We start from the raw sequence: 72,089 nt of genomic DNA, 5'->3' as shown, positions 1-72,089 counted from the left end.
AAGCCTAATGACCTGTGGTCTCATGGCCCATAGTACTGGAGCCTTCCAGAACCCAGGCTGTTCCCTCTGCATTTGGCATGTTCTCCACCTCTCTGTGATCTGCAGGTACCCAGGAGGGGTGAGGTGGGGATGCCCACTTGGGAGAAAGCAAATGCCCGAGGCCAGAGACACGTGGAGTTGGACTCAGGGAAACTTGGGGGCCCCCTGTTTGAGGAGATGAGGAAGGGTGGTGGCAAGGTAGGCAGACTAACTCCATTTTCCCCAATGGGACCTAGCTCATGAGCTCTATCCACATAGGAACAGAAAATTCAATTCTGCTAACTCTAGGTTGTCTTTACTGGTATGAAATAGAGCCACTTTGGGGGTCAATATCAGTAAATTCTGGCTTTTCCTCCTTCCCCTTTTCCTAAGGGTCAGTTTCATCTGAGGGAAGGGGTGGCAGAGTGTGTGTGTGTGTGTGTGTGTGTGTGTGTGTGTGTGTGTGAATGTACCTTATCCAGGGGGTGCATGTGCACATGCCTCTCCCCCCAACACACACTGACTGCTGTGAGGTCAGGCCCAGGCACTCCATACCCTTCCAACCTTGACTACCTGGATGAGCAGGTCCAGGTGAGACAAGCTTAAAACCTCCAGCATCCTGAGGAATTTGGCTTTCTGTTATCCAGCCTGCCCTGCAGCCTGCCCATCCCTTCTCAAAGACCTTGGCAGTAACTGCTCAGCTGTCTTCTCTTCCTCCCTCTGCTGCTGCTGAACTCTGTCCCTGTGGGTGAGAGCCATGGTCAGCAGCCTGCTTCCCGCACTGAACTTCCTAGGAAGCTTTGGGCACTGAGTGCTTCAGCTACTTGGATACCAAGGAGCAAAGTCAGGCTTTTGGCCTTAAAACCCTCATGTCTTTATCAAGTTTCTAATTCCTCAAACTAAAATACTTTGAGGACTAGTATTCTTCAGTGGGTTAAAACAAATATTTTACCTGCAACTCTCTGACCTCTTTGTTCTAAACTGGCCCTGTGTCCCTGATTCATAGGAGAGGGGGACCCCAGAGCAAGAAGGACAAAATGAGTAGGTGAGGAGGGAAGAAAAAGGCAGTTCTTATTTCAAAATACTGTCCTCTGCTTGTGGAAGTTGCTGAGGAGTTGGCCTGGCTTTGATTTGGTAAGAGCTCAGCCTTGGCTAGCCACCACCACCATCGTTTTCTATTGCTGAGCAAGAGAGAGAAGCCAAGGGAGATCACAGTTGCACAGTTAGCGGCATTGGCAAGTTTGGGGAGGAGAGGAGCAAGCAGGGTGCAGATTTGAGGGGTTTGCAGAAGCTTCCAAGAGAAGTGATGTGGAAACAGAGGTTGGAGATTGCCTGGCCTCACCTCTCTCCACTTCCTGCCCGTCCCCTGCTTTTGCTTTGGCCTCACCCAACTCTTCTCCATCCCAGATCCACCACCCCCCTTTCACTGGATCCCTGCTCGCCCCTGCTTTCTCCATGCCAGGAAAACCAACCTGCCTGACTCTCCATCCTGCAACTTCATGAAGGACCCTGAGCCAGGGCCACCTGGTGCTATAGCTCCCAGATCCCTGGAGCATAGATCATAGGATACCAAATGCTTGCTGCGTTCTACCACAAATTGTGGGTAAATTTGTTATACAGAAGTAGATGGGGTGCTCATGATCATTTGAGTATCTTCTAGTACAATTTTTTAAATTCAAAAAATAGTTCAATAAACCAGAGGAAGACAAATGCCTAAGAGGAGGAGCCAAGAGGTTCCTGACCTGGTCCTGCATCTCCAGGTCCTTTTGGGGACCTCAGGTGCTTCATTTTGGGATGAGGTGTTGCACTAGACAATCTTGAAGGGGATGTCTAACTTTAACACTTGGTCAAGGTTTGTAAAAACACTTCCCAGTAGACCCATAGTTTGCAGACTGGAGGCTACTAAATTCTCTGATGAGATGTGTTCAGAACAATCCTCCTGCCTGCTTCCCCCTCAGGCTGCCTGTGAGGCCTATAGGGGTCTGGGCTGCACGCAAGGGATGACAGTTTTCTCCCCCCACCCTCAGAACTAGGTCTTGCATGTGCTAGACAAGAGTTCTACCCCTGAACTATACCCCCAGACCTTTTTATTTTTTGAGATAGGATCTCACTAATTTGCTTTGGCCCTTCCTCCCTAAGTTGCTAAGGCTGACCTCAAACTTGTGATCCTCCTGCCTCAGCCTCCTGAGTAGCTGGGATTGAACAAGAAGCATTTGCCCAACCCCTCTCCCACCATCCTGTGCAAATAAGAGACATAGTGACCAGCCAGAATTAGTCAGTGACTCTAGACCCGAGTGGCACCATTCAAGGATGAGAAGAAAAAGAAGTCACAGCAGGTGTCTGCCTCCAGCTCATTGTCTAGAATGTGTCTTGGAGTGGTGGCCTCAAAGGAGGCCAGAGAGTGGTGTTGCTGGAGTTGATAGTGGGGAGGGAACAGTGTGGAGCGTCATCAGGCCTGTTGACTGCAAGTCATGAAACCCCGTCCACACTAGGACAGGCCAAAGGGGGAGACAGTCAGCTTCCATATCCAAAGGTCAGGAAGGTCAGAGTGTGGCTGGGCCCCTGGGAGCTGCTTCTAGCATGTGACAGGGCTCCACTTTCCATCTCTCTTGTCTCTTGGGCAGTCTTTCCCTCCTGTTAGCCAAGGAATCCCCACAGTTCCTGAATCTATGCCTTATGACTTGGCCTCCAGAGAGAGGGCTTTGTCTCTAATCCCAGGCTGGAAAATCTCAGAGAAACTCTCTGGCTGGATCTGGGTTAAACCCCTGCTCTTGGGCCGTTCACCTGGCCAGGGAGCAGTGCACCTGTGGTCTAGGTGGTGGGGTCATGAAACTGGGGCCCTAAGGTGGGAAGTGGGTAGAAGAGCAACATTCAGGATAAGAAAGAGGGTGAGTGGACAGAGATGGCTGTCTCTGCACCTGGCTCTCAAGAGGCCCCAGAAAGCATGGACTCCAAACTCCAGAGAGGTCAGGGTACTTGGCCTATGTCCATCCGCAAGTTAATGGAGCCTTGGGCTGAATACTTGGCTTCCACACTCCTTGCACCTACTGCAGGGAGCTCAGCCTTGGCACCATGGACGTGTGGGGTTGGGTTTCCCACAGGGTCAGCCCGCACATGGTAGAGTGTTTATTGTAGGCAGCAGTGAACTGCTTAAGGTCTCAGGGCCTCTGTTTCTTCAATTGGCAGTAACGACCGCTGCCCGCCTACCTCAGGAAGGTAGTCACAAAAATAAAAGGTTTTAAAAATACTAGCTACGGTAATCCTTGCAAAGCCAAAAGTAGCAATCCTCCATTCCACTTCCCGTCAGAAAACATGGCTGGGAACGTGTGTGCAGTAATGTCACTGTAAGAGCAACCACTTCTTCCCTAAAGAATCCAAAACCCTCTGCCAAAGTGACAGTCATGGGGAAACTGCACACGGTAGGTGAGGACGTGTGGGCAGAGGTGGGGGCTGGTTTGGAATTCCTCTCGATTGATCCCCAGGGAAATGATTTACAGCCTAAGGATCCGTCTTTCAAAAGGAGGCAGAGCCTCAAGTGTGCTGGGCATGAAGGTCAGCCACTCAGCAGCTTCTCCTCTATCGGGACCCCACACGTACTGCCCTCCACCAGCCTCTGACTTCTCAACTCCAGAGTGAGGTCAGCTTGTCAGGAAAACCAATAACCAGTCAGTCCACCAACCGGGGCACTTGTGCTGAAGATCATGAACTAGAACAGGCTATGCCCCCATCCCCAGGGGACATTTGGCACCACCTAGAGATGTGTCTGGTGTCCCATCCTCCCCTGCCCTTATACGGCGGGGCCAGCCAGTCCTGAGGCTCCTGGAGGGGCATCCCTGCCCAGGCTGTGGTTGGATATAGACCTTGCTGTGGCAGGCAGGGACATCGGGTCAAATGAGACCACCTCCTGCATGGAGGGCTGGACCTGGGTCTGGGAAGAGGAGCCGACCATCCAGAGTTACATTCTAGAATCTTCTACCGGGTAAAGCCTATGCCAGGTGATGTTCTGGTGACACTGGCACGGGGCCTGGTAGCCAGGAAATGCTTTCTGGAGAACACTGTGTCTGAATGGGGCCTTGCAGAGTCCTGAAATGGTAGCACACAGGCCAGAGCCTCCGGGCCCTGGCTTGGCCAGCTCCGTGACACCAACCACACAGTCTCCTCCCTCACGTTGTCCCGGCTCAGACAACGTTTTCCACGTCAGCTCTCTTGCTTCCACTGGCATTTCTGATGTGTGCCTTTGATCTTCATCAGTCTCATCACACATTGATCCCACATTCCGATGAAGGGGATTGAACAAGAACTAGGCATGTGCCCAACCTGGAGGAGGGACGCACACGTAGGAAAGAAACACCAGGACTCCTCGCTTCACTTAGGTAGAAGGCCAGTTTATGAGACATAATTAAAACACTGTGGCCATAAATACATAAAATACAGTAAGTGGATTCCTAGTGGAGAATTCCTCTGTTTATTTACTTAGAGTTGAGTCCGTGTCGTGGTGGCATGGACCCTGGAAGGCTTCCTGGAGGAGGCAAGATAGAAGGCATTTATCTCACTCTGGGCAGAGCAAATCCTGGCACAGGGCAGGGTGGCTGCCGGGCAGCCCCTCTGGTGTGGCTGGTAAGATTTCAGCAAGTGTTTCCCAAGTGGGCTCTGCAGGAGGCGGCTGATAGACTGATCTGTCATGGAAACATTCCCCAGAGCCATTACCTGCGATGTTATTTCTTTAGGAATAGACAACTTGCCCAGCAATTTCATTTCTGCTCAAGTTTGTGTTTTCACACAAGACTGAGTTTCCATCCACCTTCAAGTGTCCTTCCCCTTTCCCATTTCACGCTCCTGTCCCTAAATAATGCTTGCATTTTCTATTAATAGGACTGCCTTGATGGTGCTGGTCCATCTGACCTACTTCCTCCAGTTTTTTATTGCAGACATGGCGCTGCCGGATTCTCTTAGCATCGTCTGTTCTTCAGTCATTTGTTCCGCGTGTGGTTAGGAGCCCCTACTGCTCAGAGACCACGGAAAACAGGGGAAACACAGACCTAGGTCCCTGGAGCTTCGAGCCCAGTTGGGAAGTCCAGACAGGGGCTCATACCACCATGATCTTCCAGGTAAGGGAGTGCCTTGTGGGCGCCTGCATGGCACTGCCTGTGTGTGTGTGCCCATTGCTCAGAGAGGGAGAAGGCCTGGGGCTGGGTACACCTTGGAAGTCCTCACGGGAGAGGTGGGAGCTCTGTGGGTTGTAATATTTTCTAGAGAGAAGATCCCACAGAGTGAGCTCTCCTGCTTCCAGTTCACAATTTCTTAATTCATGCAGAAGAGACGAGGGCCCAGGAGGAGAATGTTGGCTGGTTGGCCACCCATTCACACACCCAGTCTCCCCTCCCTTTATTGCCCATCCCGCCATCTTGGTTCGGGTATCTCCTGGATTGCCTCTCCTACCAGGCTCAGAGCATCTCAGTGCCCTGGCTTGTTCTGCTCTTTCAGGTGGAAGTTTTCTTTTCTTCTTCATCACTATAATAGATTTTTTTTTTTTTTAAATTTCCTCTCCTGCTTCCTCACCCTGTTGATGTTGGGCGTGGCTATGTGACTGGCTTTGATGTCATGGTAGATGAGTGTCTACTTCACTTCCCTTGAGAAAGAGCTTGGTGTGACCTGCTTTGACCCACCGGATGCTGGCAGACAGAATGTTTAATGTGTCCTGCTTTTTCTATGGACATGAGAAGAATACTTCCAATCCGCCTGCGGGGGCAAGAGGCTGAGCCAACTGTGCTCACCTGGACTCCACCTCCAGCTTGGAACCAAGCCCAGCCCACACCAGTGTCCTGTGGCCACTGAGTGAGAATGAATGATGGCTGCTGTAAACCACTGAGTTGTGGGATGGTTCGTCACACAGAGTTAGTGGTCACAGGTGGCTGACACAGCTGCTGAGGCAGGAGTCCCATTTTCTCCTTACTTTAGGGTCTGTAGAGGCTTCTTTCGGGAAGAGTGACTGTGAGATTGACCGTGCCTAGATCCCTTTGCTCATCTCCTCTGGGCCACACTAGCTCTCATCGACTCACCTTTGCTGTGCTATGGGTGTGCTCTTTTGCCATATCCCATGTGGGCTGCCTGCCTTGGCAGTTCTGCCGGGAGCTTGCGGAGGCCTGAACCAGGGTTAACAGGCCTTTTGTCATAGTAGGAGCTGGGCATGTAGAAAGATCCCAGAGCCACCCAATGCCTAAAGAAAAGTGTATGCTACTTCCTCTAAGAAAGATGGAAGGAAGGAATGAATGAAGGAAGGAAGGAAGGAAGGAAGGAAGGAAGGAAGGAAGGAAGGAAAAAAGAAAGAGGGGAAGGAAAATGTGTGCTGGTTCTAGCATCCCAGGGTTCTTTACCAGGCACAGGCTTGAGTTCTAATGTCACTCAAGCATTTAGTTATCTAGCCTGTGTTTCCAGAAGGTGCAGGCAGGCCAGACGCCACAGGTGTAGCATTCAGAGGGCAGACAGGAGTGCATTGGCATGTGGCCTGCTGACCTCACTAGCCACCTGCGTTTCACAAAGCCCTTTCCATAAATAGACCCACTCCCAGGAAATGCCATGTACCATCTTTGTGGGCAAGGGGAAAAGTACCGTTTCCTTGATGGTAAAACTGTGGTCCTTTGTGGGAGGCTGTGTCCAGATGATATCCCCCATCCCAGGGACACAATTTAGAAGTCCGAGACAGCTTCCCCCATTGACTCTCCCAGTTGTGCCCACCCCACCCTGCTCTTTTCGCTGGGTTGCCCCCCACTCTCTGGAACACCCCCACATCCTTGCCTGCCAGGCTCTCTGCAGACTGCCAAATGCCGTCTGAAAGCCACTTCTCCTGGGAAGCCTTTTCCACTCTCTGGCAGAATTCATTGGTTTCATTCCTAGGTGCTTCCATATCCCCTCATTTATTCATCTTTTGGGCTCTTGAAATCATGTTGCCTTCTAGATATTTGTGTGCCCTAGACCGTAAACACCTGTGGGTCAGGGGTGATAGTTACATAGAAGTGGCCGCAGGTTCCCCTGGTCGGAGCGTGGGAAACACACGCCTGCCACGCTGTGGATGTGCCTGTGGAGGTATCCAGCCCCCGGGGTATTCTTACTCAGCATCCGGCCATGGCCAGGGAGAAGGAAGGATGGAGAAAGAACCAGTGGGGAGACATTAAGCCCCTCTTGCCTTCTTTTATGAAGATTCATCTTCATGGATGTGTGATTGTGAAGCAGTGGAGAGATCCTTAAAGAAGGGTGTTAGAGCCATTAAGAACTGGGCTGAGCTACACACCACAGAAAGTCCAAGAACAACAACAACAACAACAACAAAAAAAAACAGCATAAACAAGGGAGAAATTTATTTCTTTTTCATTTGGAAGAAGTCCAGAGGTGGGCAAGGTCAGGTTGCTCGAATGGCTCTGCTTCCCTAGTCAAGAATTCAGACCTTTATGATTCCTGATCCACTCTCAGGGTTATATCCTCAAGGTGACCTTGTCACAAGATGACCACCACAGCTCCAGCCATCACATGTACATTCTAGACAGCAGGAAGGAGAAAGGGAAAAAGAGTGTACTTCCTAGCTGAGGTTGTGAACCAGGTTGATTTGAGTAAAGGGAAAGACTTGGGGGGAGGGGGCTGTTTCTGAAGGGACAAGAGGAGAGTAATGGAGGATCTTGAGTGAGGGGATGAGAGCTGATGGAGAAGTCTCCATGGAGAGACTGGAGATGTGACACGGTGGTAAGTGGTGGGAAGGGCTAAAAAGCTTCCCAGAGGGTTGAGATGAATATTTGGTGACAGAACTACAGAGTTACTGAGGGATGCCGGTTGGCAAAGAGACCATCATTTCTTCCTTTGGAAATGGGAACCAAGGCAACGTGTGGATGGAGGACGTCCTCTCCCGTGGTGACCGGAGCAGGCAGGAGACAGGTGGCCGTGGCAGGGGGTGAGGGGGCTGCTGGGAAGGCCAGCTATTCCCTGATGAAGGTGGGTCTCTGGAGCTGACGGGGAATCATGGAAGATAAGGGCTAGAACGGAACCTGAAAACAAGTAGAGAGTTCTTTCTTTTACAGATGAGGAAGCTGGAGCCCAGAGTGAAATGGGTGCTTCAACTCACCCAGCCAGAGTAGTGGTGAACCAGGACTAGAACCCGGGTCTTTGGGTTTACACAAATGGTATGAACATGTTTCTGAAAATGGCGGACAGACGGAATAGGCCAAGTGGTTAGGAAGAAGAGGTGAGGTCAGTTTATGTCCCCTCTGTACTCCCTGGTCAGCATCCTCCACCAGGTACCACTGTTTGTACACCTTCCAGTACCTTCCACTGCGGTTGAGGAGGGCCCCAGGGAACCTGGGAAGGAGGACACACCATGGCTGGCCATTATAATGTCTCTTTCTTCTGCCTTTCTCTGTGGCTTTCCCTCCCCAGCTCCATCCCCCTCCTTCTGCCTCCATCATATTGAATCACCAGGGTGTGAAATATAATAAAGCATTGTACCGTTCAATCTGTCGGCTATTCCTTAAAGGTGTACTCCAGGTAAATATCCCCTTGGCCTGTGAAAAATGAGCTTACCTGCAACAAATGACTTTGATGAACCTCCGGAGCCGGTCCTCTATCATTCTTTTCCAATTGGCTTCCCCAGCCAAGCATGATTTCCCTGCACAAATTTGTCTTGCTGAAGGAAGAGTTTCTCTCATTCACTTCCTTCCCAATGCCCCAGCTTCCCTGCCTGGGCATCCCTTTATCCGGCCACCACTCCCAGAGAGATTTTTCTTCTGGGCTCTTCATACAGTCATCAAATGCTTCACCAGGTTGATCAAAATCAGAATCCAAATTAATCAGTCCTTCCGTGAGCACTGATTGGGTATGGCAGACAGGAAGTGGACGGAAGCTGGATTTATGAAACGGGGGGTCCCCCAAGCTCTCAGTTTTGCAGCTAAGTTTCTTCCACTATCAAGTGGGGACAGATGATATCAGCCAAACTTCCTCCTTCATAGGGGTGTCTGAGTAGCAAACAAATTTTTTTGCATGTGAAAATGCTTCAAAAAACCTAAATAACGATGCCAACTCAAGACTTGCTCTTATGATTGTGGATCTAAGTTCTTTTATTTTAGAGGATGAAAGAAAAAAATGTCATTCAACAAATGTATACTGAGTGCCCCTACAATGTGTCAGCTATGGCACAAAGCAGAGGGGTTAGTTTAAGGAATAAAAAGAGCAAACTTCTGACCCCATGGAATTTCATTGAATTTCCTTATAATCTAAGCTGTGATGACAAAATCAACATGCATAAGAACAAAATATAGGACAAAGGGGGGGTATCATATGTTGATAACTAAATCATATATCCTGAAATGTAAATTCCCAGTACCTGAGTACCTATTATGCTAGGTGTGATTGCATTTAGTTTTCAAAACAACTATATTTGCTAAGCATATTTTATGGCAGGGGAAACTGAGGTTCAGTGAGGGAAATTTAGAGTCACGAAGCAGAGATGGGACAGAGTCGTGAGATTCTCAGACTCCCTTGGGGCCCTTTCACCTCCACCGTGTACCTCTCAGCCTTGTTCTGAAGCCCCAGCTCCTGCATGAATTCACAGGTCCATAGCGCTCACAGTGCCTGCCTTGATAAGAAGAAGCTTCAGAGGTGGAGCTGCCCCTCACTCGGCTTGGGAGAGTGTGGGAGTAGGAGGGGAGTGAGCCCCAGGGAGCAGGGACAAGCTGGGTCCTGGGGAGGGAGGGCCAAGGTGGGAGACTGAGGTTGGATTGTGCCAGGTCATGGCAGGGCTCAAAATGAAGGCTGGAGAACATTCCTGTCCCAAAAGGGAAGGCAGACGGAGGGTTTGTTATTATTAAAACAGAAAGTGGGCCCTCTCCCTGCCCAGCAGGAATATTCTAGAACATTCCTGAATTTGTAGAAGGTAGGCAGAGGGCACCTTATTGTTAAAACAGAAGGTGGGCCTTCTCCCTGCCCACCCATTTTATTTCACAGACCTCCCCACAGACAGTAGAGTCAGCCTGTTACTGAGTGATATGGGGAAATTTTTTATATTCATATCCTTCCTCCAGCCTCAGTTTCCCCCCCATCTGTAAGAGGAAAGGGTTAGAAGAGAGGGATGCTGCTTCTAACTCTGACACGTCTTGATTCTGTGATTCCATCATGAACTCAAAAGCATGTCCATATGCAGATCCCAGCTGTGTACCTGCAAGGGCTTTTCTCCCTCTCTGCCGTTGTAATTTTAGATAAGTGCCAAATGCCTCTTTATTCTCAAATATAAAAACATCGAGAAGATTAAGCCACAGCCTGTCTCATAATAATCTGGGCATCCAATTCCAGCTTTCTGATGGAGCCACCACTGTTATAAGAAAATTGGAAAGTTTAATATTTGCAAAAACAAACAAATAGCAGCACTCCCCTCCCCCTTGAACGAAGCTGAATGTTTCTGGTGACTTAGTATTTCTCTTTCTAGTTTCTTGATACATGAAGCTTTATTTGGGGACATCTGAGGTTACATGCTATGGTTACTGTCTTCATTTGGGTCTGGTCTTTCCTTTGAGGGGGGACCACGGGTCAGAATCAGTGATACATTTGTAGTCTCCATAAGAGAGACTTTCTGGAGGCTCAGACTTGCAGAAAAACTCACACTGCTCCACTTGGAAAGGCTGATGGACCTGGGCAAAGTGCTGATGGTGGCAAGGACAGATCCCACGTCCCGTGCTTACCATGCTCCAGGCGTAGTCCTGAGCACTTCACTTACTCTTCCCCACAGTCCTCTGAAGTGAGTGCTGCTTTCACCCTTATTTTGCAGAGGATAAAACTGGGGACCAGGGAGGTTAAGACTCTTGCCCAAGTCCACAGAGCTAGTCGGCCACCCAGTAGGATCTGGGTCTGAGCACCGTCTCCCATGATGCTCTACTGTCTTGCAAGGATTCCTGTTGCTGCCAACAGGAACCACTTCCCATCTCTCACTCCTGCTCATCCTTGGTGGCTTTCTCTTTATTTGTCAGCAGACCCACAATACACAGTGAGCTGAGTGGCCCGCTCCTGGGGCATCTGACCAGCAACACCCACTTCCACCGTTGTTGGGCACCTACTTGTGCCAGGTGCTAGGTGTGCTACCGTAAGGGGGACTGGTTTCTTCTCCGGGGATTCCATGAACCAGCAGGGGAGCCAAGAGGCAGCTGTGGCACACTGTGGGAGCATAGGGGACCCAGGAGAGGAAGTGACATCTTTTACAGGAGGCTGTACAGGATAGGGGACTCCTCAAACCCTTTCTTCCCTTCTAGCCACTACCTCTTTTCTTCTTAGCAGGTCTCCCCTCCCATGGATGCTTCCAGACTACAGGGCTGAGTGTACCCTCTCTGTGTCCCTCCCTGACAATCCCATGACTGTCATCCCTCTTTCTCCCTGGAATCTCTTTTTGGTGGCCTCCTCTAACCTCCTGGTAGCCAGTGGTTCATTGCCATCCTGTCAAAATTTCAGTACTCTCAATTGCAGGGAAGCTGGCCAGAACCTCCACTTAACCTCATCTGAATGGAAACTGCAAACCATTAAAATGTTAGCTGAAGTGAGTATATTAGTCAGGGTCCTTCAGAGAAACAGAACCAATGCAGAATCAGGTGTGTGTGTGTGTGTGTGTGTGTGTGTGTGTGTGTTTCTTACCAGAAATTGGCGTGCAACTGTAAAAGCTGAAAAGTCTCAAGATCTGCATGCAGTTGGCAGGGTGGAGACCCAGGAGAGTGGATGCTGTGAATTCCAGGTGGAGAGTCAACAGGCCTGAGACACAGGAGAGCCCTTGTTTTGGTCTATATTGGAATCAGGAAAGACCAAGATCCCAGCTCCATGGTCAGCCGTTTTGTTGTCAAGTCTTGTTGATCAGGTAAGGCCCCTCTTAGTAGGGAAAGCAATCTGCTTGACCCAAGAGTTTCTGGGTCGAGTCTTTCAATGTGTACCCCATGCAGAAACAGGCCCTGGGCAATTTGCCCTCTGTCACTGCTTGGATCATAGGTATCGCTCTCTGTTACACATGTGATTGTCTTAGTGCAGTGGCAAGAAATGTGGACCTCAGCTCTGACTCCTTCTTCCCCAGCTGGGAATCTTTAGGACTGTCCTGAGTCCCCATCCTACTGTCATTGCTGGGGATAGAGGCAGGAGTTCAGCCTCCTGCATGCAGTATGTAGGGAGAGAGGCTGGTGTTCCAAAGAGGAGGGAGGCTGTGTTTCTGTGATGACAAGTTAGCAAGTCCGCTTTTGTGGTGGATCTGAGCCTGCGTCTTGCAGTCTGACAACACTGAAGCCAGTTCTTTCTCTGAAGGGCTCAGCTCTTCTGAGTCATCAGAAGAGGAGGATTATTTATTGACCTCTAAAGTCTCATCAGGAGTCAGTTCCTCAGTCAGTCAGAGAGCAGCATCCAACTCTTCAAAAGCAGAGTAAATGCCAAAGGGAATTTACATGCAGAGCTCATCCATGCGGTCACCCCCATTTCACAGATGAAGAAACCGAGTCCAAATAAGGAAAAGAGTGGCCACAGTACTTCCCACAGCCCTCCAGGACTGGAATCATGGCCTGGACTCACGGGTGCAGTGCACGGAGAGGAAGAGTATCCTACATTCATTGGTGGAGCTGGGGTCTTGGCAGCCCCCCAAAGGCTTAGCTTGTTCCTGTTCATTTCCACAGCCCCTTGGGAACCACACATGTAAATTACATGAAAAAAGAAGAAGAGAAACAGAGAAAAACAAAACAGGAATTCAAGCCGTAAGCTAGAGCGGGGACTCTCCAAGGGCAGCACCGATAGCCAATCAAGAGCCCTGGGAAATCACTCCAGTGCCAGTCTGTATGTGAAGCCAGCCCTGAGCGCCCCTCCCTTCCCCCTTCTCCTTCCCTTCTTCCGGTGGACACTGTCTGTTTCCCTTTCAGCAGCTATTTATTTGCACCCTCTTCTTTCCTGCTTAAAAAGAAAAAGTCCCTTTCTAATGCAGTGCTCAGTGGAAGTGATCATTGTGTGGACAATGGCTGGAGCTGTGGCCTGAGCAGGGTCACTCATGGGAAGGGCTGGACAGCGTCAGGAAGCCCAGGAGACCACAGTTTGGGAGGAGGTGCTCATCATGGCAGGGGGCTGCCGTTGGCAATGTCAGAGAGAGCTGATTAGTGGGGAGGTGGCACCCAGATGACAAGGTATTGAGATCTGATTGAAGCTGAAATGTTCCAGGCAATGAAAAAATTTCCCCTGACAGGCAGGAGTGATTGAGGGTGTTAGAAGAGTGGGGAAGTGGGCCAGCAAAGGCATTTTCAAGATGGAGCAAGTTGAGCCCACTTTAGGACCATAAAAATAACAAAAGCAGCTAGGGTTTGCTGTGACATCCCTGTGCTGAGGGTTTTATGGGGGTATCTCATTTCATCCGGGTATCTGTGTGGTAAGTGCTGCTATAATTCCAGTTTCCAGACATGGAGATTGAGGCAGAGGGAGGGTCAGCAGCCTGCCCAGCTCCCAAGGAGCAGAGAAAGGATTGAAATCTGCACAGTTGGACTCTACAGAAGGGGAAAGAGCTTCCAGGGAGGGAGAGATGGCAGATACCAGAGAGCTTGGGGATGATTGATCTAGCAAAGGCCTGGAAGAGATGGGAAGGGATGGGATCAATAGTCCAGGTGGAGGGTGCACCTTAGCAAAGTACAAGGATACGTCTTCCTTGAGACGGATGAAAGGATGGATGATAACGATGCTGGGAGTGTCTGAGGCAGAAGGAAGGAAGTCAGGGCAGTGCATGTGAGATGACCTTGATCTTCCCAGGAAAGTGGGAAGCAGCCGGCAGCACACCCAAGGAAGCCGGCCTCCTCCTCACCCACGTCCTCTGTTCTCCCTCCTGCCCAACCCCCTCCTCTTGCTTTCCCATGGAAGATGCAACCCAGGGGATGCTCTTTCATACAAACCGGATGTTTATTTGTAAATGAGGGACTGGGATGTTCTTGAACAGAGGAGAGGGGAATAAGTTAAAGCAGATGGCCTGACAGGATTCTGGGAGTCAGCAATGAATGTGGAAATGGGAAAGAATAGGAGAGGTGAGTACAGTTTTGCTTTTATTACAAGGGCCACTGAGGTGGAATGCAGTCTTGGTGAGGCATTTTAGTTTCTTCATACTGCTCCTCAGAAGGAGGGAGACAGAAATACAGAATCCATGCATTTGGGGTCTGGGAGTAGGGAAGACTTTGGTTGATGAATTGAAAAGCAGAGATTTTTTTTTTTAACTGAGTGTTAAAAAGTCAAGTTAATGTATGCTGATAACAAGAATTGGGGAAGTACAAAAATGTATGAAAATGTATGAAAAGTCCACAAAAATCACTTCACCTTAGAGAATTATCATTATTATTTTGTACTTTGATTTTAATTGTTTCTAGATGCATTAAAAACTTTAAATCCCACCATATCTGGCTTTTCCAGTATAATTGTATTGCGAGCATTTTCCCCATGTCATTAAAAAAACTTCTTTCAAACATATTTTGTAAGTAGAGGGTGAACAATTAAAATTAGTGAGAGTTCATCTAATTACATAGTTCCTAAATGTAACATGCAGTTTAATGACTGGTGAGCAAGCAAGTAAGTTCCAGGGAAAGAGCCAGCAGTGGTTCAGGACTTTTCTTTAGCTATTTCACTAATGCTGGTTCTAGCAGCTTGTTTTCAGTCATTTGCTTTGGTGTGAATGCTCTGAGGAACATCTTAGAGCACACACCTTTGTGTATGATTACTTCCTTAGGATAGATTCTTGGAAGTAAAACAACTGGGGTAGAAGGTATTGCTTTCCATCAGGTTTGGTTACAGTCATTTACATCCCACCCACAGAGAGGTGCAGCTAACGTCAGTCTGGGGAGTGCCCGCACTCTGGAAGGTCTGGGCCAGAACATGTGGCATCTGCATGCTGATTCTAAACTTAGAGCCTGTGGAAAGGTTGCTTGAGGCTGCTCTGCTCTGAGTGTGAGTGACTCTCTTAAGCTCTTGTTCCTGGCACAAGGTTGAACACTGCCCCAGATGGAAGCAAAGGGAGGGGAGCTGGGGCTGTTTGTGTTGGAAAGTCCTAGATACTGAGGGAACAGAAGGTCACCCTTGCCTTGACACACCACCATCTATTTTGCGTTGACTCTGTCATCCACAGTCAAACCTTTTGAAAATCTAATGAATTCAAGGAAGATTCTCCCTGGACACCACACACACACACACACACACACACACACACACGCACACGCACACACACACACACACACACATACACACACACATGCACACACACACACAGAGTTTTCAATTTCAAGGGATTCATTGATCCACCGGGGTCTTGGGGTTTACGAACACTAGGTTAAGAACCTCTGCTTTAGAGACCATTAGCAGTTCTGGTTTTCTTTTCAGATAGTTAGCGCTTTGGAGACCCTTTTCCGTGCTGGAAATTTCAAGCCACACTCAGGATAACCATAATGTTCTGAATCCGGCCTTTTCAGGCAAAAGTGCTGCATCAATAGTCATTTAATGTGCACTAGGGGGAGGAACAAGGTCTAATTCTCAATATCAGAGGTCAGACAAGGTGTCTGGACAGACTGACAAGTTGGGAGAGAGAATTCATGGGAGAGAAAATACACAGATTCATACATATATTCCCAGCTACGACATACACACACACACACACACACACACACACACACACACTCATCATATATCCATGCACATCATTCATCTACACATACTCTCATATACATGATATGTGAATATTTTATGCACATACAACGCATGTGCATATTCACAGATGCACATATGCTTTCACGCACATGGCAAATACATATGCACATTCTCTCTCTTTCTCTCTCTCTCTCTCTCTCTCTCTCTCTCTCTCTCTCTCTCACACACACACACAGAGACACACACACTCAGGACCTGGTCCTCTGCTCCCTCAGGCTCCGCCCTGGGACTCCCTTTCCTCCTTTACTTGATCTTGGCCTAGGTCCCCCCTTTTCCTCCCACCCAATGGTAAATATACCCGCCCGAGTTCGAGAGAATGTAAAAGAAGCACAGGAGGAGAGTGGGAGATAAATTTAACAAGCATTAAAGTTAATATATAATTTAAATATGTATAAAATTATTCTATGTATCGATTAGAAAATGGGCTGTTGACCGTTTCAAGGCAACAATCAATTTCAGAGTTCACAGGTCAGGTCAAGTTTCTTTCTAATGATCTAAGAAAGAAGGCAGCATTAGCGGGATAATGAACTCCACGACTTACAGATGCAATCTATGGCTGGTGGCCACCCAGTGGCAGCCCGGGCGGGGTGCCGGTGGAGTTCTCCTGTGGGCCTGTGTAAAAGCCTGGCCTGGCGGCGACAACCCATGATGTCATCAAGAGCCTCTGGGATGACTGGCCTCTTTTTAAAAGACCAAGTGGTTGCTGAAGCTCTGGGTTGTCAATGGGCAGCTGCGGTGGAACCCCATTAATGCGGTTTGAGTGGAGAGCTTCCCTTTTTCTGGGAAGTGGAAATGGGCTTGGCCAGCACTGTGAATCACCTGCTTGACAAGGGGCCGGGCGGGCCCGGAGGAGGGGCAGGTTGCGATCTCAGTGCGGGGCTGTTGTGGGGCTGGGAGGCTGGGCCTCTGCCTGCCCAAATCACAAAGGATCCCCCAAATCACAAGGCGGTTGCACAGCTGGAAGTGGAGAACTCTCTCTGGGTTTCCCCATGTCCCTTTGTAAGACTGAAAGGGACCAAGGTTTGGAGAGTGGGCACAGTGGAAAGTGTAGAAGGAGCAACTGACCCAGAGTGGTGTGAAGTAAGCCCAGCCAAGCCTATCCCACAAAACCCCATTGTCTTCCCACTCAGGGAGGGCAGGGACTCCCCCAGCTCCTGCCCTGGACCTGAATTAGAAGCTAAGGTCTGCCTTCTGATCACTGGCACCTCTTGACCAAATAGCCCTGGACACCAAAGGCAAGACACATCAGGTCCCAGGGTGTTTCATCCTAAGAGGAGTTTGCTTATAAGAAACTTTGGGGTTTTTTGATGTAATGGGATGTTCTAAAACATATTTCCAACTCACTACACCCAAGCTGGTCTGACTCTGCTATGTGAGGGGCAATTAAGAAGGAAGGGAGGGGGGAACGGGTAAAGGAAAGACAGTAGAATGCATCAGACATAACCTTCCTATGTTCGTGTATAAATGCACAACCAGTGACACTCCACATCACATACAACCATAAGAATGAGAGCCTTCGTTATACTTGTGTATTTAAAAATATACTCTACTGTCATGTATATCTAAAATAAAGAGAACAAAATTTTTAAAAAAGGCATTTTCATGACCAAGGCAATAGCACATACCTAAAATTTTGGAAACTGGGGAGCCTGAGGCAGGAGGACATTCTGTGAATCTTAGACCCTGTCTCAAAATAAAAAATAAAAAGAGCTGGGGATGTAGCTCAGTGGCTAGGCACCCCTGAGTTCAATTCCCAGTATCAAAAAAAGGCATTCCCAAGCTCCATAATCTCTTTCAGTGTGGGCCTCTTGGTGCCTGAAATTCCACTACTAGATACACATTCATTTTATTGAACATCACATCGTCTTTCCCTTAAGAAGCACATCTTCCCTGCAGGTTACTGGTCTACCATCCAGAGGAGGTGGTCAGTTTGGTGATGAGTGGTTCAGAAAAAGAGGGAGAAACAGGTTGACCATCTTCTATGCCATAGTGTTGACAGGGGACACTGGTTAAACTTGAGGGTCCCTGATGGCTTTATATTGGCTGTGAACCTCTAGCAAGTTTCCTTTAAAAATAAGAGAAAAAAAATGAAGAGAAAGAAAGGAGGAGAGAGAGATAAAGGAGTGGAGAGGGAAGAATGAAGGGTGTGGGAAAAGAGAGCCTGGGACGCTTTCACAAGTCTGTACCTCTGCACATGATGTTCCTTGGCCATTCCTGCTTCCTGCTTTCCATCTGTCTTTCCAGAAAACCCCTGGCCTTCTCCCAGCTCTCCCTCTGCTATAGAATGTTCTTGAGCAATCCCTCTCCACCCCTGCAGCCGATGCTCCTGCACTCTGAATGCCTGTAGGGCTGTGGACACGCATGTACCAGGCTGCACTGGAAGGGTCAGTTTGCTCCACTCCCTACCCGCCTGCGAGCTCCTTGAGGCTCCATACACAGATTCCCCACAGTAGGTGCTCAGTAAATACTCATCCAACTGCATGTAGGCTGAGAAGCCTGCTGCTGGGTCCACTCAATTCCATGGACGCCCAGGAAGACCTGGGTGACAAGTCACATGTAAACAGACCACAAGTGGGAGTGGCTCCTGAGGGTAAGTGAGGACAGAAGCTCAGGGGCATTAGAGGCCAGGCCCAGATTAAATAACCTATGTACCCTGTCCTTCCACAAGCATTTTTAAAAGGGCAAAAATCAGATTATAAACATCAAGACAAGTTTTGTTGGGGGCAAAGAACCCAAGAACTTTGTGTGGTGTAGGACGCTCACTGCTCCTGTCCTGATGACAGCTGCAAGGACAGCAGGGTTAGTTCTGCAGACTGATTGGACGCCTAGATGCCACAGGGCTCCCAGCTTCCCCTGATGCCACCCTAACGCTCTGTGTACTTGAGCCACTGATCTGCCTTTGGGCCCAGAAGCCCTCAGAATCCTAAGCTTCTGCCTGTGGGCCAGGTCTGAGCCTGGAATGCATCCCCCATACCTGGCAGGTGGGAAGACAAGAAACTTCCCGTGATGGCAGAAATGCTGGGAGCCAGTAGCCCTGGGATGGCCATTTGATAATGAAACTGTGGTATCAGAACACCATGGAAGAACTGGCTCCATCCGTTCCACCCAGCATGCTCCCACACTTGCTGCCCTTCCAAGTTCCACCGTGTCGGAGGATGTCCACTGTGCCCGCCTTCCAACTCCGCTGGACCAGGGGTGCCCCCTGCTGTGTGAGGATTCTGTGCCCAGATGTGGTGGGAAGGGCAGATGCCAAGAGGCTCAGACAGTGTCTCAGTCGTCATCGCAGCAGGTGTAAAGGGAGTCCCTAGAACCAGGCTGGTAACAGCCTCTTCCTTCCTCCCTCATTAATCTGGTGAAGTGGAGGCAGAGAGCCCACGCAGCTCCGCCATGTATGTACATTACCGAATTAACCAGGCATGTAATTAGCGCTCAGGTGCTCAGCGGAGGAAGAGCTGCTCACGATTAGTCCAATTTAGCTTCCGTGCCCTGAAGTTGGGGAAGCTGGGGTGGTGCCAGTGCATGGAGCTACCTCATCGCCCCCCACCCCCAGCACCCCACTTTGCTCCCCCTCTTGCATTCCCGGAATGTGATGTTGAGGCATTTGCTGATGTTTATGGAAATTTACGTAACTGTTCCAAGAGCTGTAAATCATGTCCTGATTAGGAGGGTCCGGGAGCCTGGTGTTGGGATATCAAGGAGCCTGCGGGAGCCTGTTGTGGAAGCCGCTGGCCTCCTCACGGTCTCAGAATCGTGTGTGAATGAGATGGAGATGGATGCTGAGATTAATTAAGTGCTAGCAGGGCTGCGTGGGGAAGCCATCTCCGCAGTCTGCGTGAGGCATCTGTCTACAAGGTGAGGCCACGTCCCAACTGCAGCGGGAGACCCCTGAGGTCTTAGGAGATGCGAAGATGGAGACTGGCCTCAGTCTTTCTTTCCAGCCACATCTCCTACAGGTTCTTGGGAAAAATTATCCCCAACAAGCAAACCAGTGAGTCATCCTAAAAACAGATTGTCTTTTTTCTCCCTTAATCCTATCCTGATTCTATCTCCAAATGCCCCTTCTCACTAACCCAGCTCAGATCCATTCAGATCTCACCCCTGCCAGCAGCCTCCTCTGACCAGTGCTTCTGGGGACAGGACTTCACTACCCCAGGCATCAACTGGGGCTGACCTTATTGCCTCCATGAAAGGCCAGCACTATTCCAGGTCAGTGAAGCAGTCCCGGTTAGAGAGACAGGACAGGATTGGTGGCAGCTCCAGGGTAGCTCATAACTTTGCCAACTTCAGAGCTTTGAACTTGAATTAGACTATAGGAGTGTTGCCTTGAAAGGCTGGCAGTTGGAGACAATGATCTCCAGGAAGAGTAGAGATATTTGTAATCAGCTTTATATTTATTTGCATGTGTTTATACATCCACCTCTAAAGGGTCTCATGCTCTTTTGTGTGTGTTTGGCTTATCTCCCTGCTGAAATGATTCAGGGTTGGAGTTCTGTAAGCTTCACGGCTCTGGCCCAGCATGTTGCTGCTCAGATTCTTCGGTGCCTGGAACTGGCTTCTACATGTCGTGCTCTTCAACAACAACCCAGTCCCCCCACCCCTCTTGCTTGCCCCAAGCTTAAGACTCCTAGTTTAGGTCTGGAATCAAGAGATAATCAGGCAGAATTGGTGACCCTCACAAAATAATGTCATTCCTGCTCCCATGTGACCTGCCATAATTGTGTTTCTTTAGAATACCTGGTTTTACAGCAGTTTCATTTCACCATTTCCCAAGCTCCTTGATGTTTGAACCATCAGAAAATTTCCACGAGTTCTACGATATCAAGAATCCCCCTCCCTTCTCAGTCACAACTGGCAGCTTTTAGTCTGTTTTGCTTTTATGCAAAATCACACCAAGAAGAGTTTCAGAGCACCTTAGGGTAACACACATCTCTAAGCCGCCGTCTCTAAGTGGTGTGTGCCAAAAGTTTATTGTTTGGATACTCACCGATGCTCCTGGTCTCCCAATCTTTGAATCTGTTAAAACACACTCTTAATTAAAAACATCCTCCAGACACCGAGGCGGCTGCTCATTCCCCATTCTGTAGCAGCAGAGGAGAGAGGGAAGGGGCAGAGGGCGGCTGGGCCATGACTTAGCTCTTCCGCATTAGCCCTGCCTGCGCTTGCTCATTCCAATCTTGGCTTCTCTGCTGGTGAAACAAGCAGGATTAGCGCATGATAAGAGAAGCCGGGGTCATAATTACACCCTATGCAACAGGGCAGCAGAACCACTAAATAAATCCCTGGACAATTATTAAAATGGCCCAATGCATTACACAAATTAGAACAGGTTGGGACTTTTGGGGCGAGGGGAGGGGAGCGAAGACCCGGTATTTAAGTGTTCTTGTAAGCCATCTAAGATATTAATGCTGCAAAGCTCCTTATGAATATTTAAGAACGTAAAATGGAGCTTCGTTGCCGTCCCACATCACCACAGAAGCCTGTAGTACGGCTGCGTCCACTTAAGAAGGCAGAGCTGCATCCGCGGCAGATTGAAGCCAGATGAACCGGGGCTGGCGTGCTTGCAGCGGCCGTGCTCAGCCCATACCAGCCTGATGATGCTGCATTATGTCCTCCTGGAAGAGGATTTAGTTAAAGACTTGAACGACTCTAATGGGTGACGGTGACAGTGACCTCCCCCCCCCAGTGACAGTGACCCCCCCCCCAGTGACAGTGACCCTCCAGTGACAGTGAACCCATTTCCCTCACTCCCCAGTGATTTAGAAGATTGACGGTGTCCCTGACCATTCTAACAGCTCTCCAGGCAGAGATTTCTCAGAGTTTCGTTTGTGGTCCTGTTAAGCTATTTTCTCACAGGACACAAATAGTTCCAGGCTCTTGCCAGGGGTGAATGAAGTCCCTTGGATGAAGAAAGGAAAGGGCTACTCCAATGAAGAAAGAGTTGCACTCAGAACTCAAGTTCAGTGGCTCCTGTCCAGCATCACGCCTGGTGTGTCCTTTGCTTTGGAACAAGGTGTGGTGTGGGCTCTCAGGAGTTGCTAGAGAGATCCCAAGGCTCACAGGAGAGGAGACTGGGTGAGAACTCGGAGGTGGGGGGCTCTGGCCCCGGCTCAGCCCAGGGTCTTCCATTCTGCTCCTTTTCCTGTCTGTCAAATGGGATTGATATTGTTGGCCAGTCTGGCCATGAATATCTACAGTATGTGCCAGCCTGGGAAGCAGAGGACTATACAATGTGACATTGGTATTCTCTGTCTTGTTTTACTTCTGTTTGCTGGTGGCTTTGCTGGACCCCCTGAACATTTTTCTGTCTAATTTCATTCTATCCTTCTGGATAAAGTGGGAGAGGAAGGGGTCCTATCTATGCGCACCTGGCTGCCTCTTTTTAGGATTAGAGCAACTCTGGGGGCAGGGGTGGTAGCCTACAAAATGGCAGAATAGGCAATTTTGCCCACAAGGATCCTCTGAGGATGCCCAAGAGGTCCCCTCTCTGCACAGGAATGTTGAGGTGGCAGAGGAATGCAGGGGGCTCCACACCCACGGCTTCAGGCCTTAGGCTCAGGGCAGGAACCAAGCACGAGGGGCAGACAGATGGCCTATACAGGTTTCGGGCAAGGTAAACCTGACCACAGGATGGGCCGTGCTTTCAGGTGGGATGGGCCCTTGTCCAGGTGGGCCTGGTGCATCCCATGCTGATGGTGTCAACAGTGCAGGTGAGATATGAATAAACCGGGTTTTCATTCCTCAGAAGCTCATAGGCAAAAAATAAACCCCCTTGATTGCCTTATTTTTTAAGTTTTGATAAGGTTTACTCACATCCATGGAGGAGCCACACAACTGCTCCGAGAGGGAGGAATTATTCTCTATTCTCTCTGGTTGACTGGACTCTTAGGGCTCAGGGACACCAGGATCTTGCCATCATCTCTTTCTCTCTTTCTCAGGGTTCAGGTGTGCACACAAGAGTGTCATTTTCTCAAGAAGAATTTTCTGTCTTTTCTTCCAACACGACTGCCAGCCTTTATGTATACTTTTAGCCTGGATTAATCACATAAGAATCTATGAGGCATTAATTATCACTTAAATAAATCTAAATGAATCAAGCCCTAAGAGCATTTAGTCAACCAACTGGGTTCAGGTCTTGTACGACTTATTTATCTTTTCTTAACCTCAGTTTCCTTATGGAAAGCCAGCTGGAGGTCGGAATAAGAGAACCTGTCTCTTTGGGTTAATGTGAGTATTATAGTTTAGGACTTCAATGATCCCCAGAGGCCCATGGGATAAGGGCTTGTTGCTCAGCCTGTGGTTCTATTGAGAGGTGATGGGACCATTCGTTCAGAGGTGAGATCTAGTGGGAGGAAATTGGGTCACGAGTCTGTGCCCTTGAAGGGACTGTGGGGACCCCAGCCTCTTTCTCTCTCATCGCTTCCTGGCTGCTACAAGGTGAGCAGCTTTCTTCATCAAGTGCTCCTGTCATAATGTACTACTTTGCCTCAGGCCCCAAAACAATGGCCAACTGACCATGGACTACAGTCTCCAGAACTGTGAGCCAAAATATACCTTTCTTTTTTAGAAGTTCATTCTCTCAGGTATTTTGTTATAGTAATGCAAAAACAGATGAACACAGTGAGGATTCATCAAGAGAATGCCTCTAAATTGCTTAGTATGTGGAACAGATAACTGTGGGTACTAAACAGCAATTATCATCATTTCCATTATAGATTTGAGATTCCTGTAGCAGAGAATCATCCCACCCAAAGCTTAAAACTCAGACATTTGGATGGGAATAAAAACCCTGCATTAAACCTTTTTGTGCCAATGGTGCTACAACGCTAATATTATGTAGCGTGGACCAGACCCCTCCGTGGTCCCTGTCAACACTGAGATTTTCTGTTTCTATTACATATTTAGAGTGATGGGCATCTTGTAAAAGGGCACAGATGAAGCAAGCACCTGGAGGCATAGGAGGAAGGTGTCAAGAGAAGAAAGGACACCTAGGGCAAGGAGAGGATGATCTTTAGGGGGGCTGTGTTCTCCTAGATTTCCAGATCTGCTTGATTCTTTGCATGGTGGTTTCTTTGGACTGTTTTCCTTAGCTGTTTGAAGCAAGAGTGAGCAAAGCTGATTTGCCCCTGGATAATGTGATTTGCAAATACCATCAATCAACCTCTCAACATTATCGTTAACATTTGTTAGGCAGGTGCTCCATACTTTGTCATTCAGTGTTCATCCACATTTTGCAATTGGAGAAACCAAGTCTCAAGGCCACACAGCTGGGGAGCAAGAGGACCACACCTGAACCCAGACCATCCGAGTCTAGGGCTGTGCCTGCCTCAGACCTCCTTCACAAATGTTTCTGAGTCTCGATGCTTTCAGCCTGGCCCTGGCCCTGGCCCCAACTTCACTTTGCAGCTGTAGAATTCATGTGATCCCTGTGCTCTGCACTTATTAAAAAAATACTGAGTACCTAGTTGTCTGCCAGGTGCTAATGGAGTCTGTTGTTGGAAAAGATGCTATTGACCCATCACTGGGCCCAGGTGAGGTTTGATTTAGGACATCCATCCTCTCAACCCCGTCTCGGCTTGCTTGCTTTCAAAGAGTGGGTGCTCAGGACTGGAAATCCATCTGGAGCCAGGGATCAGAGGGTTCCTCTCTTTATATGCAACTAGCGGACTTCTAGGTGCAACGGCAGTTCCCTGAGGATTATAAGATCACAGAACTGTGGAGCTGTCAGAGTCTTTCATCTTGTAAGCATTTTAAGTAACTGAGTGGACCAGACCAAGCTGAGGAAGGAAGAACACACTACACAGGCATCCCTGCAGCCCACCGCTCATTCAACTCCTGCTTGGAAAATCTTCCTTTTACTTTCTCAGCCTCATTCTGTTCTATTTGTCTGTTTCAGCCTTCACTTGTCTCCTTTTCCTTTGATATATGTGGGGAGCTTATAATCTGCATATTCCCACATGGTTGTACTCTGTTGATCTTCTCCAATAGTCTCATGTGTAAGAGTTTTATTTGTTACCCCCAAGTATCTAGGACGGTGAGAGCATTGACAGATGGGGTTGTGTTTGCCTGCATAGTGTCTGGAGCACAGTAATTACTCAGAGAGTAAGCCGCAGCTGGTTGAAGGAATGGCTGGATGGTGGGAGACTTAAGGATTCCCCATTGAGACCAGCACAGGACAGAGCACATGGTGGGGACACTGTGGATACATGGTGATGTTCATTGATCCTAAGGACCCTTCTCAGATTAATTTTTTTACTAGGAGTTTATTAACCTCTTGTTCCCAGAAAACATGGAAGGTGCCACATAGGTCCTGATAGGTCTTTGAGAAGTTTGTGGGGTTGATAGCTTGTGCCATTTGCCAAGAGAAGTAAATGCCACCCTACACTTGTGGAAGGCGAAGTTGCAGCTTCTAGACAGGCCCAGTGGATCTGGGGGAAAAACAGCTCTGAAACAGAAATGTAATCATTTTTGGAAGCTCCCCTTGGAATTTGAATGAGGGGCATCAAACTAGCCCATAGCCACTGAAGACCATGGAGTCCTCCAGGTGGACTTCAAAGATGATCTGTTTCAGTGGTTTTATGACCATTATTTTTCAATTTTAGACCTCTTGCTCCAATGAAAGTACATAAGTTGGATTTTTGGAGTTTCTCTGATTTTAGAGTGGAGTGCGATGCCCAGAGCCTTGTATGTATGTATGTATGTATGTATGTATGTATTTTAGTTGTAGGCAGACACAATATCTTTATTTTTATTTATTTATTTTTATGTGGTGCTTGGGATTGAATCCAGGGCCTCACTCGTGCGAGGCAAGTGCTCTACCACTGAGCTACAACCCCAGCCCAGAGCCTTGTATTCTTAGCTAGAAGAACATTGAGAACTCGCTGGAGCTTTTTGGGAACATGTTTAGAACCCACAGTGATGACTGTAGGAAACAAGTGTAACTCATTCGGGTGACCTGTTTTTAAACCAGCTGCTTTTTTTTTTAAATTTTGAGGGAGCATAATTTTAGATCAGACTCAATTTATAGGTGTGGGAGCACTTAGAGATGTTTGATTCAAAGTATTTGCTCAAGAAATTGGGATTGATAAGTATGTTCCATAGAGGCCCATTAGAAATGAAGATGCCTGAAAATAATGTAAAGAAGAAAATTAAGAAGATACAGAGGTTGACATGGATTTATCATGTGTAACCTGCTCACCCACCCTTAACTCTATCCCCTAAGAAGATGCATCTTTTATCAAGGCATTGAGAAATATGGCAAAGGGGGGTGCCCACATCTTGGGTGAGTGCTGTCAATGCTGTTATCTTTTTACCAGAAAGTCCTGTAGTTGAAATGGGATCCCTGAGTTCATGGGGGATACTAGAATCCTCGAGGAAAGAGCCCAAGGAATGACACTTTAAGAAATCTCTAGGGACAAGGTGTCCCTTGTATTATTTAATGTTCTTAATTGCATCAGAATCCATGCTGGATGGCCTAAGCAAAAAAGAGACTGTATAAAAGGATGTCAGGACCCATACACGATACTTTTGGACAGGGGATGGATGGAGAGCGAATCCTGGGGCTGTGGGCAGCGATAGTAAGGTGCCATTGCTCTTTGGCTCTGGTAGTGCTCAGGACTGGCTGCCAGATGCTCTGCCCTCTCACCATTACAGAGCTGGCTCCCTCTGCCCCTCTGCTCGCCAGATGTCAGCTCTGCACTTAGCCTCCACTTCATTTTGTACACTTCTGAATCCAATTTTCCTGCAGACCTGTCTGATTTGTCAGGACGCAAATCTGCACGTACCTTCATCCTGACTGCAGGGGAACCTGGGCACATTACAACACTGCAACAAATTGTGTTTCTGGGAGCAAGTGGCATTGCAAGCCGCTGGAGGTGCCCCACACTGCATGGTCCCCACAAGAGGCAGCAGAACCAGTGTGCTGATGGGAATGGTCTGAACCTGTCGAATCTTAAGAAAGGCTAATTGATCATGAAGTCTTTAGCACTGAAATATATGAACAGTTTTCTAAGAAACTTCTTGGCCCATAAAATCAAAACAAACAAACAAACATCATACACTAGCCTGGGGAACAGAGAAGACTCCTTTGAGTCACCAAATAAAGAGGATCATCGGTCCGCATTCAATTTCTAAACTTGAGCCACAGGCCCAGAGCTCATGGAAGATACCAGATACCTTTGAGGAAGGACCCTGAAATTATATCACATGCATATATTACAAATCCTCCTCCTGGCTGTCTTCCAAGAGATCTAGTAAGGATTGCTTGGGGAAAAGGAGACTTCTATATTTTCAATATTTTTTTAATGACTTCTGAGATAATTCTTGGGGATCCAATATACAACTGTGAGCCACTGGGTCAGGGCATCTTTCGAAGATCAAGTGACATATTTTTTGACATTAGAGTTGGCCCATGAACCCCAAACCCATTCCATGTTGTTTTTCTCAGTTCTTAACTATGTAGTTGTAATAGACACATTCAGTACAGGGAAGTAGTGTATTGATTTCCTAAAAGGTCTCTGTGATAGAAAGTTCTAAATGGAAGATTTAAGCGGTAAATCCAAAGCAGTACCCATTCCTGGTGGGAATCATTAAAGCCATAGAAGTTTTGAAAGATGCAGGTGTACTATCACCATGTCATTTTAATCACTTATTCGTTCAGAGTGGAAAGTGGAGCTACTTTGGTGAATGGCTATAGATTATTACAAATGTGATTCTAGATACAGCCACCTCTCTGGAGCAAATAACCTAGTGTTTGACACTTGATCTGCAGCTATCTATATGGCTGGCACTTTTCAAATATTTAGTTCCAATAAGAAGGCACAATTTTCTTTCACCTGGTAAGGATTGCAGTATACTTTATTGTTCTAGTTCTCCATCTCTGTGTCACAATTTAGTTCACAAAGAAATTTGATTATATCTTCCTCCTACAAGAAATCGGGCTGATTCAGCATACTGACAACATTATGCTGATGGGACTTGGAGAGCAGAGACGTATGTACTGTGGACATCTAAGTAAGATATGAATGCCAGATGTTGGAGGATGAATTCTATGAGAATACAAGCAATAAGTGAACATTATACAATTTCTTATTTCTGTTTAATATCTATTGTAATATTCAGGCAAAGATTTCTAAATGAAATTTTATGTAGTGTTCATATCTGCAGTTGCTATTTTATGTATTTTTATTTATCCCAATTTTATTTATGCCATTATATGTGGACATTGTGAGTTTTCACTCCTACCTAAAATACCATAATCTGCTTAGCTTTGCTGTCCATTAGAGGTTAGATTGTTGCTGTTTTTCCTCTATGTAGCTATAGATGTCTTCATTTAATTGCTTTTGTGTGTGTGTGTGTGGGGGGGAGACTTGGGTTATTTCTTCAGGGTATATTCCTTTTAAAGAATTACAGTGTCAAAAGATATGAATGGTTTTATAGTTTTTGTTCCATATTTCCCTATTGCTCTCCAGACAGATTGAACCAATTTACAATGCTACTGACAGTTATAGGGATGCTATTTCTCCATGGTCCACCTAGTCAGATTTTCTACATTTTATTTATTTGGATCAATTTAATATCATGTAATGATACCTTAACATTATATGAGTATCTATTTCTTTAATTATTAGGAAATCTGCACCATACAGTGTGACATCATTCTCTTTCATTCCATAGTCTGTTCATCTTCTAGTTTCACTGATGAGTTGGTAAGCCTACTAGTGGTAGAGACTGTGCATCCACTATCCTTGCATCTACCATGTATCTATCATCTGTCCTTCATTAATTGAACACTTATTCCGTTCCTGTCCAGGCACTGTGCTAAGATAGAGGAACACCAGAGAACAAGGCTCAGTGCTCTTCCTTGAGGGACTGTCATTGTCACTAGCAACAAAGTCAATGATCACAACTAAAAGTGAATTAAAATGTGCACAAAGTGCCAGTGGAGTTCAGAAGAGAAACGTCAGGGTGGTGGGTTTATTCAAGCTGTTCTCAGAAAAATCAGGTAAGACTTCTAAGAGAAACCGTGCTCGAGTTCAGATCCAGGCCTCAGGGAGGATGAATCGAAATTCAGAAGGTTAGGAAAAGCTATCCAGAAAGAAGTGAAAGGTGGATCGTGCACTGGGAGTGAAAGGGTGTGCAGTGAGAGTGAGAGGGGGCCTCAAGGGGATGGGCGAGGGCTTCCTGAGAGAAAGACTGTAAAACGAGGCAAATCTTTTCAGATGTGTCTGGCTCTAAAGAGCAGAGATCTCTGCCTTGACTGACTCAGACAATAAGATAAATTTGTTCTCTCAGTTGGTAAGAGGCTCAGCAGCAGGGCTGCTCCAGGGTCTGCCAGCTCTGTGGCTTGACAATGCCATTGGGGACTCATATTCTTTCCCTTTCTCTCTCTTGTCCTCTTACTAGGCTTCCCTTGTGGTTATGAGCTAGTGGTGTCTCCATTCAAGGTATCTTTTGTAGATGTAATAATGTTGAGTAGAAGGAAAGGGATTGCCTTGTTTATTTTTATTTTTAAAATTTTATTTATTTTTGGTACTGGGGATTGAACCCAGGGGTGCTTAACCACTGAGCCACATCCCAGCCCTTTTTAAATATTTTCTTAGAGACAAGGTCTTGCTGAGTTCCTCAGGGCCTGGCTAAGTAGCTGAGACCAGTTTTGAATTCGTGATCTTCCTGCCTCAGCCTCCAGAACCGCTAGGATTATAGGCATGTGCCACGGCACCCAGCCTTGTATATTTTTTTAAGGACAAAGAAATCCTTCCCAAAATCTCCACAGAGAGCTTTCCTCTCCCTGGCATTTAGGATGATTTGCCTATCGCCAAACCAAGTTCTGGCAAGGGCAATGGCTTTACCAGCTGGTGCAGGTGTCTTAGGATGTAGTTACAGATGAGGAATCTCAACTTCCCTGAGAGTTGGAACTGATAAGATACAGTGTAATTATCAAAGAAGAGCTGGCAAAGGGATTTTGGACAATTAATGGTATTGCTGTATCAGGGCACCGATAGTGATGGTGTATCCTCTGTGAGTCTCGTTGACTCATGGCTGTTACTGCTGAAATATTTCCTGTGGAGACTCCATCACGAGTCAGTCTCAGCCACTAGGATCCAGTAGTAATGGGGGAGTCATAGCAGGGCCCTCCTGCTCCAGCAAGACCCACAGTGAGGAAGTGGCTGCAGAGAGATGAGCAGAACAATTAAACAAATACTCATTGTGTGCCTACTGTGTGCCAGACACCGTGCTAGGTTTCATGGATATAGGGCAGAGTAAGATAGAGCACTCAGTCCCTCAAAGAGCTTCAATACTGAGGGCTGGGTGAGAAGGCAACTCAGAGGGTAAACAGATTCCTATACACAATATAAAATTATAAATAGAACAATTAGAGCTGTATGAGAATATGCTATATTCTACCTAAAATTTTTACCTAGTCTTTGCATTTGATTTTTACAGCTATCCTCATTTCTTTCCCCCGTTTACCACCAAGAAGGACTGGCTGCCTGTTCAGGTTCTCCTAGCTGGTAAGCATGAGCCAGGACTCGGACTGAGGTCAGAGTCCCTCCTCTTCACTGCACTATGACATGTTCTCTCTGTCATTAACTCAAATACCAACGTGTCATGAATTCCCAAAGAAAGGTCATGACATGTTGTCAGGGGCCAGGCTGGGAACACTTTGCAAAGGAAGTGTTATATGACTCCCTCTTGGAAGACAGGACAGTAACCAGGTGAGCAAGGTGGGCAGGCCTTCTAGCCAAGGGAAAGAACAGGTATGAGGTAGAAGAGGGGGTGCACTGGGAGTTGGGACTAAAGAGGTCGCTTTGACCAGTATCTTATGCTTCCGAGTTTGGATTTGTCTCATAAGCAAAGTGGACAGCTTCTGAAATTTTAGAAGTAAAGGTGGATTTTAGAAAGACCACCTTGGTAGCATTTTGGAAGATAGACTTGGGAGGAGTCAAGATCTTCAACTGGTGAGGAAGCTGTTGTATGATCCAGAAGAGATCTAGAGAGGAGAGTCAAATAACGGAAAAGAGATTTTAAAGGTAAAATCAAGAGGTTTTGGTGATTGATTAGATGTGGAGGTTAGAGAGGGGGAAAAAGTGAGGATGACTTCTACATTCCTGGTTTGGGCAACCAGAATGGTTATGATGTTTTATACTCAGGAGCCACTGTAATGCAGGTGACAGAAACTCCACTCACATTAGCTTAAGCAAAAAGAAACTTAAAGACATGTGTACCTGAGAAGGGATTGAGTAGCTTCTAGATCTGAAGGAAGAGATGTAGAGGGCTCCGCACCTCTAGAAAACTCTCTTTCATCTTTGCTGGTCTCTGCTTGGCTTTTTCTATGTGCCAGGAAAGATGTCCACCAATAGCTCCAAATATGCATCCCCAGTCTCTGCAGTAGAAAGACAGCGTCTCTCATTCATAAGCCCTCTTGAGTCATAAGCTTATCACTGTGTCAATCCCTATACTGTGAGTGCTAGATTCCATTGGTACAGGGCAGAGTAACACACAACACTTAGACCCTGTCCTACAAAAAGCTCACCTTGAAGGTCATGGTGAGAAGGTGAGGGGGTAAACAGATTCATATGCACAATATAAAGTTATGGATAGAAATGGAGTCAAGTGCTCTGTCCCGTGGCCAAGAAGAAAGAAGCTGACACAGAGAGTTCTGGGAAGCTCAAGATAATACCTACCATGGTTCACCTTGCTGTTGACCAAGAGAGAAGACAGTGGGGGAACAGCATTAACTGGCTTTCAATTCAGATCTGATTTAGACACGTGAGACTCATCGCATTGAACTCCCCAGCAGACTCCAAGTGCCATAACATTTTATTGAAATCAACATGCTGGTGAGATAAGGTTCCTGACAGACAGCAGATGGTTCCCACCCAGAAAGGCTAATCAATTCAGACAAAAAACAGCCATCATAAAAGAATGGGACATACAGAGCATGCACACATATCAGGATGGCAAAGAGACAAAGGCTCTTGCATGGTCCTAGCCAGGAGAGAGGAACAACAGCATTGTGAGGAAGTCTGGGCATCGAGACTCTTCCTGGCTGGCCTCACCTCCCATGGCTCACATCACAGAGCTCTGTACGCTTGCCCTGAACTCATTGGGCTTTCTCAGACTCCCTTGGGTTTTCCCACATGTATACCTCTGCCCACATCCTCCACTCTGCCTGGGACTGGTGTACCCAGTCCCCTCTCCTCTTTCTGTCCCTCAAGAACTGATGCAGTCCTCAAAGTCCATCACCAGTCCTCCATCTTGCTGAAGACTTGTATTGCTGTTAATTCTCCACAAACGTTTTTGTGACTAATCATCCCAACTAATCATCAACCCGATTGCAGGCTTCTTGTGGTCAAGTGACATGTCGTATTCATCCTTGCACACCCAGGAGCACTTGGCATAAGACCTTGAACTAAGTTCTTAACAAAGTTTTATTAATCCACTTCCAAACTTGGAGTGAGCAGAGTAGTTATTTCTTACGAGACAGAAAAAAGTATTTGCATTGTATGGTAAGAGGTTAATGATGTCCATAGATTAAAATACCTTTACAAATCAGTAATATAGGATGAGAAAACGAACAGGGAGGCAGGCAAAGCAAATTAATATGAGGTTCACAGAATGGTCCTCCTTATGAAAAGTGTCAACTCCAGTAGTTATTGAAGAGATGCAAAATAAAACAATGGGAATCCTAGTTTTGCTTATCAAACTGGTGGAGGTTTAAAAATAGATTCTGTAGTGCTAGTAGGAGCATGGAAAAATAACTATTCATATAATATAGATGAGATTGCACATGAGTACAGCTTTCCTAAAGACGAATATGGTCATTTTTATTAACAGCCTTCAAAATCTCCATGCTTTTAAAATCGGTGATTTTGCTTCTAGATTGTTATCCTAAGAGTGCACCCAGAGGCAACAGCATTGTGTTATATATAAGAATGCATATATATAACAGATTATATATAAGAAGGCATATCTTAGTGTGATGGGAAATAACCTGGCTTATTCTCACTTATTCTGTGTCCAGTAGAAACCCCAGAAAGAGAAGTGGACTCATATAGTTCCTTGCCATTGGTCTGACTTATAGGTAAGAAAAGCCTTCACAATTGGTTGGATGCCTGTGGCAACACTGTAAGCCACTTCATTCTCATTGGTGGGGGATGCTCTCCTCTCCTTCCTGGGATCTTTTGTGTTAAGCTTCTGCTTTAGGTCATCCCTGTCTACCACGCCATATGGAAACTCCTATTATTTTTCTGCTCACCTCTCAGGGCTTGAAGTTCTTTGGGGGATAAGATGTACTATACTAGAGACTGAACTAGTTGGTGGGGTGCAAACAAGAAGGAGTCTTCTTTTTTTTAATCCTCAGGTTACTTAAGCACCATCAGTTGATTAATTCATCTTTCTATCCACTATCCATTAAACTGCCAATCCATCCATCCATCCATCCATCCATCCATCCATCCATCCATCCATCCATATCTATCCATCATTCATCCATCTATGTATCTGTTCAAACATTTCTCATTCTTTCTTTCCCAATATTGATTCAGCACATGCTATGGGCCAGGAGCTGTGTTGGGTGTTGAGTACTAAGTTTTCACAGGAAATAGGCATGGTCCTTGGTAGCAAGTTATCATAGCTCAGGGGCTTGATGCACTAACAAAGATATAATCAACTGTTTCCTCTAGAGGTCAACACACACAAAGAGCTCTGGAGCATGGGGTAGGGACAAGGGCAGGGAAGAAGGAGTGTATTGCCCTCAGATGGTGGATCCCAGCAGAAAAGCCCGAGTGGAGTCTTCAAAATGACCTACAAATTAACCTAGTGATAGAGAGGAAAGGGACATTTGGAAGGGCAGAGGGAGAGGAAGGATTTGTAGGTCACTGGTCAGGCCCGATGGATCTGAGCTTTATCTGAGAGGTGAAGGGGGGCACTTGAAAGGTTTAAGGGAGGAGAGTGAGGAGAGTTTTAAGTATTTTTGAAAAATCAGGCCGGTAGCAGTGTGTGGATGGGCCCAGTCAGGACATGGCTACAGGGGTCCAGATGAGAAATTACAGTTATCCAAGGAGGAGCTGAACAAGACATGGGGGGAAGAAGGAGGAAATAGAGTTAAGAGATGTCACCAAGGCCACGTTGATGGTACCACTCACTGGTCAGCTGTGTGGGGAATGAGTCATCGCAGAGATGAGGAGCCACGAGGTATCCCTGAAAGTCACTGGTCTCTGGTGTGGGCTGGCTGGTTCAGATTTAGAGCTTGTGGGGAAGGCAGAGAAAAGGAGTTCTGCTCTTGCACATTTCCTCTGGAAGCTCACCACACAGCCCTCCCCTTTCCTTTCCTCTTCCAGCCTGTCCCCTGGAGCTTTGTGGAAGTGGCTACAGGCATGGCTCAGGTGTGGCCCTGTGGCTGGGGCCCAGCATCAGCACAAATTTTCTGGACAACAATTGGCTTTCCTAACAGCAAATTCTGTAGCCTGGCCTCAGGCATGGGTGATTGGGGTTATTTGTCCTTGCTGTTTAGAATATTCCTAAATGGAGTTTGTACTTTATTCAACAAAATTTTGTTGAGGGAGGGACTGTTTTGTGTACAAAAATGATTGCAATTTTTATTCTACCTCCTAGATCCAGGTGCCTGTGGCTTAGATCTCTATTGCCTTCCGTTTCTCATCAAGCTATTAGTGTTTCTTTGTGCATCTATCCTTTGGGGGAAAGCTGGGACTTCCTTGGAGGCTAGGAACTGCACAGATCCCCTCGCCCCTGCAGTATGTGCCTGCCCAGTTCCCATCTTTGCATTTCATCATTCCCTACCATTGTGAACAGTTAGTCCTCATTCCTGGGATTTGTAACTTCTTTATGGAACAATTCTCTTGTTTATTTGTTAGTGACAATTGATGGTTCTGATTGGGAGGGCGTCAGGTACAAAAAAATTCCCCCCACTTTTAAAAGCTTGTAGCAGTGGCCTGAAGCTGTGGCCTAAAGCTCTTAATGATTTACTCAGATGGGTCTGCCTGCTCCAGGGAAGGCATTTTTGGCCTGGAAGGCATTTTTTGCCTTGAAGACTCCATAGGAAGCAAAACCTCCTGTTTTCCGCTTGGGAATGGGACTTGTGCCTTTAAGACCTGTCTTGGGAAATCAGCCTGAGCAACATAATTGCAATGAAATTACCCCATATCACACCCACACATTCATTATGAGATTCCTTATTGACACCTTGACAATTTGTTTCAGAAGACGTTATTGCATATTCCTCCCTCTGGAATAGATACAGATGCATATAGACATACGAGCCCACACATAATGTATATGCATATCACTGTGTTTTTATTATATAATTATACGAGGCTATCAATCAGTTTTCATTTGGAACTCTTTGCATTTATAGTTCAGGAAGTTATTTAAAATCAAGAGGTGGAGAAGAGAGCCTCCTAGAAGATGTACAGAGGAAGGATTGGATGGGGGCAGGCAGCCAGCATGGTTGTGCTATCTGGGAACTGCACCTCCCCAGCCTGCACACATTTCCCTCTTCTTAACTAAGCTGAGTCTTGCTACCAATGGGAGTTCAGTTCTGGAAGCACCCACAGGAAGAGGTTACCAGAGAACAACTTCAAGGGGAATTTCTTCAGGTCACAAAGTGTCACCTTTGACTGTGAAAGCCCTTACATTGGTGCTAGGGAAGGTTTGTGGTGACACTGATCTCATAGAATGGCAAAGGGACAGCTGGATGCCAGCCAGACTCAGATGTTTCCCCGGATCCATGAAGATCAAGTATCATATCTAAGAGAGAAAGGATCCCTAAACCTTCAACATCAAAACGCACAAGAAAATGAGAATATTTGGCCTGCACACTGGAGTACGCTGCAGGGGACTGGGGGGCATCTGTGGGGACTTGGTGGAGGGAAGAGCTGTTTCATTTTCTCTATTATGAAATGCAAAAATGAAAAATTAAATACTATATATTAAGAAAGACATATATTGAATTAGTATAAAACATTTCCTAGTTTTAATGAGAAACCTGAGCTTGTTTCCTTCCATGAATGAAACGTTTCAAACCAGGGTGGATGATTGAAATGGTCTTGCACAGTACCCGATTAAGACTTTTTAAAGGATGATCTCTACAAATTCTTGGTAGTCACCCTTGATAAGAAACTTTGCACAAGTGATAAAAAATTTAAAGCCATTTTTTATAACCATTAAATATTCATGGCAGTTGAAATTATATTTAAAGAATTTAATAGCTCTCCCTTTTCTTTCATTGATAAATGTAATACTGAAAGCTTTTGTGATGACACAGTCAGGTTTCCAGCCCAACTGAGCTTATTCATGTTAAGAAGTCAGAATAGCGAAGGCACTCTAATTTGGGGATTATGGTGTTTGTGTTATTGGAGCATTTTTCCAGTGACTGGCTTGGGTAACGCTGCAAGGGTACAACCACTGCGAACAGAAGAAAGCATATGGCAGATGAAGCTCAGTCGGGGTCATTGCTACTCTGCTCGCCATTGAACCTCACTTGGCCTTTCTGCACCTTTTCTCCTTTGATTGTTGTGCTTGGGGGTTCCCATGGCACTCCTTGGTATTTGAGCTGCTCCAACAGCTCCTCAGATTCCCTGTCTCTATGATGGTGATGGTGACCAGTGGGGCTCGAAGCTGGCTCACAGGTGTCTGGTGATTGAGTATCTCCTGCTCATTGAAGCTCTGGAGAACAGCACAGGTCAGGTACCACTTGTCAGGCTCACTGTAGTGGGGACCATAGAATATGTCATTGGACCTTATCCACTTTGAGTGGCCTTTTGCAGGGGGGTAGTACCAGGAATTGAACTCAGGGGCACTGGACCACGGAGCCACATCTCCAGCCCTATTTTGTATTTTATTTAGAGACAGGAAGGGTCTCACTGAGTTGCGTAGCACCTCACTTTTGCTGAGGCTGGCTTGGAACTCACAATCCTCCTCTCCTGTCTCAGCCTCCCGAGTCGCTGGGATGATAGGCATGAGCCACCATGCCCGGCCATGAGTGACTTTTTGAAGAGCCACAGACAAGATTTCTTGAGGCCACAGGAATCCATCTCCAGGTGTTCTGCCTGCCCCAGGCCCTGTCCCAGTGTCCTGAAACTGAAAGGGTCAGAGACCACATCACTGTAATTTACTTGTGGCACACTGGTTGAGAAGCACAGATAGACAAGTTCCTTCTCTCGGCACTTCATTTTCTCAGCAACGATTTCACTGGTTACTTCCACATGAGGAAGCTATTCATGAAGCAGAAAATCAGACATGGTTGAAAGTGCTCTTGATTCTTGACTGGAGGATGCTGGGCAGGGAGGAATCTATGTTGAGTTGTGTTAAAAGAAAGAAAGTTAAGGGCATCATGTCCCTTGGCCCCTTTCCGAGATACACAAAACATAGCACCCAGCAAGCAGGGGAGTTGTGTCTGGAGATGCCAGAAAGCAGGCTATGATATCCCTGAAAGCATAGAAACAGGGTTCAGGGGATGATGTGGGAAGTCAGTTGCCCATCATTGTATGTCTTGTTTATTGACAGTTAGGTGCCAGGTGGTGGGATATGTGTTTATGTTTATTAACTAATGTAATTGTGACCACCCCAATAAGCTGAGAACCATAGTCCCACTTTAGAGATGTGAATGATGAGGCTTAGAAAGGTTATTTAAACTGCTCAAGGTCATAGGGCTGTTAGATGGCAAAGCCAAGACTCCAGGCTGTGGACAAGACCCCCCAAGGGAAGGATGAAAGCAGTTCCTGTCGTCGCCATATCCTCGCTCCTTGGAGGCCTTGCTTCATTCTTCATGGGTATTTAAGAGGAGAAGATATTGTCCTTGACCGTTTTTTTAACTTTATTTTTTAAGATTTTTATTTATTTTAGTTTTTCACATGACATAGAATAAGTATAACTTGTTCCAATTAGGATCCCATTATTGTGGTTGTACATGATGTGGAGTTACATCGGTCGTGTATTTATATGAGGATGTGTCCTTGACTTCAACACACTCAAACCAGAGATGTAAGATCTAAAGAGACCTTGTGAAGGAGTCACAGTAGCCCGGACTCGCTAACTGTTCCTTTACAAGATTTTTTCCTCACTCTTCTGCCTCCTCTCTCACCACCATCCTATTTATAAAGGCTAAAATATGGTTAAACATCCAGGGTCACTGTCAGCTGGCTCTAGACCGAAGCCTGGAAGAGAATCTAGCACGCAGAAGATGCTCATCTGATATTTGTTCAGTGAATGGTTGGCTGGCTGGCTGGCTGCCTCTAATCCCAGCTGACTAATGCGACCCACAGAGACCTGCTTGCCTTGAACTCTGAGTGTCTGGGCCCTCGGGCAGCCCAGAATTCACAGTGATTTGTGCAGCATTTGAAAATCTAAATGTTTTCTTGTCCTGGCTGGAGAGTGAGCACTGAAGTACATAGTTCATGTCACTGGAAGAGACCATCTCTTGCTCATTCCTGCATACTGCCTTGCACATAGTAGGTGCTCAATTCCTACTATGTGAATGACTGATAGGCACCAACATGCACATAGTAAACAATTCAGAATGATGCTGTCTCATAAAATCCATCAAAAATAATGACATTCAGTACCAACTTTCCATGCTGCCTTCTGGGAATCCCAACAACTTCTCAGAACAGAGAATGCTTGAATTATGACCGAAAAAATGTGCGTATGTCCTCTTCCCCTAGTTAATTGAGTAGTCAGTTAAATATCTAGTACTTAATAATTAAATATAGTATTAAATGCTCAATAAATATAGTATTAAAGTCTCATTAGCATTTAAAAAAAAAGAAAAGAAAGCCTTTACCAGCCCATCCAGCAGTGATAGTTGGTCCACAGGTGTTTCTCTTTAAACGGAGGTTTCTAAAAGCATGACCTATTTTTGCTCAGAGTGAGCCCTCCCTACCCTCACTCTCCCTGGAAAGGACTTTGCTGACCAGGGAGTGGACACTGTGACAGGGCCAGGAAGGAGCCTGTTAGCAGCCAAGTGAGGGCTCTCCGTACCTCAGCCTGAAGTTCAGAGACCCAGTTTGCTTGGGAGCCTGTTTTGTTTTTTTTTTTCTTAATGTAAGTTTGTGATTGACTTGTGATGCGTACTGGCACTTTTAAGAGATTCAAATAAAACACAGTGAGAGTTCAGAACAAATGTAAATGGCCTCCAAGAAAAGGGAGGAGGAAAAAAAAACAACGAGGATAATCTTTTTTAATGGCTGTAAGATGTGGGAAGGATAGATCATGAGCTCTCTGCATGGGGCCCTCGCCTGATCTCAATCCAGTGTTGTAATTTAGACATGACTTTTTATTTAATTTCTGACTGAGAAAGGGAAATTAGAAAACAGCATTATCTCAGCTGCTTCGTTATAATGAACAATATTTCACAGCGCCAGCCCTGGAGTTACCTTCGGAACTTCTTTATGAGGCTCATGTTGACTCCCGTGGCAGGAGACGGGAGTCCTCCCGCACACTGGTTGCTTCAGGAGCAAAACCTAAGTATGGTTTTTAATTAGAAGCTGGTTGAAGGCTCAGGCAGCACCCCCGGTTTGCAGGTAGGAGAAGGGAACAGAAAGATCATGAAACGAAGCGCCGGAAGACACTCAAGCCTGGATGGAGCTGCTCTGTGCTTCTTCACATGTAAGTAACAGTTCCCTTTTAATCTCCCAACCCTGCTTATTTATTTAATTTTTAAATCGGGGGATTTATCCAATCTGTAATTAACCCTTGCATCTGGCCAGAGCCGCAGTGCCTTCTGGCCCTGCCCCTCCCTGCTCATGGCCACTAAATACATAATGGTCTGATAAATATTTAAGCAGTGATGAGGGAGATAATGCAAGGGATCCATTAGGGCCGCCTGCTTGGGCTGGCACCAGGGACATCAGTGGTGCTAAAGTGGATGGAGTAAGTGCTAAAATCCCAGGCTGAGCAGCGGGCTCACTGACCGCAGTGGGCCCTCAGTGCCAAGCCCCACTGTGGGGAGGCGGGACATTTGAGGCCCAGGGAGTCTGCTGTCCCTCTTGGCCCTCCCTGAGTGCTTGCCCCTGCCCCATGGGTCAGCCCACTGCTGAGTACAAGGGGGCTGGGCCCACATTCTAGATGGGGGATGGTGGGGAGCAAAGCTCTCTTGGTGAAGAGAACTAGCATGTCCATCCCGCAGCTGCAGGGGACTCCAGAATAGTCCATTGCTCACCTCTATGGCCAGGTTAGCCACCAGCCCCAGTTTGCACAGAACAGTCCCAGGTTCTGCTATTTGTCCAGCATGATTAACAGTGACTTTCAAGTGTCACTATTAAAGTGACTTTCAGTTTAGACAAAAAATTGTATGGTCATCCCACCCATGAAGTTTGAATAAAATGCTTCTGAATGAGGGCGAAATTGCATGGGAGATAGGAAATTACAGTAGCAACTCTCCTCACATAATAGACTTCAGACACAGTCATAGGTAGGGATTTTAAAATCCTACTACAGAGCTGGGTGCTGGGTCTCATGTCTGTAAATCCCAGCAACTTGGGAGGCTGAGGCAGGAGGATCACAATTTCAGCCAGGCTTCAGCAACTTAGTGAGACCCTGTCTCCAAATAAAATAAAAGGAATTGGGGGGAGTAGCTCAGTAGTAAAGGACTCCTTTATTCAATCCCTAGTATTGGGGGGAAATCCTACTGCAGAAGCTCCTCACCCCCCCAACACACAAACACATGCACAGATGTGCATATGCACATACAAAGTGTGTTAGTTACCTTCCTGTCACTCTAACAGGTACCTTTTTGTGGGAGAGGGTACCAGAGATTGAACTCAGGGGTACTCGACCACCGAGCCACATCCCCAGCCATATTTTGTATTTTTTATTTAGAGACAGGATCTCACTGAGTTGCTTAGCGCCTCACTTTTGCTGAGGCTGGCTTTGAACTCATAATCCTCCTGCCTCAGACTCCTGAGCTGCTGTTATTCCAGGCATGCGTCCCCATGCCTGGCAAAATGATCAACTTTTAAAGAGAAAAGGTTGTGGGCTGGGGATGTAGCTCAGTGTTAGAAGACTTGCCTATCATGCATGAGACTCTGGGTTCAATCCCCAGCATTGCAATAATAATAATAAAGAGAAAAGGTCTATTCTAGCTCTGAGTTTTGAAGGTTTCTGCCCAGGATGGGTTGGCCCTATTGCTTTGGGCCAGTGGCAGCACCTTATGGTGGCAGCACATGTCAGAGCAAACCACTCACCTCATGGCTGGGAAGTAAAAATGGAGGAAGAGGAAGGAGCTGGATTCCCTTCAAGGACATACCCCCAATGACCTGAAGACCTCCTACCAGGCTCCACCTCCCAAAGACTCCACTACCTCCCAATATACCAGGCTGGAGACCACACCTCTACCACAGGAACCTTTAGGGGCCCCTTAAGCACCAAACTATACCATGCAAAATCTCCCCTCTTGGCTTCTAGGAACATGTTGCACTTCACCTGCACATCCCTCTTAGATACCTGCCATCTCACGGTTGATTCTGATGTCAACAAGTGTGCCTGATCATCATGGGCTCCTTCAGGGTCTAATCTGGGTATGATCTACTTTGGCATCCACCACGGTCCCCAACTCCATGTTGAGTACGTGTGTGGAATGAATGAGTTAGTTTATCTTTTTATTTTTGTTTATTTATTTAGTTAGTTACTGGGAATTGAATCCAGGGTTACTTTACCACTGAGCTACCTTCTCAGCCCCTTTTTTTTCATTTTCTACTTTGAGATAGGGCCTCATTAAGTTGTTAAGGGTCTTGCCCAATTGTTGAGGCTGGTTGAACTTGCAGTTCTTCTACCCCATTATCCCGAGTTGCCGGGATTACAGGTGTGAACCACTGCCTTTGGCTGATCGTAGTGATTGTGATTATGTTACATCTTTCCTATTATCAAAAGATCTTTGACTTCAGCAAATAGTATTCCACAGTTTTGTGACTTTATCTCTACTAGCCTTCTCTCAACTATCACCTTTTTGGAATAAAGGAATAGACAGTAAAAAATCAGGATGGTCCTTATTATCCACTCAATCCATCCTTTCTATTTCTTCCCTTCCACTCATCTGCTCATTTATTTCTTCATTCACTGAACACTAGAAGCTGGGTGAAGCCTGCTCACGGTTTAACCTAGACAACACCCTTCTGAGGCCTCAGCGTTCTCGGGATAAACTGAATGTTATGTTTCAGAAACATCATCCATGGTCTCCCTCATCAACACAGCTGACATAAATCCACGTGTCTGGCGCTGTCAAGCTCCCAGGGGATAAATCTGGTGACTGAGGAGGGAAAGGGCCTCTGGGGACTTCACACCCTCAAGTCTATTTGTGCATCGACTTTCCCTCCTGCCCCAGCGCCACCCCCCTTCCTGGTTGTGCCTAATGCTGGTGAACTCTCCTCTAGGGAGCTGCCCCAGCCTCCAGGGTTATGGACTCCAATGACGTCAGCTCCCTGCCCCACTGTGGTGCCCTTGGAGCTTTTACTCTAGTGCTAGCTGCCTCCAGCACCCCTCCCTTTGCAGCAGTGATCCTAACAGGGCACACAGGGCTTCGTGCTCTGCTAGCCCTTCAGACATTCACCCAACCACCAGCAGCGTGGTCACTATTCACACACACACTCAGAAGGATGCGTGGGAACCTGCATGCATACATGTATCAGCAACAGACAGACATTAATACAGGCATAGTGTTTACTAATATTGTCCATATTGGAGGCCCTTTCCTTGTTTGCATGCTTATAAACCTTATGTGTGCAAACATTTTATACACATATATGCCCATACATGAGCATATACCTCCTGTCTCAACATCATGGAAGACAGATGCACACTCCATGTGCAAACATCTGCAGGCCTCCATGTGAGGTACTTGACTGCATCCTGTGTGGCTACAGAGTACAGATGCATAACCTAATCTCAGGGCTGGACTCCACCTTTCCTCATTTTCTTGCATTCCTTCCTTCCTTGACTTGTGGCACAGCAAGTGGCTGCTTGTAGGAATTCAGTTTCGTTGCATGCATTCAGAGATGAAGCCCCTGGAATTCAGCACGGAATTTTGTGCCAAAATAAATGTGCTTAATGTGCCTGATATATGTACACATTTGTGTTGGTTGGATAGGTCTGCTAAAACAGAATGCCATTGACTGGTATCCTGTCCCTGCATCCAGGACGTCAGCCTTGCAGAACTTTGTGCTAGTGATAATGGCTCTGGTCCTTTCATGACTGCTTTGTGGGGCACTGGGCTTGGCTAGCAGAGGAGGACACATGGGAGGAGGCAGCCACAGCTTGTGCCCCTGGAGTGACCAGCACATCCAAGAGAAAAGCACCAGGATCGTAAACAGCCAGGTCTAGGGTCCGTTCTAGTTATTAGCAAGGTGACTGACTTGGGCAAGTTCTAATCAACCTTTCTAAGCCTCAGTGTCCTTGTATATGAAATGGGGTCGAGATGAACTTTCCTCTTAGGGTTGTTTTGAAGGTTGCAATTAGCAGACAGCCTGTCACTGCCAGTGCCCTGTGACTGGTAGCTCTCATTACTAGATGTGATATTGTTCAAAAATATGCTGTCTGCACAGGGGGGCTCAGCTCCTTCCAGGGCTGGGAGGAGCCCACAGAAACAGGAATTGCTTTAGCTTCTTTGCCCTTCTGTCTCTGCTGCTCTTACTCACGCTAATATGGGCCAGTGGGTTCTGGAGGGGCCACCCCTTTAGGTGAAGTTACAAGGTCCTTATTGTGGAAATGCCTAAGTTCTCAGGGTGTTTCTTTGGGCTGGAGAGCCCCAGTAGAGAGGGATGTCATTGCTGGAAATGATGGCGATTTCTAGGGCTTCCCCCAAAGGCCTCTTCTCTACACAGACGAGCAGGCAGGTTGCTGGTCTTAGGAAAGCCACGTGTGTTAGGACAGGTAACCAGGTCTCTTTTGCCATCATTTGTCCTCTTGGGGACTGCAATTTGCCTTTCTTAATTTCTTCTCTCTGGGAGAATGTGGTGTAAATTGCCAAGGGACACTTAGACCAGCTTTGGATGATTTGATGGCAGGACACTGGTAACACCAGGGTGAGCACACTTGAACTTGACTAAAAGTCAAGCCAGACACTCAACAGACGGGCCAACCAACCAGCCAAAAGCAAGATGGAAAGGTGGTGGCATAGGCCGTCCATGCCATGAGGTCAACCTAGGTGTTCCCAGAAGGTGGCACTTGGGCCACACTGGGGATGGGAATGTTTGGGTCTCTAAATTCACCATGTGAACCTCTCTGCACTCCTCAGTGTTGCCACTTAAGGCAAAATAAGCATTGCTACTAGCCTTGAAATGGCACAAAAGGTGACAAGGGCTACTCGGAAGGACTTAGAGGGGGAGGGAGAGGGGCAACACCCTCACCCCAACAACTTGTCTTGAAAAATGAGAAGTGACAGGGCAGAGAACTGGGGCCTGTGTTCTTGGGCTGCTGATGCTGGGTGTGGCTGTGGCCTGAATGTTTGTATCCCCCCCTCCAAATAACCTTATGTTGAAGTCCTAACTCCAAATATGTGGTTCTAAGAGGTTGGGCCTTTAGGAGGAAATGAGATTAGATGAGGTGATGAGCCTGTGTCCCCATGATGGGATTAGTGCCCTTATTAGGAGAAGGGGCCAGCACTTCTCTCTGTGCCAAGTGAAGACATGGAGAGGAGGCACTGTCTGCAAGCCAGGAAGAGGGCCCTTTCCAGGGCCTGACCCTATGGGCAGCCTGAACTTGAACTTCCAGCCTCCAGACTCTGAGTGATGGATGCCTGTTATTGAGGCCAAGCTGTCAATAAATGTTCTGTCACAGCAGCCAGCGCCGCCCAAGGAAGTAAACCACATTCAGCACTAGTCTCCTCCTTGGGCACCAGCCAGACCCTTATCTTTTTCCCACCAGGAGTCCCACAGGGCGGGGCCAGAGCTTTGTCCCAAAGCATTGCTCTGAGCAGAGAACTTCCCAAAGCTCTAGGCACCTGCATCTGAACAGATGCTGGTACAAAGGCCTCAGTCTCAGCAGTTCTTCCTCTTGTGGTGGGGAGGACAAAGATTCAGATTCCTGTCTTCAGTGGGGATGGGTGGGGAGGGGGGTGGGGGCTCCCCAGAGCCACATGAAATGGAAGATACTTTGGCTTCTTGGCCAGGATTTGTGACATGGTAGTAACCTGAGCCCCTGACTCTGCAGAGCCCTGTTCTTCCTAACGTAGGTGTGAGGTCTGCATGGTACTTCCTTCCCTGATCAGCTAGAACTCTTTCTTCCATGTGGTTTCTCTGGTGTGGGTGACTGTTCACTAAACAAGGTGCTGGTTGTGCTGGGTCCAGTTTGTGAATCTAATCTGGACCTGAAGATTGGGATAACTGGTTTCCAGACCTGGAGTAATAGAAATCTCTGGATTCCCCACCTGACTAAGCTGGTTGATTTCTGGAACTCATCTACAAGACTGAAGGCTGGGAAAGAGCCTTCTTCTTCTCTTCCTGGCAGCCTTTCAGAGGGTCTGCTCCTACCCTTGCTGCCCAAACCACCTGGCATCACCTCCTCCTGGCCACTTCCAAACAGTCCTCTGCCCTGAATCAGCCTTTAGCTGCAGTGTCCAAATTGACGGAGGTGAGTTTCTGCAGAGAGTTTCCATCTGGATCTCTCCCTGGAAAATTCAGGAGAAGTCCTGTGAGGTTGTCCACTTTCATGAGGCTGTAATGGTGATTCCTTCCTGAGGTTAATTATAGTTGATAGGGCAGTGCCTTATCTAAAATGGGAGACATCATAAGTAACAGATTTTCAGACATCAAGAGGAAATGAGAAGACTTAGCAGACTTACGCCCTTCCGACAGTTCCTAGTTAGACCCTAGTTCCTTCCCAGCACAGAAACCAGTAGTCGCCTCTGTAGCATCTAAGAGAGCTCTATCTCTAGCTCAGTGGCCTGTGGCTCATGACCAAAGCAGAAAAGAGAGAGAGCCAGGACGTGTAGGGCCAGTTCTACGTGGTGAGGTCAGAGATTGTAGGTTTTCTTCTTCTCTGCATGTTGCACCTGGATCAATAAACAGGTTTTTTTTTTAATTGTTATTCATTTTACAACTCAATAAAGCTTAATTATGAGAAAGCAGGAAGACAAGCAGAAGCCGTACTCACGTAATATTGTATTCCTAGCAGCAATTCCTGAGGGGCCCTCACACTTGCATCGCAGCATAGAACAAACCAAATTACGGGGACTATTCAAAATTCATTTAAAAACATCATTGAGGAGCATCATAATAAAAACACAATGAAAAAGACAAGCTTGGGTTGTTAATTTGTAGTGCCGTGTGTGCGTGGGGGGGTCTGTATGCACGTACACGTGTGGGTGTGAGCGCACACATGTGGCTTCATTAACTCTGGCTGGAGCAGCTGGTGGTGGAGGGCCAGCAGGTTTGAGGCAATGGATTGGACTGGGCCCAAGGGGACATGGAGAGGATTTGGAGATGGCTGGGAAGTGCCTGTAGTCCTATCTCCTGTGTGGCCACAGGTCAGCCAGGCAATGTAGAAAACTGAGTCCCGGATGTGGAGGAGGTGACCAGGATGTGGAAGAGGAGCTGAAGCCTTCCTGGGGTTAAGCTCAGACCGTGTTCAAGAAATGCCCAGTTCTCTGCCTCTCATTTCCCCATCTACCCAGGAGAGCCCACATGCCCCCTTGCAGACAAAAAAGCCCCACTCTCCCATGAGCTCTCATCCCAGCAGGAAGTTCCAAAGCTTTGCATTGCATGCTGATGACCACCCACTTTCCAGTGGAGTCATGTGGCTGTCACTGAAACCCAGCTGATTCTAATATGGGCACCTGGCCTGTCGGACCCTTGGCCAGTAGCCCACCTGGCCCAGGTTGGGACTAGGGTACTTGATCTCTTGGTGTAGCTCCTCAGGCCCAACTGGGCTTGTGCCCACAGCCTGAGTTGAACCTTTGCCCTTGGCCTCGTCTCCCCTGACTTCAGCTTGTCTCAGTAATCTCCTGGCTCCTTCCTTCTGGGCTTGCACAGCCCTGCCTGCCCTTGTATTGTGGAAGTCTTCACACCTTGGGGTGACATTCGTTTTACCTCCAACCCAATCTCATGCAGCCACTTTTCCTGTAGGGATCTTGAGCCCATTGCTCTGGACCTCAGTTTGCTCATCTGGAAAACAGGTATCATTAAGCATGCCTTCCCTCCCTCCAGGAGTTTTTTCCAAATTAATTAATTCTCTTAATTAATTAATTAACTAAAGTGAGATGCTTAGATGAAAGGTGCACTAAAAGTGCAAATTATTATTTATTCTTAATGAACCCTTCTTTGGAGATAATTTACTCTTGATTCTGAAGGGAAACACAGTGGACCCCAGGGGAGAGGAGATGACGAGGTTGGTTTTTTTGTTTATTTGGGGGAGGCAGAGGGTGGGGAGGCTATTATATATAGTGATTCCCTGGGTGAGCTAATAGAGAATTGGCCAGCGTCAGTTCCACTGCCCCAGCTGAATTGTTAACCCGGAGACAGGATGGGTTTCAGATCTCATCCCTCTCGGTTTAATAGCAGGGACTCACCAGCATTAGAGAAATGGAGGGAAAGAGAGAGGGGAAAAAAGGAGAAAAGAGAGAAGGGGAGAAAGAGAGATAGAGACACAGGGAAAGAGAGAGAGAGAAAGCGTGCTGAAAATCTCAGTGTGTTGTGTTGCTGTTGTGGGTGCTCATGGTGTGTTGGGGCTGCCAGTTGCTGGGTTGTAGCCCCCTGTGTGCACTCTGAGTTTCCCTCCAGCTCCGTCCATACCTGGATTTCCAGCAGGCTTCCTTCCTTCCTTCCCTCCCTCCCTCCAAGGACCAGACCTTAGCTCAAGTCTGAGGCTGCCATTCATCTACAGTGCTTCGACCTCCCTGTTCTGCCCTCCATCTGAGACACCCTGCATCCTGACTTCGGCCAGGTCCATGGCCCCTCGTCATCTGCCTCACCCCTTTCTAAACCCAGGGGGAGGACTGGGGAGGAGTGCTAATTATTTCCTTCCTGCGCTTTTGTATAGTTTGACACTCTTTGCAGCGAAGATGTGTGATTTTATTCTTGCTGTCTCCTATCAAGCCGATGAACACGCAGCCTAAAGAAGACACTTATCATGCCAGACAGAACAGGTGGCCTTTTCTTCTCTTTGACAGTCCTGATGCTCTGAGGTCACCTGCCTTCTCTTGGAGGTGCTCCTGGGCTGGCCTACAGGAAGAGGAGGGTGGTCAACAGGACCCGAGAGAGGGCGTGTGGTCTGGGTAGGGCAAACCGAAATGCTGATGCCAACTTGGGCCTTCTGAAATCTTTGCAGAATCTAGGTTTTTGTAAGACAGCAAGTCTCCCTGCAAGACAAAGAGGAGCTGGGCTTTGATAACATGGCATGATGCAGAGTCTACGAAACCATAGAAGATACTCTCTATTAGAAGTAGGCACACGGTCTGCTTTGATCTCCTGTTAGAACTAACAGATGCGTAGGTGACCATGCTCTACTCGTTGCTTGTTGGTACCTTGGGTAAGTTTCTGAATAATTCCATAACTAATTTTTCTTATTTATAAAATGGGGAGATGGTAGCATCTGCTACACAGGGGTGTTGTGAAGATTAACTGAGTTAAAATGGCCCCAGCACTTATAACATTGGGCAGTACGTGGAATGTGCTCTAGGTATATTAGCTGTTGTAACTGACTGTTCTGATCACAGCTGACAGTTGCCCCGTGTCTGCAGTAAGAGCTCAGGCCTGCTGGTGCATGCTTGGCAAGGCAGCTTATCCTTAGAGTGCCCACACAGGGCACTGAGGGACCTCCTGGGATGAAGCGCTTTCCAGAGCAAGAGTGTGTGTAGGTCCAGGTCTGTCCAAGTGGTGATTCTAGGTCTCCTTTTCAGACCATCCTTGCCTAAGCTGTCCCTAGGGCCCCAGTTTGATTTCTAGAGAGGGTGGGGGCTGCAGAGAAGCAAAGAATGTGCTTAAACTGTAAGATCTGGAGACCAACCCACGTTTCTGGAAGAACAGAGAACACCAGGCAGCGTCCCACCTGCCTTAGAGCTGGGCGTGTGGCCCAGCCAAGGCTGTGTGGGTCTGAGGAGATGTTCTGGGGCCTGAACCTGAGGTCTGAATGGGTGAGAGAGGACAACTAGAGACCAACCTTGCCTGGTGGTGGGGAGATACCCAGGGACTCCTTTGCAAAAATTTGAGGTGGCAACAGTTTCACAGAGTGATGTTATGATTTGATCTTTAATGGTCCCCAAAGCTCATATGTTAGGCAACAAAGTAATGTTCAGAGGTGAAATGATTAGATTGTGAAAGCTGTAACCTTACAAGTGGATTAATCCACTTCATGAATTAATGATCTGAATGGACTACTGGGCGGCAACTGTAGGCAAATGGGATGTGACTAGAGGAAGAGAGTCACTGGGGAAGTGCCCTTGGACCATATCTGTCCCTGGTCCCATCCTCCCCGCTCTCTACTTCCTGAGCGGCTTTCCTCCACCACACCCTTCTGCCATGACGGTCTGCCTCACCTCAAGCCCAGAGCAATGGCATCAGCCATCTACAGACTGAACCTCTGGAACCATAAATCCAAAATAAATTTTCCTTCTCTAAGTGGTTCTTGTCAGATATTTTGGTCACAGCATTGAAAAGTTGACTAACACAAGCAACAGGGACAATCCCAGAAAAGGAGTGAACTTGCTGCTACAAAAGGAAAAAAATTGAAATGCTATTTATGATGCCACCTGCCTTTTAATGAGTGTGAGCTGTTGGGGGAAACGTCCCTTCCGTGTCCCTTGCACGGTTTCTTGAATTCTTGAAGCTGAAGGACTAATTCTTATTTTATTTATTTTAAAATTTCAATCTGTCATATATTGGTACTTTTATAAAATACCATAAAAATGAATCATGAGAAAAATGATATTACGAAGACATGCAACACATAACCAACAAACCTAAAATTACTCTGTCTGACTGTCAGAAGCTCCTACATGCTAATGCTCAATTTCTGGACTTCATTTTTCATGGTCTGATTTCAAAGTTTGGGGCCCAGTATGGGTCTGGGGACCACTAAGTCGTGCTGGGTGCTGAGCTCTTGGAGGTGCTTGATGCTCAATTCAGCAGCTGACTGGCTTGAGCTGGGACGGAGGGAGTGGGAGCCTGTGTGTCAGTCTCCCAGGGCTGCCACAGTGCGTGGCTCAAAGCAGCAGAAATTATTCTCTCAGAGCTGGGAGGCCAGAAGTCCAAAATGAGAGCTCTAGCAGGCCACGCTCTCTCTGCTTCCCTACTTCAGCTGCTGGTGGCTCCATGCAATTGTTGGTGCTCTTTGCCTTGTAGCCACCTGACCCCAGTCTCTGCCTCTGTCTCACCTGGCTGTCTTCCCTCTTTGTGAGCCTGTGTCCAAACACCCCTCTCTTTATAAGGACACCCATCACCCTATCCAGATCTGGGAGGTGCTAACCTCATCTTCCTTCGATTGTATTTGCAGTCCCTAGTTCTAAATAAGGCCACATTCCAGGGTTCCAGGTGAACATGAGTCTTGGGGTGGGGTGGGGGATGATACTGTTTAATTTAGTACAGATGACACACACGGACCCAGTGAAATAGCTTTGGACTTAGGACTCGGTAAAGGTCTGGGACAATTATTCCTGAATTCCTATAGGGCAAGGGCGCCTTGGGTGGCTCACTGTAATCGTGGTCATGTTTAAACCCCTGGTCCATGGTGACCTGAGCAAGCTGCTTACAGGGGCAGGAAGGAATCCCTGTGATGCTTTCTCTCTTCCAGCTTCTGAGGGGTCAGAGGAGTGAGCAAGTAGATCCTGAAGCGATAACCATCACTCTTCCTACCCTCAGCACCCCAGAGAGCCCTGGTCAGAGCTCTGGAGGGGAAGGTGAGGTGCTACTGAAACCTGTCTTGTGCACGAGGCAGTGCTTCCAAGTGGTTAGAGCATCTGTGCTGGTTCCAAGCTGCTGGGGCCAGTATGACTCTATTGTTAGAAACTTTGTAACCTTGTATTTCCTCTTCAGTTCCTCATGGTCCTCATTTAGACAGTGGGGATAATAAAAGAACCTGCATCTTTGACTGTTGTGAGCAATACATGTGATAATATAGTAAAGGACTCAGCATGGTGCCTTAATCAATACTATCTGTTATCAATACAATGATTTTTAGATGAACCAGGGAAATGACTACTGTCCTGAACTGTATCTATTAAGAAAAAGACCTGGCACCTATTAAACACCTTCTGTGTGCCCAGCATTGTTGGGGTTGATTTATATGTGTACCTAATCAGCAAACATATTTTCCAGTGTGACTGGAAACTTGTGACTGACAGATGTATTAAATTCATCTATCAAGCATTTATTGAACACTTACTGTGTGCAAAAGTAGCAGGGGACCCAAATATGTTTAAGGGAAGACCATTATGCTTTGAAAAAAGAGATGGCTCATGACTGGGTGTCAGCCTTTAAGGAATGATTGTGTGTACTCACAGGAGACTTGGTTAGTTGACCTATTAGGGACACCTTCCAGTCCTTGGTTCTGTAGGACCATGTGACAGAAGAAGGTAAATTACTGTCATAAATGTGAAGCTTTGCCATTAACATTTTTCTTTGTTTATTTCACCAAAGACAGGATTTCTAATTTGAACTCTTACACAGCTTCTCCGTTCCACCAAACAAAAAAGTCTTTTCAGTTCATTTTGGAAAATGTCTTGTTTTATTTCATTCCCATGATGATTCATAATAAAATAAAAAAGTTATGAGTTATAACCAAACAGGATTACTAATATGTAACCCATAGCTTTGCTTAATTTGGCTTGCTATTAAAGTTTTAATAGAAAATATCATTTGATTGCAATTTAGAAATAAAATTTGATTTCCATATTATAACTAATATGAATAATAAGCCCAAAAATGTCTAACATACTTAGGCATTTCTATTAACACAATGAATATGCTTCAAATGTTTCACGCATACTAATTCAAAGCGCTGTCATCTCTTAACAGCAGGTTCGCTTTCTGAGCGCTCACTGACCTCACGGGGCAGCCTTTATCAGCAATTGCTCCCGAGCTATCTTGGTGCTTTGGAGGACCAGGATAATTCAAGTGTTATGCCTCTTTAAATGAAGTTGGCTTCAGTTTCCTGCTGAACTGCTCTCAGAAAAGTGCTCCTTTCTCTGTCTGGTCTGAGAGGGAGAGTAGCTCTGCCATCCTGGGTTCTGGGCTGGGCCCTGGAACTCAGCTACTCATGAGTCTTGCTATTTCCAGGTGCCAGGCTTGTTCTGTCTCCCCATACGAGGGAGGTGCTGTGCTTTCCTTCCCTCAAAAACAACTGCCACGTGTTCACGCATCACTCATTCATTCAGTAACTATGAACAGAGAGCCTACTACCTGCCAGCCCTGTGTTCCATGCTGGGGTTACCATGGTGATTAAAAGCGGATACCGCACCTACTCTCACAGCATTGAATAGTCACAACAAAGAATGCACACATGTATGTGATGGGAGGGAGAAAAATAGCTCTAAACAAGAAAGAACGGAGGATACTAGTCAACTTCAGGGGAGGGTTTCCTCTCAGACACTGAGATCTTAAACACATACACACACACACACACACACACAGCAGGACTTACAAAGAGAAAGTTGAGTGGGGAGTGTAACAGACACATGTGAGTGTGCTGTGTGTGCAAGAAGGTGTGTCACAGTGCCTGGTGTCGAGAGATGCTGGGGGGTGGGATGTGTTACAAGATGAGGCTGGGGGCAGCCAGGCCATGCTGAGCCTCGCTGGCCAAGGGGACGATGCTGGTGTGTACTCTAAGAGCAGCGAGAGGGTACTGAGAGGTGTTAGGCCACATGGCCAGATGTGCAAAGATCCTCCAGCTGCAGCTTGGAGAAGGGACTGGAAAGGTATAAAGGGAGAGCAATAAGAAAGTGTTTTACAGAATCCAAGAAGGAGAGTCCAGGGGCTTGAAATCAAGTGGTGGCAGATGACAGAAGTGGGAAGGACGAGGATTGGATACGAAGGGCTGCAAGGAGAACATCTGCCAAGTTCACCGCTACCAAACTCACGCCCACCAGCCTGCTCCCCGGGGGTCCTTCTCTGGCTCAGCCTGTGGCCCCCTTGTGCATTAACTTGAGCTCTGATGAAATGTCTACCCCACACACTCTCCTTACCCTGCTGATATATCATCTCAAGAATTTTGAAGACCTTGAACTATATATTGATTTGTTTATTGCCTGTCTTCTCCAGTAAAATGTGAATTTCATGAGGTCAAGGAATCTGTGTCCTCATTCCTGGAAAGTTGCCTGTCCCATCATAGCCTTCTAAATTACACACACATAGATACACACACACACACACACACACACACACACACACACACATACACACATACACACACATTTGGTGCCAGGTATCGAACCCAGGGATGCTTAGCCACTGAGTCACGTCCCCAGCCCTTTTGTATTTTTTATTTAGAGACAGGGTGTTGCTAAGTTGCTTAGGGCCTTGCTAAGTTGCTGAATCTGGCCTCAAACTTAGGATCTTCTTGCCTTGGCCTCCTGAGCCGCTGGGATTACAGGGGGTGCCCCTAGCTGAATGATACATTTTGAGTGAATGAATGAATGAATGAATAGTTTGCTGGCTCACACAACCAGGCAGATGACATCATGCCTGAGAAGAGGGTGTTCAGAATGGGACTAGATTTGGATCGAATGAGTGGGAATCCTTTTTAGATTCTACAAAACCATCTGATTGCTCTCCCAGCCTCTCTTTTTATATTTTTGTTAAGTCTTAATATGGATTTGGTAACACCAATGCTCAATTAAGGCTCCATGGATCCGCCAATTGCTTTCAAAACTATTGATCCCCTTTGCTTGAGTACCTGCTAGAAAGGTAGTTTTGGGGGTCTGGGAGCAAGGGGGCACAGTCTCTGCCCACAAGAGGCTATGGGTTTTCAAAGATCAAACTTCAGCAACTTTGGCTGAAGGGCTTGGTGGTATCCAGAATGGGGAAGATCAGCAATGGTGTCCCCGGGAGAGGTGGCAGTCAGATTTCTAGGGCTGCAGGTAGCCATTCTGCCTCCTTTTATGGCTCTTGCTCAGGCAGGAATTCCCAAGGGACTAGTGAGCCTTTGTCAGGTGACCTGTGAGGCATCTGAATTCGGGAGCATCTTGATTGGTTGGGTGTAGAAAACGAGAATGTAGTTAAGATCAATTTCCGGCTCTGCTCCACCTGGGTTTTGTTCCTAGAGATAGAAAGGGAACTTCTAAACATTGTCTCACACATGAGATCCCAACAATCTGCCCTCTCTGAGGGATTTGTCTGTGGCCTTACTTAAGATAAGTGATAACTCCAGAATCCCTAGGTCAAGGCTGAGTAGCAACTTGTCACCCACCTGCCTTCGGGATGTATCCCAAGTACATCAGGCCAGCTTGTCCAAACAGAGCCCTTAGTATCGCTGGAAGCTGTCTGACAATCACTTGCGATGAAACCACCATCCATCCAGGGACCCAACTGGGACCTTCTTCACTAGACTTTACCTTCTTGTCCACTTTTCCTGGCCAGGCATCCAGAAAAGTCTGTAGTCTCTGGCCATCTGCCCACCTTGCCTTCATTCATGCTCTTGTAGATTCTTCCTGGGATAATGGAAATAGTTGTCCAATGATCACCTGTCTTTGTACCATCTCTTCCCTTGAATGCATATTTCCATGACCACCAGATTCAACTTTTAAAAATCCACAAAATATTTTGTCTTAAAAGCTTCTTAAAACCTTTAGTTGCTAACTCCACAAAGCCTTCCATTTGAGGTTTAAGTTGCTGAGCTTTACACATCCAAGGCCTATTGTGATCTGCCCCTTACCTAGATGACCAAACTTATCATTTCCCCCTTTTTCCAGGCAAACTGGAATTTTTTAGCCTTTTTGAGCATGTCATGATGTTTTCAGATTCCCGCTAGCTTTGCACTTACTGTTCCCTCTGCCTGGGAATCCCATGTCCTCCTGCTTACTTGGCCAGCTAATACTTCCATCCTTCTGAACTCGGTTCACATACCACCTCCCTTGGCCTCTCTAGTTCCCAGGGCTTGCTGTTTCCATTTTTACACATAGAAGAATTTGCTATATTGAATTCTAAGCAATGATTTGCCTGCACTAAAGATCAGGGACCGTGGTGTCCTATATGACTGTCTCCACAATGCTGAGCACAACACCTAGGTCATAGCAGGTGCCTAATACCTGGTAAATATGTGAGAGAGAGCCCCCACTCCCATGTTTATGGACCCTGGTCCATTTCATCCCCTCATGGGTCTGATCCAGCCCAGGGTCCCTACCCCAGCTGCCTTCCCTCCTGCCTGAGTGCCTCCTGTATCCCCTCCACATTGACGGGGAGCCAGACTCCTCTTAGCCCAGCTCTCCTACTTTAGTTTTTAATCTTTCCTCATAAATTAATCTCTCCTGCTACCTAATCATGCCTGGTGCCCTTCCCTGAACTCTCTTCACTTTGCCTACCTCTGTCGGGTAATGAGATGCCCAGAGCCGGCTGCAATATCCCCAGCTCCATCTCACCCCCAGAGACTATTTCCTTCTGGCTTTGTGTCCTGGCCCCTGCATATGCACATCTAAATCATCTAGCCTTTTTTTTATTTATTTCTCTGCACTTCCCATTGCAAACTCATCTAATTTGTGCTCTGCTCTGGGGTTATGTCTCTCTCAGTGGGTCTCTGCTTTTGAGATTCCCCCCACTTACTGAACCCATCTCTGTCTTTATGATTATTTTCCCTTCCTGTGCTAATGCTTGTGACTTCCCAAAGTGAATCTCATCTGGGGGCATCTTACCCAAATGGTGCTCTTTTCTGGACCACAGATTGTTTTTCCTCATCCTTTTCCAGAGGGGTGGGTCAGTTTCATGAGACGCTCCCCTATGTGTGCCAAGAGAAAAAGCAACCCTTGTCCAGCCACACCTGGTTTTATTGAAAAATGTCAAAGTAGTTTTTTGCTTCAACCATCAGAGAACCTAAGACTAAGTTTGGGTTTGGTGATGTGATCATCTTCCTCCTGAATTTCCATGAAATTTTCTTTCCCTCTCAGTGTGAGGCACTCTTTTATCAATGATAAAGGGACTAATGTATATGGTATTTATGCTGAAAATTTACAAGTGTTTTCGGAAATAAGTAGAGTCTAAAGAATATACTCAAAATCTACACAGTTCATAGACTTTCTTTTCTTTCCTCCCTCTTTATCCCTAGCTTTCCTGCCTGACCTGCTGAGCACCTGTAGGAGTGTGTAAGCTTCTGAGACTTGGTAGCTGCATCGTCTCTCACAGTTACCTGGGGAGTGGGACCAGGGGATGTGCACAGGTAGGTAGAGCAAGGAGAGAGGCCCATGTGGGGAGGCTCCCACCTGTGGAGGACAGCAGGGGTCTGTGTCGGGCTTCACCCTGTCCCTTCTGGTCATGTAACCTGGTGAAAGTTAGCCTTTCTAAATTTCTGGTTCTTTGCCTGCAAAGGGGTAGATAATGAAAATTTCCAGGATTGTGAGAAATAACTAAGGTGAGGACTTGGGGTGTGTAGTGGTAGAGCATTTGCCTAGCACATATGAGTCCCCATGTTTCATCCCCAGCACCAAAATGAAATAAAATAATACCAAGTACAGAAAAGGGTCTCTCCTAGACCCTGGCATCTCAGACAGCACTCCATTCAACATTCTGTCCTTGTGGGTTTGGAGGGGTCCTCTGCTCACAGATATGACCCCCTGGATGTTCAGCGCCTGGAATTCCACCATTTCATCAACTGGCTCTTATTTTAAAAAGATAAATATTGTGTAGTATGCATGTCTTAGTCTGACTGAGACTGTCCAGGAGAACGGCCTGTCATCAGGGCAGTGAGGTGAGGGTTTGGTGGGGGGAGGTGGGGAAGGTGACATTCAGAGCAGAGTACCTGGGGACTGCAGTCCCTCCCAGATGACATGTTGCTGGGGAGCAGAGTGCAGGTGAGAGAGACAGCACTGGATTAGAGAGTGGAGAGTGCCCCTCAACTTCCCAGTGTTTGGGGGTAGTGTTTCTGGAATACAATGTGTAGGTGACTTCACTGGAGATTTTTTTCCCAAGTAGGTGCTGATGCAGGGGTCTCTGGTGGGGCCTGAGATGCTGCACTTCCATCAGGCTCCTGGCCTTGCCTAGGTGCTGCTTCCGGACCACTCTGAATGGGAAGGTTCCAGCAGGCCTGGACTCAGAACTCAGTGGGAATGAGGCTCTCGGCAACGTGTGGCGGCTCCTGTGTGCTTTCTCTCCAGCACCCAGGTCATGGGGCTCTTCCATTCCCAGCTCCCTGCCAGGCTCATTGGAATTGTTATTATTTATTTTTTGACTCAGAACTTTGCCCAAGTCACTATCATGAAACACTGAAATTGAAAGCTATTATAGTCACTGCACTTCTTTTATCTCCTCATCTGGCATTTCCACAGATTAAAAAAAAAAAAGCAATTAAATTTGTGTGGCATGATTTGTACTACACCAACTCCTGCTCTTTACTGCTCGTGGCTTCATCCTCCAACTACACTTGCAGAACTTTTGTTTGTGCTGCGCCCTTGGCTTGTCCAGAAGGTGACTTTCATTTTATGTTTCCTGAAAGGATGATGCATAGACCTCAATGTATCCAAATAAATGCATCATTATTTTTAAGCATACACACCATACCCTAGGAATGGCTAGGATCCAGGAATCTGAGGCCTAGCTCCAGCGTGGATGAACATGCAGTGCTTAAATGGGTATGGGAATCTTCAGAGCCTGGTATTCTTGTGTGTTAAAATGGAAATCATGAGACATACGTAACTTGTCAGTATGCAAGGGCTGCCCAGAGAGCTTGGTACAAATTAAGCACTTACTGAATGTCTTTGGGGGGAAAAAACCCCACAATTATTGTTAGACAAGGCCCAATTTTGTTCAGGCTGGTGTTCAGTTAAAGCTATACTCCTTCCCAGACTCCCTTGTAGCTAGAGGTGAACATGGGACACTCTCTGGCCTGTTGGATTTAAGCTTTATGGAGGAGACAGGGTAATTTTGAGGAAGATTCTGCCTTCCTGATATAGTGGCTGCTCTCTCCTTTTTTGAATCCTAAATGGAAACATGTTGCATAAAAGAGCAGCCATATTGTAACATAAGGAACGAGCCGTGAGGCTAAACACCATTTTGGAAGTTGTGGAGAGGAGAGATGGGAAAAGACTGGCTTCCTGATGGCAAGATTGGGTTTCCACTCAACCCTGACTGCCTTTGCCTTGTTGCAGGAGACTGTGATGATATGACAAAGCCCTTGTCACTGTTTGTCCAGTCTACACTATCTAAGTGCTACCTTGGAATTGTACCTTATGCCTCATGTTACCTTGCAGTGTTTGGTAAAGACTCCATATAACAGTAGGTGCCTGATAAATACATAATTCATTTTATATTCTATTTATTGGGGTAATCAAAGCAAATTTCTGGAAACCTTCCATAACACCCTTAAAATCCTTTCACATTTTCTGAGCATTCAGGAAGACTGGGTCTATTATAAATAGTTGATATAGTTACTTTTATTAGCTCTAGAGTATGATGATTTCTCTCTTCTCTTTGGAATGCCGAAGTCTGGCTTGGCACAAATCAGGAGCCACTTGTCAAAAAGAAACTAACTTTATTTTTAGAACTACAAACGCCAAACAAAACAGCTCCAGGGAAAAACCCTCAGAGCCCAACTGCCACCACCGGCTTCCACAAGCCTCTCTCCCCCACACCAGCCTCTCAACCTCCCACAATCCTCCTCCTCTTGAGGCTGATTGGCTGGGTTGCGTGGGCAGAGCCAAAGAAGTCACCCAATGAGCAGCTCCGTGGAGGAGCCAATCAGCTAGATGTTGCTGGGGCAGCTGTGAGCCAATCATCAGCTGGCAGTCTGAAGGGCAGGGAAACAGCCCAATGAACATCACCGCAGAGGAGCCAATCAGCTAGATGTTGCTGGGGCAGTCTGAAGCTTGCTGGCAGCTGGAAGTTTGCTGGGGCCCCTTTGGCTGTGGCTCTCAACATCTCCCCCTCTCTGTTTAAACAACAAGCATGTGGCTTATGGACCGTGCCTGCCTTAGGTTGTCCAATACATATGGTCCTTACCCGTCTTCGGATGAGCTGACCTCAGGGCGTCAGCCTCCTGTCTTAGGTTGGTACCATTGTAATTGGATCTTACCCGTCATTGACTACCGGTCCAGTATACAGCCACACCTGTGGAGAGGTCTCAGCGGGGGGGGGGGGTGAGGTTCTTTGCCTCACCTCTGTTGACCCTCAAATTTTAGCTGAATGATCATGACAAGCAGAAGGGAGGAAGATATACCAAGTCAATTGACGGCTCCTTTTGGGAAAATTGTACCACCGATGATATCATCAGCAAAAATACCCCAACACTACCACAAGTCGCTGCACCAACAGATAGTTCACAATGCATATAAGTGACACATAGTTCTGTAAGCAGTTCAGTGCAAGTCCTGTAAGCAGTTCAGTGATGGCTATTGCAGAAACTGTAGATTAGTTTTATCTTTGTCTTCACCGGCACAGGGATGAAGATAGGAATTCTGGCAATAATGACTAAAGAAAAAATTAGGTAACATTCCAGAAGACACTAAAAGAAAACAATTTTCTTAATAATTTATATTATCTTCATCGGCACTGGGATGAAGATAGAAATTCTGGCAATAATGGCTAAAGAAAAAATTAGGTAACATTCCAGAAGACACTAAAAGAAAACAATTTTCTTAACAATTTATATTATCTTCATCTGAAGATAGAAATTCTGGCAATAATGGCTAAAGAAAAAATTAGGTAACATTTCAGAAGGCACTAAAAGAAAACAATTTTCTTAACAATTTACATTATAGTGAAGAGAATTATTAAATATAATGAAAACGAAAGGTGAGAGTAAACAAACAGATCTGTTAACCTCCTTTTTTGTTTACATATTAAAACAATTCTTAACAGTTATTTACCCAATTTAAATTAAACCATTTAAATCACGTGAATAAAAAAAAATATTTGGATCCATCTTTTCATGAGCGCTCATCATATATGATATATGGAAATACATACATTGGACATACGTACATTCAAACATATAACACAAAACACAAGTGTGCACACATAATATAATACATACAACACATAACATAATAGTAAAGGCCTTATAACTTTTTACAGGTAAAATCTCTATTGCAATGTTTAAAAACTCTATAGTCAAAAAAAAATAGAACTGATCAGCAAAACATTAACCTAGGTCTGTATGAGCTCAAAAAAATAAAATAGAACTTCATGATATGGGAAAGGGCAATAATAAAATAGATATTGAAAAAAGCATCCTGGTTCTGTCGCAGATGTAAGGATAGCCAAATTGGAGTTTTGGATATCAGCTATTATGGATTTGAGCTAAATCATCTTCTTTTTGGTCTGTAGAAATCACTTTAGTTAATCTCTCTGGAATCCAAATCAGCTGCTGTTCTCCCTGTGGAAACACAAAAACAGACCCCCGACTCCAGACAATCACTGGGTCAGGATTTTAGTTAATCTCTCTGAAATCCAAATCGGCTGCTGTTCTGGGTCAGAACCTTGGTTAATCTCTCTGGAATCCAAATCGGCTGCTGTTCTTCCTGTGGAAACACACAAACAGACCCCCGATTCCAGACAATTACTGGGTCAGGACCTTTCCATTGTCCTGTTAGAATATCTTTCCAAAGTACCTTAGGCTTATGTACATTTTTTGGACACATATGCCTTTCTGCAGCACTAAGTCCTAATGAATCCAAATTTAAAAAGTTTAGAGTAAAAAGGGTTATTTTAAGTTTATCTTTGGGGAATATATACCCCTTCCCAATTCCATCTTTTTGCTTTAATAAGTACATTTTAATAGTTTGATGAGCTCTTTCAACTATGCCTTGACCCTGTGGATTGTATGGGATTCCTGTTATATGAGTAATGCCAAATGATGAGCAAAATTGTTTAAAAGAAGTAGACGTATAACCAGGGGCATTATCTGTTTTTAACTGTTTTGGAATGCCCACAGTGGCAAAATTTTGTAAGCAATGAGCTATAACATCTTTAGTTTTTTCACCGGCATGAAGGGAGCCCATCAAAAATCCAGAAGAAGTATCAACTGTAACATGCAAATATTTTAATTTTCCAAATTCTGGCAAGTGTGTGACGTCCATCTGCCAAATATGGTTAGGCATCAATCCTCTAGGATTGACTCCAAGATTAACTTGTGGTAAAAAGGTCACACAATTTTGACATTGTTTTATTATTTGTCTAGCTTGTTCCTTAGTTATTTTAAAACGCTTTTGTAAAGTATTAGCATTGACATGGAATCTTTCATGAAAATTTATAGCTTCTTCTAGTATAGAGAAAATATGTATGTCACGTGTAGTTTTATCTGCTAAATCATTGCCCAAACTAAGGGCTCCAGGCAATCCTGTATGTGCCCTGATATGTCCTATAAAGAATGGATCTTTTCTGTCCCAGATTAAACTTTGTATAGTGGAAAACAAAGAGAAAACAGTAGAAGAAGGGGAAATTCTACCAGCATCTTCAAGGGATACTATAGCATTAACTATATACTGGCTATCAGAAAATAAATTAAATACAGAATCTTTAAACATCACAAAAGTTTGTAATACTGCATTAAGCTCTACCTTTTGAGCTGATTGTTTGGGTACTAAAAATGTAAAAGTTTGATCAGGTGTAACTATTGCTGCTGTACCATTATTTGACCCATCAGTGAATATATTTGGAGCATTCATGATAGGTGTTTTTCTTGTCATTTTTGGAAAAATTACAGGATGCAATGACCAAAAAGACAATAAAGGATTAGATGGTAAGTGGTTATCAAATGAAACATTAGATTTGCACATTATTATTGCCCAAGTATTTAACTCATTAGCTAATTCATCAATTTGATTCATAGTATATGGAGTAATAATTTTATGGGGAGAAATTCCAAACACTGCCTTTGCTGTTTTTATTCCTTTGAGTATTAATTGTCCTACAGCCTCAGGATACCTAGTAAGAATAGTGTTAGGAGAATAAGATAAATGTATCCATAATAATGGACCTTCTTGCCAAAATACTCCTGTAGGAATATATTTTGTTGGTAGTACAATAAATAATAAAGGCAAACTTATATCAATTCTATCCAAATGCATATTTTCCATATATGTTTCAATGATTTTTAATGCCTTTCTTGCTTCAGGCGTTAACATTCGGGGTGAATTTGGATCTGATGGACCTTTTAGGATATCAAATAAAGGTCCCAATTCTCCTGTTGGAATACCTAGATAAGGCCTTATCCAATTTATATCTCCTAATAACTTTTGAAAGTCATTAAGTGATTTGAGTTGATCAACTCGTATTTGAATTTTTGGTGGACGGACCATGGTTGAGGATAATAGAACTCCTAAATAATTAATTGGAAAATTTAATTGTACTTTATCTATTGCTATCTCTAGATTATAATTTTTTAATAAGTTTGTAAGTGTGGCATAACATTCTAGCAATGTGTTTTTAGCTTTGTGTGCCAATAACACATCATCCATATAGTGAAATATTTGTAGTTCAGGATTTTGATTTCTAAGTGGCTGGATTACTTTGTTAACATAAATCTGACACATAGTTGGGCTGTTAGCCATCCCTTGAGGGAGTACTTTCCATTCATATCTCTGATCAGGACCTTCATGATTTAGTGCAGGGATAGTAAATGCAAAACGTGGACTATCCTCAGGATGAATTGGAATTGAAAAAAAACAATCTTTAATATCTATAACTAAAACATACCAAGTTTTTGGCAAAGCAGACAATTGAGGAATCCCCGATTGAGCAGGTCCCATAATGACCATTTCATTGTTAATGGCTCTTAAATCTTGCAGTAGTCTCCATTTACCAGATTTCTTTTTGATGACAAAAATGGGAGTATTATGGGGAGATACAGAAGGTTGTATATGTCCTTCCGCTAATTGTTGTTTGACCAGATCATGGGCTACTTGTGTCTTTTCTTTAGTCAAGGGCCACTGAGGAACCCATACTGGTCTTTCTGATTTCCATGTAATTTTTATTGTCTCAGTGGCCCTTTGTGAAAATCCAACCCATGTCTGTCTGTTCTTTGATCTATTTGTATTGGTGCTGCTATACATTGTTCTTGTCTTTCTAATCTTTTTCCTTTCCTAAAACCTTGTCTAGCCATAATAGTGGGTGCATTTTGATTGATATTATTTGTTAATGTCAAACCTAATTGATCTAAGACATCTCGTCCCCATAAATTTACGGGAAGATGATCCAATACATATGGCTGTATAGTTCCTTCACATCCTTCAGGATCCTTCCAATCTAATAGCATTGCACTTCTATCGGGATTAGTCGCCACTCCTAGGCCTCGAAGCGATTGAGTGGCTTGTTGTAATGGCCAATGTTTTGGCCATTCTTGACGAGAGATGATGCTAAGATCTGCACCTGTATCCAGTAGCCCATTAAATTCATGTCCTTGAATATTTAGTTTTAGCATGGGTCGAGAATCTAAATTTAAAGAAAGCATAGCCCAATCTACACCTGTGGAGCCTAATCCCTTGGAACCTCTTTCTACAACATGACTGGAAAATTTATCATGTAGGCTTGGTATTATTAGTAACTGTGCTATTCTATCTCCTGGTGAAATTACTGATATACCCTTTGGAGAACTGGCTATAATTTTTATTTCACCTTCATAATTGGAATCAATTACCCCAGGACTTATCAAAAGTCCTTTTAGAGTAGAAGAGCTGCGTCCCAATAATAAGCCTACTGTTCCTTTGGGAAGAGGTCCTTTTACCCCTGTGGGAATGATTTGAACTCCCATCTCTGGAGTTAGTACTGATTTGGTGGAGGCGCAGATGTCCAACCCTGCGCTCCCTCTGGTTTGTCTGATGAGGGATCTGATGTGCTGGGCACTACCCTGATGGGGTTGCTGGGGTTGCTGGGTTCCTCCAGTGCTCCGTATATTTGTGGTTTGGGGCCCCGGAGCATTGGGGCCCCCTGTCCATTTTTTGGCAACGGAGCCCGATGCCTTTGTCCACGATATTGTGGATAAACACCTTGTCCTTGTTCGTTTTTTGATAATGGAGTACCCTCTATGGTGGTTTGAGGATGGTATTCATTAGCCCAATATAATGGAGTACCCTCTATGGTGGTTTGAGAACGGCATTCATTAGCCCAATGTCTCCCTCTACGGCATCGTGGGCAAATACCCGGTATTCTACTTGTTTGATACCTAGTTTTGTTAAACCCTCCTCCTATGGGGCAATTCCTTTTAAAATGTCCTGTTTGTTGACAATTGTAGCATGTTCTTGGCCTGGCATCTAAAGCCTGTTTTACTGCAGCTGCCACAATTTGCCCTTGTTCATTAATGTCTCTGGCATCTAAAACCTGTTTTACTGCAGCTGCCACAATTTGCCCTTGTTCATTAATGTCTCTGGCATCTAAAGCCTGTTTTACTGCAGCTGCCACAATTTGCCCTTGTTCATTAATGTCTCTGGCATCTAAAGCTTGTTTTACTGCAGCTGCCACAATTTGCCCTTGTTCATTAATGTCTCTACATAATTTAATATATGTGTTTAAATCTTCATGTTTCCATGGTCTAATGATATCTCTACACCAACGATTCGCTTGGTCATAAGCCAGTTGTTTTATAAATGGCATTGCTTGTTCTGTATTCCCAAAAACTCTGGTAGCTGTTTGAATAAGCCTATCTACAAATTCAGCGTAAGGTTCATTAGCTCCTTGTATTATCTTAGATAATTGACCTTGTAAACCTCCAGGTTCTTGTAAAGACTTCCATGCCCTAACTGCATCTACAGCAATTTGTAAATATACACCAGGATCATATGCAAGTTGTTGCTGCCGATCCTCATAAGGTCCCTTTCCTAACAACATATCTAGATTTCTCTGAGGATAACCAGCTGCTGCATTTCGACTAGCCGTCTCCTTGCAAAATTCCTCATTGGCAACCTTCCATAACAGGTATTGTCCTCCATTTAGCACAGCTTTACACAAACTAGCCCAATCTGCTGGCGTCATGCTTAAGTTGGTAATGGATTCGACCAAGCTTACAGTGAAGGGTGCTTGAGGACCATAGGTTGCTACAGCCTCTTTTAGCTCCTTCACTGATTTGAAATTTAAACCCTGGTAAGTTCGCTGCCCTCCTACCTCAAATACAGGGCATACTTGAGATCCTGTCTCAGGATCCAAACTATCAACTGCGGGGGTTGGGAGTCTCTTAGCATATGGAGGTGGTGCTGTTGATTGGACACTTATGCCCTCTGGTGATAGAGTGCTGTTAGTAGCAGTCTCCTGTAGAGGTGGCGCTGTTGGTTGAACACTTATGCCCTCTGGTGATAGAATGCTATTAGTAGCAGTCTCCTGTAGAGGCGGTGCTGTTGGTTGGACACTTACGCTCTCTAATAAAAGGGTCTTATTAGCAGTCTCCTGTTTTAAATTTTCCCCTGATAGATTTTTCTGCTCTAAACTTTCTTCCTCTGTCTCACTATCTCGAAAGACCTTCTCTTTCACTTGAATCTTTTCCTCTTTCTGACTAACTTGAGAGACTTCCTCTTCTACTTGAATCAATATGTCTTCTTCTTCCTCTACCTCTGTCTGAACTGAAGGCTTTGGACTAAGCAAACTAGATACCAACGTCCACAATGACAATGTGCCAACTGGCAGAGTCCCTGGGTTGTTCTTTTCTATTCTTTTTAAATCTTCACCATGATGGTTCCATTGTGATATATCTAACAGCTCCTCCTTAAAAAGCCATGGGCTATATTCTTGTATTACATCAACGTATGCCCTGACTGCTCTTGATTTTACTGGGAAGCTTCCTTCCTCTAACAATTTACTTAACACTCTTTCGGTTTGTTTTTTACTAATTGCTGATCCCGTATTTCTACTATAATACAACCCAACAAGATGACGCCAAACAAAACCGAGACAGAATCCAATAAAAAGGGAACCACACAAAATCATTATAACAGCCTTTCTATCCTCCTGACATATGCATCCGTCCTTTCTCCCTATCTGTTCCTCAAACGCAAATAGTTTTTCCTCAGATGTGAGTGGTTTTTCTTCCCTCTTACTCATCTCCAGGGACAGGAAAGTTAAAACAAAAACGAAGCAAAACAAAAGAGGAGACTTAGAATGGCTCCCCATCCTCTCGCCCTGCCCTCAGGGGCGAGCAGTTTACTTACCCTCAGTTGCTCCCCGTGCGAGCCACCAAATGCCGAAGTCTGGCTTGGCACAAATCAGGAGCCACTTGTCAAAAAGAAACTAACTTTATTTTTAGAACTACAAACGCCAAACAAAACAGCTCCAGGGAAAAACCCTCAGAGCCCAACTGCCACCACCGGCTTCCACAAGCCTCTCTCCCCCACACCAGCCTCTCAACCTCCCACAATCCTCCTCCTCTTGAGGCTGATTGGCTGGGTTGCGTGGGCAGAGCCAAAGAAGTCACCCAATGAGCAGCTCCGTGGAGGAGCCAATCAGCTAGATGTTGCTGGGGCAGCTGTGAGCCAATCATCAGCTGGCAGTCTGAAGGGCAGGGAAACAGCCCAATGAACATCACCGCAGAGGAGCCAATCAGCTAGATGTTGCTGGGGCAGTCTGAAGCTTGCTGGCAGCTGGAAGTTTGCTGGGGCCCCTTTGGCTGTGGCTCTCAACAAAAGCAAATTTCTGGAAACCTTCCATAACACCCTTAAAATCCTTTCACATTTTCTGAGCATTCAGGAAGACTGGGTCTATTATAAATAGTTGATATAGTTACTTTTATTAGCTCTAGAGTATGATGATTTCTCTCTTCTCTTTGGTTTTCAGGAAGCTCACAGCTGAGTGTAGTTCACTGGCCAAAACTAACTTGGTTTTGGTCTTCTTCGTTTCCACTAATGTCTCTATGGCTCCCAACTTTCTATTTGTTTGATTTTATTTCTGACTTGTACTTTCTGTTCTTCAAAACAAAATTTCCTTTGGAAACAGCAAGGTAAGAATGATATATAAAAGAAGGGGAGTCTGGCTTGTTTAAGGAAGTGGATGAGTTTTGTGTTAAGTGCAAGAATTTGGCTTGGGTTTCTTTTTTCTTTTTCTTTTTTTCTTTCCTTCTTTCTTTTTTTCTTTTTTTTTTTTAAATTTGGTTAAAGAGAATTGGGGGATTTGCCATCCACAGCTGCACTGTGGAGATACTCCCAGCACATGGCTGGGCGAGAAAGGAGAAAATAGAAGCAGAGCAAAAGCCTCAGGTGTGTTTGAGGATTGAAACTGCGCTCACTCCACCCCCTTCTCCTATTTATCACTGTCCACCCTCCATCCCCAGTTATGCAGCAGGATCTGTAACTGTGTGATGTGACCATCTGCTGCTGGGCAGTTTGAGAAGCTCTGTCCCTGCTCCTGCCTTCCCTCAGTGGCCTCTCTTCCTTCTGGAAACTGCCCGTGCTGTGGGATCCAGCTCAGCACTTGATTACTGCAGCTCAGAGAGCATCAAATTCAAAATACTCATTAATTAATTGGAGCCCTGCAAGCAGTAGCATAAATAATTTCATATGAAGTAACACTAACCAGGGCTCTGCCAGCACTTCTCCTAACAAATGGATCATTCACGGTATTAATTTTAATTATTACTTAAGAATACATAAGGCTAATTCTATCATCGTGACCTTTAGCTGCAGTATGGTTTATTTTAACATTCACAAAAACCAGTCAAGCTCGATTACCAGAAGGTGAACCAGGCTTTAACGTCACTGCAGGCCGATTCAGTCGTTCTCTCTATCAGAATATACTAACATTATTATAAATATCCTAACTGTCCTTCTTTTCCTAGGAGCACTTCAGGATCCTCCTGTACCAGTGGTTTGGACAAGTAAGTCTGTTGTTAAGATCCTTCTGTAGTCTCAGTCTTATAAATCTGAGTATCATAGCCATAATTTTGATATGATCAACTTACTCATCTCCTGTGAAAAGATTTCTTTTTTCAAAAATTGTAGATGGACACAATACCTTTATTTTATTTATTTTAATGTGGTGCTGAGGATTGAATCCAGCGCCTCACACATGCTAGGCAAGCGCTCTACCACTGAGTCACAACTCCAGTCCCTGTAAAAAGATGTCTTACCATTCATATTAGCCTTAGTATATGACATCTCAATACCTATTTTATTATCAAGTATTCTACTGCAAACATAAAAGTAATATGACAAAATCATTGGGCATGGTGACACGTGCCTGTAATTCCATTGGCTTGGGTGGCTGAGGCAAGAGGATTGTGAGTTCAAAGAAGCAACTTAGCAAGAGCCTGTCTCTAAAAAAAAAATAAAAAGGGTTGGGGATGTGGCTCAGTGGTTAAGTACACCTGAGTTCAATCCCTAGTGTGTGTGTGTGTGTTTACACACACACACACACACACACATATCATATATATGCATATGTGCACACACACAAACACGCACATATATATGACAAAATAGTTTATCCTGATAGAATTAAAACCTATCCTGATAGAGGTTTAAGATTATAGGGATTAAACTTACTCTTAGGAATCAGAAAATCTCTACATGATGCATTCTACACTAAGGTCAGCTAATAAGCTCTCAGAGTCATATCCCCAAAATATTGGTCCAGATCCTTCCTATGCTAATCAAACCCCTATTTTTTCCATCCTTCTGCTGACCATATTGATGAAAACCATAATTATGGTATTTAGTTCTCTGTTTCCCTTGGACCTGAAGTCAGTTGACTTTTTTGGTTCTCGTCTTGATCCTTTGAGGGCAGGAAGTGGGGTGTTCCTTTATTTCCTTAACAGTGCCTAGCCAATGCCTGGTATACAGAAGGCATTTAATATGCACCTTATTAAATGCTACCTAGCATGTACCCATAGTCCTAGACATGATCCCATTCTGTGTTATGCTCTACGAGAACACAAACAGGCCGGTTCATAACCCAAGTCCATTCTTAATACAAAGCCATAGGGTTATTGTTGGAAGAAACTCTAGAGCCATGTGAGTCTGATCTTCCCTTTCTAAAAGAAGCCCAAGAGGAGGGCCTTTTGGAGGGCCCCATAGTTGGTTGGTGGTACAGCTGAGGTCAGAGCTTAAATCATTTGATAGTGTCCAGCATCCACACGGCCCCCAGTTCCACTGTCCGTCTGTATCAACCCTTCCTCTCTTCTCATTGGTTCTAGCGCAAAGCCAGCAGGGTGACGTCTGAATTAAAGCAAATGAGTTCAGATTCCTTCAACACTGAGCTGGATGATTGCCTAGAAAAATGAGTTTTATAAAATTCAATACTATTTTAACCACATTAAGATGCCTGGCCAATTAAAAGACTTTAGAAGTAACATGTTTTACAAAATGAAAAATCATTTTATAAAGTAAATACTTACCTCTTTTGCCCGTTGAGATTCAGTAATGGTTTATTCCATAAACAGGATTTTCTAGTTCTTTATGTTGGTTTTACTCAAAAGTGAATAGTTACGAGTTCATTTATAATTTCTGAGACAGGTATAGATTATTTATACATCACAATCTTAAATGTGCAAAATTAGAGCTATCCATGTTTCTATGTAACAGAACTCGCCTTAGTTCTCTACCCTTCAATTCCAAAGGTGGAAAACAAACTTACCAATTCAGGAGGACTCACCATGTCTCATTTAAACATTCAGTTCAGGTTCAATCTCTGCTTTACACTCTTCCTCCCGGGGGTAATCAATTTCTGGGGCTTGGGTTTCTTGCAGCCATAATGGAAGGGCAACTTGCTAGCTCTGTTGAGGTTACCTTATCCTTTAGTTTTGGGGTACTGACTCCACCCCTGATCCATATGTAGCATATGACCTTAGTGTCCAGTGACTTCCAGATGCCAGGACTATGTTTTGACTTGCTGCTGTCCCACCTGCATAGTTTCTTGGCCTCTTTTCCAGCTGTCCTCTGGACCACATCTACATCTCTTTTGGAGGAGTTTGGGTATGATGGTGGCTCTCCTTACTGTACACCAGGCAAACCAGTTCCAGAACGGATCTGATCCCCTGGAACTCAGGTCTTCTACTCAGGCACCATGTTGGATTGGGCTACCCATGAGAAGGCAAATGACATTCCCTTCAGCTCTCACATTTTCCTGCATCCATCTAAGATCTGTAATCAGGGTTTCAGTCATTCTGCAGCCTTCCTTTTACCTTCCCCACCCCCATGCCACTTCCCAGCTCCAAAGGGTCAGCGCTTCTGGGCTCCATGGCAGGGATCTCCTCATTTAACCCCCAATCCTGTACCCTCTGATCTTTCTCACCTGCTAGGTGATCTCCTCACCTCTGACTCTGGGATTTGGAGTGCAGCTGGTTAAGAAAATGACTCTTACTTATCTTGTTCTTCTCTATCTTATGTTTAAAAATCTGTGCTCAGAGACTTCTATGCCCCTTCAACATGCCATAAAATTTTTGTTCACAAATACTTGCTTTTAGACCTCCATTTCTGCTAAGGGCTTTCTTCTTTTAGCTCTTTGATTTTTTTTTTTTTTTTTTTGGTGTGTGTGTGTGTGTGTGTGTTGACATTATCTGCACACATTCACGAGGTTCAACATGATCTTTGGATTAATGTATACATTAGGTATTGACAATTCAAGGTAATTAGCATATCTTAAACCCTTGTCATTTCTTTGTAGTGAATATATTCAAATACCTACATTTAAATACCTGTCTTATAACTATTTCGAGATACATAATGCATTCTTGTTTTGCTAAAGACTTCCAAAAGAGTTCTCTGAAATTCTAAGTGAGGTAATGGCTCCATATTTCTGGTTTTATCCACCCTCCCTGGAAAGGTGCCTAAGTGGCAAAGAAAGGAAACACCATCAAAGCCCTGAGAGGAGACACCTCGGCTATTACCTCAAATTATGAACCACTCTATTCAATAATTATGCTCAGGAGCACAATCTAGAATAAAGCTTCCCAACAGGTAGCCAGCCACAAATGGTTTATAAGTAGGCAAAGAAATAGTGGTGCCCTCTGCCCTGGGGACTCCTGGGATACCCAGAGCCCCTGGAGTCTCAGCATTGGCTGTGAGCAGTCTGAAGGCAGCAGGTTCCAAAGGGCCACCTCACCTGTAGCATGGATAATGTGAGACACTTGCACATAGTGCATGCAGTGTCCCTCTAGGGCATGCTGAATGCATCGTGAAGTGCTATGTGACCTGCCTGTTTCTCCAAGTGGTCCCCCATTGAGTGCAAGGGACATTGGGAGCTGCTGGAGGACTTTCAGACATCTGAGTTACATGGCACATAAGCCCAAGGGGGTCACTTGGTGGACTTTCTGGAAGGCTCAGGGACAGATGGAGCCCAGAGTCTTTGCTTTATGTTTGTTAGCTACTCTTTTCCATTTGTAGCTAAGTCTTTTGGGGGAGGTCTAAGTTAACCGCTGGGTGGGGGACTGCTCCAATTTGCACATGCATCCTTCAAATTGAGCTGAAATTGGCATTTTGTTGAAATATTTGATAGGTCAAATTTCAGTTCCAAAGGTAATGTCACAGGAAATTTCAACAGTGCAATTTTCTCTGAAAGCAAAAGGAAAAGCTGTTAGATTCTTAAAATATAACTTCAACTGTTATAAATTTTTTAACTGTCTGTAAAAATGATTTAAAATTTTTATTACCTACTTGTGTGAACAAAGTTTCTTATGAGTGGTGGTTATTGAGAATCTGAAGAGACCATCATTAAAAGGTATCGATCAGGAATTGGTGTGTAGTCATTTCAAACATAAAGCAATAAGAAAACATTATGTTCATGGATGTAAGTGCTAGTTTCTCATTACAAACTTGAAAATATATTATTCGAAAATTTTATACACATTCAATATTTAATATATTCCCCAATACTTATTTTTCTCATCGTAATTATATGGTATAAAGAAAAGGCAATAAAAAATTTCCATCAAGCCCCACAGAAAAGCTCCCAAATCTCTTCTAGTTTATTGAGTATGCAGCACAAATATTATTTTGTTTATGTGCCACAGTCTAAAAATGTTTGGGAAGCACTGTTCTGCTACAACGGATGTGAATTCTGGATACAAACTAACCAGGGCTCAAGTCCTATCTCTGCCACAGGCTAGCTGTGTGCAAGTTACATGACCAACTGGAAGCTCAGCTCAAATTGGGGAAATGGCTTTAACTTTTAGGATTGGCCTGAGTCTCAAAAACCCACGTTGTTTTATTGCAAACTGATCCCAGCATTTCTGTGTGACCTGACTTTTCTGAACCTCATTTCCTGAGTTAGGGATTCCAAGTTGTCCTCTTGGGTTAGTGTGATGGCTTGTGTCCCCACTGCCTGTTCACGGGTCAGGTCAGGGGATGGAGCTCAGGAGGAGCAAAGCTA

General features: G+C 45.6%; 1 long non-coding RNA gene across 5 annotated transcripts; it reads left to right on the top strand.

Moving 5' to 3' along the window:
* The first annotated feature begins 13,848 nt into the window (after positions 1 to 13,848).
* Positions 13,849 to 57,163, top strand: LOC144369796 (uncharacterized). Of its 5 annotated transcripts, none has more exons than XR_013429572.1 (7): positions 13,849 to 14,066; positions 30,172 to 30,239; positions 32,753 to 32,812; positions 39,270 to 39,354; positions 47,716 to 48,204; positions 55,924 to 56,034; positions 56,787 to 57,163. It is a non-coding gene; the product is annotated as an uncharacterized LOC144369796 (long non-coding RNA). The 5 variants fall into 5 exon arrangements; XR_013429574.1 differs by having other exon boundaries at positions 56,784 to 57,163; XR_013429573.1 differs by lacking the exon at positions 47,716 to 48,204.
* Positions 57,164 to 72,089: the final 14,926 nt, after the last annotated feature.

The sequence above is a fragment of the Ictidomys tridecemlineatus genome, chromosome 13 (assembly GCF_052094955.1).
Source record: "Ictidomys tridecemlineatus isolate mIctTri1 chromosome 13, mIctTri1.hap1, whole genome shotgun sequence".
Classification (NCBI taxonomy): Eukaryota; Metazoa; Chordata; class Mammalia; order Rodentia; family Sciuridae; genus Ictidomys; species Ictidomys tridecemlineatus.
Note: the sequence above shows the minus strand (reverse complement) of the source record. Positions and strands in the feature narration are given on the sequence as shown.